We start from the raw sequence: 65,873 nt of genomic DNA on the forward strand, positions 1-65,873 counted from the left end.
GAGAAGAAGCAGGAGGAGGAGAAGGAGCAAGAGTGGAGAAGGCGCAGGAGAAGAAGAAGGAGCAGGAGGAAGAGTAGGAGCAGGAGGAGGAGAAGGAGCAGGAGATGGAGAAGGCGCAAGATGAGGAGAAGTAGCAGGAGGTGGAGAAGGAACAGGAGGAGGAGAAGGAGCAGGAGGTAGAGAAGGCGCAAGATGAGGAGAAGGAGCAGGAGGAGGAGAAGGAGGAGAAGAAGGAGCAGGAGGTGGTGAATGAGCAGGAGTGGAGAAAGAGCAGGAGGTGGAGAAGGAGCAGGAGGGCAGGAAGTAGCGGGAGGGCGAGAAGGAGCAGGAGGTGGACAAGGAGTAGGAGGTGGACATGGAGCAGGAAGTGGACAAGGACCAGGAGGTGGACAAGGAGCAGCAGGCGGAGAAGGAGAAGGAGGTGGAGAAGGAGCAGGAGGAGGAGAAAGAACAGGAGGAGGAGAAGCAGCAGGAGGTGGAGACGGCGCAAGATGAGGAGTAGGAGCAGCAGGTGGAGAAGGAACAGGAGGTGGAGAAGAAGCAATGGGTGTGGAAGGAGCAGGAGGCGGATAAAGACCAGGAGGGGGAGTAGGAGAACGAGTTGGAGAAGAAGCAGGAGGCGGAGCAGGAGCAGGAGGAGAAGAAGGAGCAGGAGGTGGAGAAGGATCAGGAGGTGGAGAAGGAGCAGGAGGATGAGAAGGAGCAGGAGGAGGAGAAGAAGCAGAAGGAGGAGAATGAGGTGGATGAAGAGAAGGAGGGGGAGAAAGAGCAGGAGGGTGACAAGGAGCAGCAGGGAGACAAGGAATCGGAGGTGGAGAAGGAGCAGGGGGAGGAGAAGGAGGCGAAGAAGGAGAAGAAGGAGCAGGAGGTGGAGAAGGAGCAGGAGGGCGAGAAGGAGCAGGAGGTCGAGAAGGAGCAGGAGGGCGACAAGCAGCAGGAAGGCGAATAGCAGCAGGAAGGCGAGAAGGAGCAGGAGTTGGAGCAGGAGGTGGTGAATGTAGAAGGAGCAGGAGGAGGGGGATGAGAAGGAGCAGGAGGTGGAGAAGGAGCACGAGGAGGGGAAGGAGGAGGATGAGGAGAAGGAGCAGGAGGAGGAGAAGGAGCAGGAGGTGGAGATGGAGCAGGAGTGGAGAAGGGGCAGGAGAAGATGAAGGAGCATGAGGAGGAATACGAGCAGGAGGAGGAGAAGGAGCAGGAGTTGGTGAATGCGCAAGATGGGGAGAAGGAGCGGGAGGTGGAGAAGGGGCATGTGGTGGAGATGGAGCAGGTGTGGAGAAGGAGCAGGAAAGAAGAAGGAGCAGGAGGAGGAGTAGGAGCAGGAGGAGGAGAAGGAGCATGAGGTGGAGAAGGCGCAAGATGAGGAGAAGGAGCTGGAGGTGGAGAAGGAGCAGGAGGTGGACAAGGAGCAGGATGGGGAGAAGGAGGTCGAGAAGGAGCAGGAGGCGGAGAAGGACCAGAAGGGGGAGTAGGAGAAGGAATTGGAGAAGAAGCAGGAGGCGGAGCAGGAGCAGGAGGAGAAGAAGGAGCAGGAGGAGGAGAAGGTGCACAAGGTGGAGAATGAGCAGGAGGTGGAGAAGTAGCAGGAGGAGGAGCAGGAGCAGGAGGAGGAGAAGGAACAGGAGGAGGACAAGGAGCGAGAGGAGGAGAAGGAGCAGGAGTGGAGAAGGAGCAGGAGAACAAGAAGGAGCAGGAGGAGGAGCAGGAGCAGTTCGAGGAGCAGGAGCAGGAGGTGGAGCAGGCGCAAGATGAGGAGAATGAGCAGGAGGTGGAGAAGGAGACGGAGGTGGAGAAGGAGCAGGAGAAGTAGAAGGAGCAGGAGGTGGAGAAGGAGCAGGAGGTGGAGAAGGAGCAGGAGGTGGAGAAGGAACAGGAGGTGGAGAATGAGCAGGCGTAGGAGTAGGATAAGGAGTTGGAGAAGAAGCAGGAGGAGGAGGTTGAGCAGGAGGAGAAGAAGGAGCAGGAGGAGCAGGTGTAGAAGGTGCAGTTGGTGGAGGTTGAGCAGGAGGTGGAGAAGGAGCAGGAGGAGGAGGATGAGAAGGAGCAGGAGGTGGAGTAGGAGCAGGAGGTGGAGAATGTGCAGGAGGAGGAGAAGGAGCAGGTGGAGGAGAAGGACCAGAAGGCGGAGTAGGAGAAGGAGTTGGAGAAGAAGCAGGAGGAGTAGGTTGAGCAGGAGGAGAAGAAGGAGCAGGACGAGCAGGTGTAGAAGGAGCAGTTAGTGGAGGTTGAGCTTGAGGTGTAGAAGGAGCAGGAGGAGGGGGATGAGAAGGAGCAGGAGGTGGAGAAGTAGCAGGAGGAGGGGAAGGAAGAGGATGAGGAGAAGGAGCAGGTGGAGGAGAAGGAGCAGGAGGTGGAGATGGAGCAGGAGTGGAGAAGGGGCAGGAGAAGATGAAGGAGCATGAGGAGGAATACGAGCAGGAGGAGGAGAAGGAGCAGGAGTTGGTGAATGCGCAAGATGAGGAGAAGGAGCAGGAGGTGGAGAAGGAGCAGGAGGAGGGGAATGAGGAGGATGAGGAGAAGGAGCAGGTGGAGGAGAAGGAGCAGGAGGTGGAAATGGAGCAGGAGTGGAGAAGGGGCAGGAGAAGAAGAAGGAGCATGAGGAGGAATACGAGCAGGAGGAGGAGAAGGAGCAGGAGTTGGTGAAGGCGCAAGATGAGGAGAAGGATCAGGAGGTGGAGAAGGTGCATGTGGTGGAGATGGAGCAGGAGTGGAGAAGGAGCAGGAAAGAAGAAGGAGCAGGAGGAGGAGTAGGAATAGGAGGAGGAGAAGGAGCATGAGATGGAGAAGGCGCAAGATGAGGAGATGGAGCAGGAGGTGGAGAAGGAGCAGGAGGTGGAAAAGGAGCAGGAGGAGGTGAAGGAGGTGGAGATGGAGCAGGAGGAGGAGAAGGAGCAGGATGAGGAGAAGGAACAGGAGGAGGAGAAGAAGCAATAGGTCGAGAAGGAGCAGGAGGCTGAGAAGCACCAGAAGGGGGAGTAGGAGAAGGAGTTGGAGAAGAAGCAGGAGGCGGAGCAGGAGCAGGAGCTGAAGAAGGAGCAGGAGGAGGAGAAGGTGCAGGAGGTGGAGAATGAGCAGGAGGTGGAGAAGTAGCAGGAGGAGGAGCAGGAGCAGGAGGAGGAGAAGGAACAGGAGGAGGACAAGGAGCAGGAGGAGGAGAAGGAGCAGGAGTGGAGAAGGTGCAGGAGAACAAGAAGGAGCAGGAGGAGGAGAAGGAGCAGTTCGAGGAGCAGGAGCAGGAGGTGGAGCAGGCGCAAGATGAGGAGAATGAGCAGGAGGTGGAGAAGGAGACGGAGATGGAGAAGGAGCAGGAGAAGTAGAAGGAGCAGGAGGTGGATAGGAGCAGGAGGTGGAGATGGAGCAGGAGGAGGACGATGAGAAGGAGCAGGAGGTGGAGAACGAGCAGGAGGTGGAGAGGTGCAGGAGGAGGAGAAGGAGCAGGCGGAGGAGAAGGACTAGAAGGGGGACTAGGAGAAGGAGTTGGTAAAGAAGCAGGAGGAGTAGGTTGAGCAGGAGCAGAAGAAGGAGCAGGACGAGCAGGTGTAGAAGGAGTAGTTGGTGGAGGTTGAGCTTGAGGTGTAGAAGGAGCAGGAGGAGGGGGATGAGAAGGAGCCGGAGGTGGAGAAGGAGCAGGAGGAGAAGGAGCAGGAGGAGGAGAAGGAGCAGGAGTTAGAGATGGAGCAGGAGTGGAGAAGGAGCAGGAGAAGAAGAAGGAGCAGGAGGAGGAGTAGGATCAGGAGGAGGAGAAGGAGCAGAAGGTGGAGAAGGCGGTGGGAGGAGGTAGCGATGGAGCAGTGGGAGGAGGTGGAGCAGATGGAGGAGGTGGAGCTGGTGGTGGAGAAGGAGCAAGAGGAGGAGGTGGAGCAGGAGGAGGATGTTGATCAGGAGGAGGAGAAGGAGCAGGAGGAGGAGGTGGAGCAGGAGGAGGATGTTGATCAGGAGGAGGGGAAGGAGCAGGAGGAGTTTGAGCAGGAGGTGGAGAAGAAGCAGGAGGTGGAGAAGCAGCAGGAGGTGGAGAAGGAGCAGTAGATCGGAAAAGAGCAGGAGGGGGAGGTTGAGCTAGAGGAGAAGTATCAGGTGGAAGTTGAACGGGAGGAGGAGAAGGAGCAAGAGGAGGTTGAGCACGAGGTGGAGAAGGAGGAGGAGTTGGAGAAGGAGCAGGAGGTGGAGATGGAGCAGGAGGTGCAGAAGGAGCAGAAGGTGGAGGATGAGCAGGAGGAGAAGAAGGAGCAGTTGGAGAAGAGGGAGCTGGAGTGGAGAAGGAGCAGCGGAAGAAGAAGGAGCAGTAGGAGGATTAGGAGATGGAGGAGGCGAAGGAGCAGGAGGTGGAGGTTGAGTAGGAGGAGGAAAAGGAGCAGGAGGAGGTTGAGCAGAGGTTGCAGAAGGAGCAGGGTTTGGTGAAATAGCAGAAGGAGGAGAAGGAGCAGGAGGAGGAGAAGGAACAGGAGGAGGAGAAGGAGCAGGAGTTCGAGAAGGAGCAGGAGGAGGATGTGGAGCAGTAGGCGGAGGTGGAGCAGGAGTTGGAGAAGGAGCTGGAGGTGGAGAATGAGCAGGAGGAGGAGGTGGAGCAGAAGGAGGATGTTGATCAGGAGGAGGAGATGGAGCAGGAGGAGGAGGTGGAACAGGAGGAGGATGTTGATCAGGAGGAGGAGAAGGAACAGGAGGAGGAGAAGGAGCAGGAGTTGGAGAAGGAGCAGGAGGAGGATCTGGAGCAGTATGCGGAGGTGTAGCAGGAGTTGGAGAAGGAGCTGGAGGTGGAGAATGAGCAGGAGGAGGAGGTGGATCAGGAGGAGGATGTTGATCAGGAGGAGGAGAAGGAGCAGGACGAGTTTGAGCGGGAGGAGGAGAACGAGCAGGAGGTGGAGAAGGAGCAGTAGATCGAAAAAGAGAAGAAGGGGGAGGTTTACGATGAGGTCGAAAAGGCCAGGTAGTGGAGGAGGAGAAGGAGCAATAGGGGGAGGAGGAGCAGGAGGGGGAGGTTGAACATGAGGAGGAGAAGGAGCAGGAGGAGGTTGAGCACGAGGTGGAGAAGGAGAAGGATTGGAGATGGAGCAGGAGGTGCAGATGCAGCAGGAGGTGCAGAATGAGCAGGAGGTGGAGGAGGAGCAGGAGGAGAAGAAGGGGCAGGAGGAGAAGAGGCAGCAGGAGTGGAGAAGGAGCAGCGGAAGAAGAAGGAGCAGGAGGAGGAGTCGGAGATGGAGGAGGCGAAGGAGCAGGAGGTGGAGAAAGTGCAAGTTTACGAGAAGGAGCAGAAGGTGGAGAAGGAGCAGGAGGAGGAGAAGGAGCAGGAGGTGCAGAAGGAGCAGGAGGGCGACAAGGAGCAGGAGGGCGACACGGAGCAGGATTTGGAGAAGGAGCAGGGAGAGGAGAAGGAGCAGGAGGTGGAGAAGGAGCAGAGGGCGGGACGGAGGATGAGGTGGACAAAGAGTAGAAGGTGGAGAAGAAGCAGGAGGTGGAGAAGGAGCAGGAGGTGGAGAAGGAGCAGGAAGTGGAGAAGGAGCAGGTTGTGGAGTAGGAGTAGGAGGAGGTTGAGCAGGAGATGGAGAAGGAGCAGGAGGGGGAGAAGTAGCAGGAGGTGGAGAAGGAGCAGGAGGTGGAGAAGGAGCCGGAGGTGGAGAAGGAGCCGGAGGTGGAGAAGGAGCTGGAGTTGGAGAAGGGGTAGGAGGAGCAGGTTGAGCAGGAGGAGGAGAAGCAGGAGGAGCAGGTTGAGCAGGCCAAGGGAAGGAGCAGGATCTGCACGTTATGCAGGAGTTGGAGAAGCAGCAGGAGAAGAAGAAGGATCAGGAGGAGGAGGAGAAGGAGCAGGAGGTGCAAAAGTAGCAGGGTGGGACAATGAGCAGGAGGTGGAGAAGGAGCAGGAGAAGAAGGAGTAGCAGGAGGTGGAGAAGGAGCAGGAGATGAAGGGGGTGGTTGAACAGGAGGTGGAAAAGGAGCTGGAGGTGCAGGAGGAGGAGAAGGAGCAGGAGGGGGAGAAGGAGCAGGAGGGGGACAAGGAGCAGAATGAGGAGAAGCAGCGTGAGGTGGCGAAGTAGCTGGAGGAGGAGAAGAAGCAGGAGGTGGAGAAAGAGCATTTGGAGGAGGTAGAGAAGGAGCAGTGGGAGGAGATGGAGCAGATGGAGGAGGTGGAGCTGGAGGTGGAGAAGGAGCAGGAGGAGGAGGTGGAGCAGGAGGAGGATTTTGATAAGGAGGTGGAGAAGGAGCCGGAGGTGGAGAAGGAGCCGGAGTTGGATAAAGAGACGGAGGTGGAGAATGGGCAGGAGGTGGAGAAGGGGCAGGAGGTGGAGAATGGGCAGGAGGGGGAGGAGGAGGAGACGGAGCAGAAATGGAGAAGGAGCAGGAGGAGAAGAAGGAGCTGGAGGAGGACAAGGAGCAGGAGGAGGAGGCGGAGCAGGAGCTGGAGAAGGAGCAGGCGGAGGAGGTGGAGGAGGAGGTGGAGAAGGAGCAGGAGGCGAAGAAGGAGCAGGAGGTGGAGAAGGAGCAGGATATGAAGGGGGAGGTTGAACAGGAGGTGGAAAAGGAGCAGGATGTGGAGGAGGAGGCGAAGGAGCAGGAGGGATAGAAGGAGCAGGAGGGGGCGATGGAGCAGGAAGGGGAAAAAGAAGCAGGAGGGGGAGAAGGAGCAGGAGGAGGAGAAGGAGCTGAAGAAGGAGAAGCAGCGTGAGGTGGCGAAGGAGCTGGAGGAGGAGCAGGAACAGGAGGTGGAGAAGGAGCAGTGGGAGGAGGTGGAGCAGATGGAGGAGGTGGAGCTGGAGGTGGAGAAGGCGCAGGAGGAGGAGGTGGAGCAGGTGGAGGATGTTGATCAGGAGGAGGAGAAGGAGCAGGAGGAGGAGGTGGAACAGGAGGATGATGTTGATCAGGAGGAGGAGAAGTAGCAGGAGGAGTTTGAGCGTGAGGAGGAGAAGGAGCAGGAGGTGGAGAAGGAGCAGGAGGGCGAGCAGGAGCAGGAGGTCGAGAAGGAGCAGGAGGGCGACAAGCAGCAGGAAGGCGAAAAGAAGCAGGAAGGCGAGAAGTAGGAGGAGGTGGAGCAGGAGGTGGTGAATGTAGAAGGAGCAGGAGGAGGGAGATGAGAAGGAGCAGGAGATGGAGAAGGAGCACGAGGAGGGGAAGGAGGAGGATGAGGAGTAGGAGCAGGTGGAGGAGAAGGAGCAGGAGGTGGAGATGGAGCAGGAGTGGAGAAGGGGCAGGAGAAGATGAAGGAGCATGAGGAGGAATACGAGCAGGAGGAGGAGAAGGAGCAGGAGTTGGTGAATGTGCAAGATGGGGAGAAGGAGCAGGAGGTGGAGAAGGGGCATGTGGTGGAGATGGAGCAGGTGTGGAGAAGGAGCAGGAAAGAAGAAGGAGCAGGAGGAGGAGTAGGAGCAGGAGGAGGAGAAGGAGCATGAGGTGGAGAAGGCGCAAGATGAGGAGAAGGAGTAGGATGTGGAGAGGAGCAGGAGGTGGACAAGGAGCAGGACGGGGAGAAGGAGGTCGAGAAGGAGCAGGAGGCGGAGAAGGACCGGAAGGGGGAGTAGGAGAAGGAATTGGAGCAGAAGCAGGAGGCGGAGCAGGAGCAGGAGGAGAAGAAGGAGCAGGAGGAGGAGAAGGTGCACAAGGTGGAGAATGAGCAGGAGGTGGAGAAGTAGCAGGAGGAGGAGCAGGCGCAGGAGGATGAGAAGGAACAGGAGGAGGACAAGGAGCGAGAGGAGGAGAAGGAGCAGGAGGAGGAGCAGGAGCAGTTCGAGGAGCAGGAGCACGAGGTGGAGCAGGCGCAAGATGAGGAGAATGAGCAGGAGGTGGAGAAGGAGACGGAGGTGGAGAAGGAGCAGGAGAAGTAGAAGGAGCAGGAGGTGGAGAAGAAGCAAGAGGAGGAGGTTGAGCAGGAGGAGAAGATTGAGCAGGAGGAGCAGGTGTAGAAGGTGCAGTTGGTGGAGGTTGAGCAGGAGGTGGAGAAGGAGCAGGAGGAGGAGGATGAGAAGGAGCAGGAGGTGGAGTAGGAGCAGGAGGTGGAGAAGGTGCAGGAGGAGGAGAAGGAGCAGGTGGAGCAGGAGGAGGAGGAGGTTGAGCAAGAGGAGGGAGTTGAGCAGGATGAGGGAGTTGAGAAGGAAAAGAAGGAGGATAAGGACCAGGAGGAGGAGAAGGAACAGGAGTTATAGAGAAGGAGTAGGAGATGTAGAAGCAGCAGGCGGTGGAGAAGGAGAAGGAGCAGGAGGTGGGTAATGAGCAGGAGGTGGAGAAGGAGCAGGAGGAGAAGAAAGAGCAGGAGGTGGAGAAGAAGCAGGAGGAGAAGAAGGAGCAGGAGGAGGAGAAGGAGCCGGAGGAGGAGAAGGACCAGGAGGAGGAGAAGGAACTGGAGTTGGAGAAGGAGCAGGAGTTGGAGGTGGAGAAGGAGCAGGAGGTGGAGAAGGAGCAGGAGGTGGAGAAGGAGCAGGAGGAGAAGAAGGAGCAGGAGGTGGAGAAGAAGCAGGAGGAGAAGAAGGAGCAGGAGGTGGAGACGGAGCGGGAAGTGGAGAAGGAGCAGGAGGTGGAGACGGAACAGGAGGTGGAGACGGTACAGGAGGTGGAGACGGAACAGGAGGTGGAGACGGAACAGGAGGTGGAGAAGGAGCAGGAGGTGGAGAAGGAACAAGATGTGGAGCAGGAGCAGCAGGTGGAGGAGGAGCAGGAGGTGGAGCAGGAGCAGGATGTGGAGCAGGAGCCGGAGGTGGAACGTGAGCCCGATTTTCAGCAGGAGATCGAGAAGGAGCAGGAGGTGGAGAAGCAGTAGGAGAAGGAGTTTGGAGGTGCAGAAGGAGCAGGAGGGCGACAAGGAGCAGGAGGGCGACACGGAGCAGGATTTGGAGAAGGAGCAGGGAGAGGAGAAGGAGCAGGAGGTGGAGAAGGAGCAGAGGGCGGGACGGAGGATGAGGTGGACAAAGAGCAGAAGGTGGAGAAGAAGCAGGAGGTGGAGAAGGAGCAGGAGGTGGAGAAGGAGCAGGAGGTGTAGAAGGAGCAGGTTGTGGAGTAGGAGTAGGAGGAGGTTGAGCAGGAGATGGAGAAGGAGCAGGAGGGGGAGAAGTAGCAGGAGGTGGAGAAGGAGCAGGAGGTGGAGAAGGAGCCGGAGGTGGAGAAGGAGCCGGAGGTGGAGAAGAAGCTGGAGTTGGAGAAGGGGTAGGAGGAGCAGGTTGAGCAGGAGGAGGAGAAGCAGGAGGAGCAGGTTGAGCAGGCCAAGGAAAGGAGCAGGATCTGCACGTGATGCACGAGTTGGAGAAGCAGCAGGAGAAGAAGAAGGATCAGGAGGAGGAGGAGAAGGAGCAGGAGAAGAAGGAGTAGCAGGAGGTGGAGAAGGAGCAGGAGATGAAGGGGGTGGTTGAACAGGAGGTGGAAAAGGAGCTGGAGGTGCAGGAGGAGGAGAAGGAGCAGGAGGGGGAGAAGGAGCAGGAGGGGGACAAGGAGCAGAATGAGGAGAAGCAGCGTGAGGTGGCGAAGGAGCTGGAGGAGGAGTAGAAGCAGGAGGTGGAGAAAGAGCATTTGGAGGAGGTGGAGAAGGAGCAGTGGGAGGAGTTGGAGCAGATGGAGGAGGTGGAGCTGGAGGTGGAGAAGGAGCAGGAGGAGGAGGAGGTGGAGCAGGAGGAGGATGTTGATCAGGAGGAGGAGAAGGAGCAGGAGGAGGAGGTGGAGCAGGAGGAGGATGTTGATCAGGATGAGGAGATGGAGCAGGAGGAGGATGTTGATCAGGAGGTGGAGAAGGAGCCGGAGGTGGAGAAGGAGCCGGATTTGGATAAAGAGACGGAGGTGGAGAATGGGCAGGAGGTGGAGAAGGGGCAGGAGGTGGAGAATGGGCACGAGGGGGAGGAGGATGAGACGGAGCAGAAATGGAGAAGGAGCAGGAGGAGAAGAAGGGGCAGGAGGAGAAGACGGAGCAGGAGCGGAAGACGGAGCTGGAGGAGGACAAGGAGCAGGAGGAGGAGGCGGATCAGGAGCTGGAGAAGGAGCAGGAGGAGGAGGTGGATCAGGAGGAGGATGTTGATCAGGAGGAGGAGAAGGAGCAGGAGGAGTTTGAGCGGGAGGAGGAGAAGGAGCAGGAGGTGGAGTAGGAGCAGGAGGTGGAGAATGTGCAGGAGGAGGAGAAGGAGCAGGTGGAGCAGGAGGAGGAGGAGGTTGAGCAGGAGGAGGGAGTTGAGCAGGATGAGGGAGTTGAGAAGGAAAAGAAGGAGGATAAGGACCAGGAGGAGAAGGAACAGGAGTTATAGAGAAGGAGTAGGAGATGTAGAAGCAGCAGGCGGTGGAGAAGGAGAAGGAGCAGGAGGTGGGTAATGAGCAGGAGGTGGAGAAGGAGCAGGAGGAGAAGAAAGAGCGGGAGGTGGAGAAGAAGCAGGAGGAGAAGAAGGAGCAGGAGGAGGAGAAGGAGCCGGAGGAGGAGAAGGACCAGAAGGAGGAGAAGGAACTGGAGTTGGAGAAGGAGCAGGAGTTGGAGATGGAGAAGGAGCAGGAGGTGGAGAAGGAGCAGGAGGTGGAGAAGGAGCAGGAGGAGAAGAAGGAGCAGGAGGTGGAGAAGAAGCAGGAGGAGAAGAAGGAGCAGGAGGTGGAGACGGAGCGGGAAGTGGAGAAGGAGCAGGAGGTGGAGACGGAACAGGAGGTGGAGACGGTACAGGAGGTGGAGACGGAACAGGAGGTGGAGACGGAACAGGAGGTGGAGAAGGAGCAGGAGGTGGAGAAGGAACAAGATGTGGAGCAGGAGCAGCAGGTGGAGGAGGAGCAGGAGGTGGAGCAGGAGCAGGATGTGGAGCAGGAGCCGGAGGTGGAACGTGAGCCCGATTTTCAGCAGGAGATGGAGAAGGAGCAGGAGGTGGAGAAGCAGTAGGAGAAGGAGTTTGGAGGTGCAGAAGGAGCAGGAGGGCGACAAGGAGCAGGAGGGCGACACGGAGCAGGATTTGGAGAAGGAGCAGGGAGAGGAGAAGGAGCAGGAGGTGGAGAAGGAGCAGAGGGCGGGACGGAGGATGAGGTGGACAAAGAGCAGAAGGTGGAGAAGAAGCAGGAGGTGGAGAAGGAGCAGGAGGTGGAGAAGGAGCAGGAGGTGTAGAAGGAGCAGGTTGTGGAGTAGGAGTAGGAGGAGGTTGAGCAGGAGATGGAGAAGGAGCAGGAGGGGGAGAAGTAGCAGGAGGTGGAGAAGGAGCAGGAGGTGGAGAAGGAGCCGGAGGTGGAGAAGGAGCCGGAGGTGGAGAAGAAGCTGGAGTTGGAGAAGGGGTAGGAGGAGCAGGTTGAGCAGGAGGAGGAGAAGCAGGAGGAGCAGGTTGAGCTGGCCAAGGAAAGGAGCAGGATCTGCACGTGATGCAGGAGTTGGAGAAGCAGCAGGAGAAGAAGAAGGATCAGGAGGAGGAGGAGAAGGAGCAGGAGAAGAAGGAGTAGCAGGAGGTGGAGAAGGAGCAGGAGATGAAGGGGGTGGTTGAACAGGAGGTGGAAAAGGAGCTGGAGGTGCAGGAGGAGGAGAAGGAGCAGGAGGGGGAGAAGGAGCAGGAGGGGGACAAGGAGCAGAATGAGGAGAAGCAGCGTGAGTTGGCGAAGGAGCTGGAGGAGGAGTAGAAGCAGGAGGTGGAGAAAGAGCATTTGGAGGAGGTGGAGAAGGAGCAGTGGGAGGAGTTGGAGCAGATGGAGGAGGTGGAGCTGGCGGTGGAGAAGGAGCAGGAGGAGGAGGAGGTGGAGCAGGAGGAGGATGTTGATCAGGAGGAGGAGAAGGAGCAGGAGGAGGAGGTGGAGCAGGAGGAGGATGTTGATCAGGATGAGGAGATGGAGCAGGAGGAGGATGTTGATCAGGAGGTGGAGAAGGAGCCGGAGGTGGAGAAGGAGCCGGATTTGGATAAAGAGACGGAGGTGGAGAATGGGCAGGAGGTGGAGAAGGGGCAGGAGGTGGAGAATGGGCACGAGGGGGAGGAGGATGAGACGGAGCAGAAATGGAGAAGGAGCAGGAGGAGAAGAAGGGGCAGGAGGAGAAGACGGAGCAGGAGCGGAAGACGGAGCTGGAGGAGGACAAGGAGCAGGAGGAGGAGGCGGATCAGGAGCTGGAGAAGGAGCAGGAGGAGGAGGTGGAGGAGGAGGTGGAGAAGGAGCAGGAGGAGAAGAAGGAGCAGGAAGTGGAGAAGGAGCAGGATATGAAAGGGGAGGTTGAACAGGAGGTGGAAAAGGAGCAGGAAGTGGAGGAGGAGGCGAAGGAGCAGGAGGGATAGAAGGAGCAGGAGGGGGCGATGGAGCAGGAAGTAGAAAAAGAAGCAGGAGGGGGAGAAGGAGCAGGAGGAGGAGAAGGAGCTGAAAAAGGAGAAACAGCGTGAGGTGGCGAAGGAGCTGGAGGAGGAGCAGGAACAGGAGGTGGAGAAGGAGCAGTGGGAGGAGGTGGAGCAGATGGAGGAGGTGGAGCTGGAGGTGGAGAAGGCGCAGGAGGAGGAGGTGGAGCAGGTGGAGGATGTTGATCAGGAGGAGGAGAAGTAGCAGGAGGAGTTTGAGCGGGAGGAGGAGAAGGAGCAAGAGGTGAAGAAGGAACAGGAGGGCGAGAAGGAGCAGGAGGTCGAGAAGGAGCAGGAGGGCGACAAGCAGCAGGAAGGCGATAAGGAGCAGGAGGTGGAGCAGGAGGTGGTGAATGTAGAAGGAGCAGGAGGAGGGGGATGAGAAGGAGCAGGAGGTGGAGAAGGAGCACGAGGAGGGGAAGGAGGAGGATGAGGAGAAGGAGCAGGTGCAGGAGAAGGAGGAGGAGGTGGAGATGGAGCTGGAGTGGAGAAGGGGCAAGAGAAGATGAAGGAGCATGAGGAGGAATACGAGCAGGAGGAGAAGGAGCAGGAGTTGGTGAATGTGCAAGATGGGGAGAAGCAGCAGGAGGTGGAGAAGGGGCATGTGGTGGAGATGGAGCAGGTGTGGAGAAGGAGCAGGAAAGAAGAAGGAGCAGGAGGAGGAGTAGGAGCAGGAGGTGGAGAAGGAGCAGAAGGTGGATGAGGAGCAGCAGGTGGAGAAGGAGAAGGAGGAGGCGAAGGAGAAGGAGTTTGAGCAGGAGGAGGAAGAGGTTGAGCAGGAGGAAGAGGTTGATGAGGCGGAGGGAGTTGAGACGGAGCACGAGGAGGAGAAGGGCCAGGAGGAGGAGAAGGAACACGAGGTGGTGAAGGAGCAGGAGGTGGAGAAGGAGCAGGAGGTGGAGAAGGAGCAGGATTTGCAGAAGAGGCAGGAGGTGGAGAAGGAGCAGGAGCAGGAATTGTGGATGGAGCAGGAGGTGGAGAAGGAGCAGGAGGAGAAGAAGGAGCAGGAGGTGGAGAAGGAGCAGAAAGTGGAGACGCAGCAGGAGGTGGAGAAGGAGCAGGAGCTTGAGAAGGAGCAGGTGGTGGAGACGCAACAGGAGGTGGAGACGGAACAGGAGGTGGAGAAGGAGCAGGAGGAGGAGAAGGAGCAGGAGGTGGAGAAGGAGCAGGAGGTGGAGAAGGATCAGCATTTGGAGAAGGAGCAGGAGGTGGAGCAGGTTTAGGTGGTAGAGATGGTGCAGTTGGTAGAGAAGGAGCAGGTGGTGGAGTCGGAGCAGTAGGTGGAGCAAGAGCAGGAGGAGGAGAAGGAGCAGGAGGAGTAGATTGAGCAGGATGTGGAAAAAGACCAGGAGGACGATAAGGAACTGGAGGTGGAGAAGGAGCAGGAGGTGGAGAAGGAGCAGGAGGTGGAGAAAGAGCAGGAGGTGGAGAATGAAAAGGAGGAGGGGAAGGAACAGGAGGTGGAGACGGAACAGGTGGGGGAGACGGAACAGGAGGTGGAGGAGGAGCAGGAGGTGGAGGAGGAAGAAGAGGTGGAGAAGGAGCAGGAGGTGGAGAAGGATATGGAGGTGGAGTACTAGCAGGAGGTGGAGAAGGAGCAGGAAGTGGAGAAGGAGCAGGACGTGGAGAAGGAGCATAGGAGGAGAAGGAGGAGAAGGAGCAGATGGAAGAAGAGGAGGTGCAGAAGGACCAGGAGGAGCAGGAGGAGGAGAAGGAGGAGAAGGAGCAGGTGGAATTGGAAAATGTGGATCAGGAGCAGGAGGTGGAGCAGGAGCCGGAGCTGGAGAAGGAGCAGTTGGTGGAGAAGGAGCAGGAGGTGAAGAAGGAGCAGGAGGTGGAGAAGGATCAGCAGGTGGAGAAGGAGCAGGAGGTGGAGAAGGATTAGGTGGTAGAGAAGGAGCAGTTGGTAGAGAAGGAGCAGGTGGTGGAGAAGGAGCAGCAGGTGGAGACGGAGCAGTAGGTGGAGCAAGTGCAGGAGGAGGAGAAGGAGCAGGAGGAGGAGATTGAGCAGGATGTGGAGAAGGACCAGGAGGAGGAGAAGGAACAGGAGGTGGAGAAGGAGCAGGAGGTGGAGAAGGAGCAGGAGGTGGAGAAGGAGCAGGAGCAGGAGGTGGGGAGGGAGCAGGAAGTGGAGAAGGAGCAGGAGGTGGAGATGGAGCATAGGAGGAGAAGGAGGAGAAGGAGCAGATGGAAGAGGAGGAGGTGCAGAAGGACCAGGAGGAGTAGAAGGAGCAGGAGGAGGAGAAGGAGGAGAAGGAGCAGGGAGAAGTGGAAAATGTGGATAAGGAGCAGGAGGTGGAGCATGAGCGGGAGGTGGAGCAGGAGCCGGATCTGGAGAAGGAGCAGGAGCTGGAGAAAGAGCAGGAGGTGGAATAGGAACAGGAGTTGTGGAAGGAACCGGAGGTGGAGAAGGAACAGGAGGTGGAGACGGAAGAGATGGTGGAGACGGAACAGGAGGTGGAGAAGTAGCAGGAGGTGGAGGAGTTGGAAGAGGTGGTGTAGGAGCAGGAGGTAGAGAAGGAGCAGGAGGAGGTGAAGGACGAGGAGGAGATGGAGCAGGAGGAAGAGAAGCAGCAGAAGGAGTAGAAGGAGCAGTAGTTGGAGAATGAGGAGGAGGAAGAGGAGGAGGTTGAGCAGGAGGTGGAGATGGAGCAGGAGGTGGAGAAGGAGCAGGAGTTGTAGAAGGAGCAGGAGGTGTCGACGGAGCAAGAAGTTTAGAAGGAGCAGAGGAGGAGAAGGTGGAGAAGGAGCAGGTGGAAGAGGAGGAGGTGGAGAAGCACAAGGAGGAGGAGAAGGAGCAGGAGGAGGATAAGGAGCAGGTGGATAAGGAGGAGTTGGAGAAGGAGCAGGAGGTGGAGAAGGAGCAGGAGGAGCAGAAGGTGGAGAAGCAGCAGGAGGTGGAGAAGGTGCAGGCGGAGGAGAAGGAACAGGAGGTGTACAAGGAACAGGGCGTGGAGAAGGAACAGGACGTGGAGAAAGAGCAGGAGGCGTAGAAGGAGCAGGAGGAGGAGACGGAGCAGGAGGAGGACAAGGAACAGTATGTGGAGAATGAGGAGTAGGAAGAGGAGGAGGTTGATCAGGAAGAGGAGTTTGAGCAGAAGGTGGAGATGCAACAAGAGGTGGAGATGGAGCAAGAGGTGGAGAAAAAGCAGGAGCTGGAGAAAGAGCAGGAGCTGGAGAAGGAGCAGGACGTGGAGAAGGAACAGGAGGTGGAGAAGAACAGGAAGTGGAGATGGAAGAGTTGGTGGAGACGGAACAGGAGGTGTAGAAGGAGCAATAGGTGGAGGAGGTAGAAGAGGTGGAGTAGGAGCAGGAGGTGGAGTAGGAGCAGGAGGATGAGAAGGAAGAGGAGGAGAAGGAGCAGGTGGAAGAGAAGGATCAGGAGGTGGAGAAGGAGGAGTAGGAAGAGGAGGAATGTGAGCAGGAGGTGGAGAAGGAGAAGGAGGTTTAGAAGGAGCAGGAGGTGGAGAAGGAGCAGGAGGTGGAGCAGGAGAAGGAGGTGGAGCAGGAGCAGGAGGTGGAGCAGGTGCAGGAGCAGGAGGAGGAGCTGGAGCACGAGGTGGAGCAGGAGCAGGAAGTGGAGAAGGAGCAGGAGGTGGAGAAGGAGGTGACGGAAGAGAAGGAGCAGGAGGTGGAGCTATAGCAGAAGGTGGAAAAGGAGCTGGAGGTGGGGTTTGAGTAGGTGGTGGAGAAGGAGCAGGAGGTGGAGAAGGAGCAGGAGGTGGAGAAGGAGCAGGAGGTGGAGAAGGCGCAGGAAGTGGAGCAGGAGCAGGAGGTGGAGCAGGTGCTGGAGGTGGAGCAGGAGCAAGAGGTGGAGAAGGAGCAGGAGGTGGAGAAGCAGCAGGAGGTGGAGAAAGATCAGCAGGTGGAGAAGGAGCAGGAGGTGGAGAAGGATTAGGTGGTAGAGAAGGAGCAGTTGGTAGACAAGGAGCAGGATGTGGCGAAGGACCAGGAGGAGGAGAAGGAACAGGAGGTGGACAAGGAGCAGGAGGTGGAGAAGGAGCAGGAGGTGGAGAAGGATCAAGAGCAGGAGGTGGGGAAAGAACAGGAGGTGGTGAAGGAGCAGGAGTTTGAGACGGAGCAGGAGGTGGAGAATGAAAAGGAGGCGGAGAAGGAACAGGAGGTGGAGAAGGAACAGGAGGTGGAGACGGAAGAGGTGGTGGAGACGGAACAGGAGGTGGAGGAGGAGCAGTAGGTGGAGGAGGAAGAAGAGGTGGAGAAGGAGCAGGAGGTGGAGAAGGATATGGAGGTGGAGTACTCGGCGGAGGTGGAGAAGGAGCAGGAAGTGGAGAAGTAGCAGGAGGTGGAGAAGGATCAGCAGGTGGAGAAGGAGTAGGATGTGGACGAGGAGCAGGAGGTGGAGAAAGAGCAGGAGGTGGAGAAGGAGCAGGAGGTGGAGAAGTAGCAGGATGTGGAGCAGGAGCAGGAGCAGGAGGTGGAGCAGGAGGTGGAGAAGGAGCAGGAGGTGGAGAAGGATCAGGAGGTGGAGAAGGAGCAGGAGGTGGAGAAGGAGCAGGATGTTGAGAAGGAAAAGGAATTGGAGATGAGCAGGAGGTGGAGAACGAGCAGGTGGTGGAGAAGGAGGTAGTAGATGGAGAAGGAGCAGGAGCAGGAGTAGGAGAAGGAACAGAAGGTGGAGAACGAGCAGGAGGTGGAGAAGGAGCAGGATGTGGAGCAAGACAGGAGGTAGAGAAGGAGCAGGAGGTGGAGGAGTAGCAGGAGGAGCAGGACGTTGAGGAGATGGAGTAGGAGGAAGACGAGAAGGAGCACGAGGTGTAGGAGGAGAAGGAGAATGTGCAGGAGGAGGAGAAGGAGCAGGAGGTGGAGAAGGAGCAGGAGGAGTTGAAGGAGCAGAAGGTGGAGAAGGAGCAGGAGGAGGAGAAGGAGCAGGAGGAGGAGAAGGAGCAGGAGGTGCAGAAGGAGCAGGAGGAGGAGAAGGACCAGGAGGAGGAGGATTAGCAGGAGAAGGAGCAGGTTGAGCAGGAGGAGGAAGATGTTGAGCAAGAGGAGGAGGTTGAACAGGCGGAGGGTGTTGAGCAGGAGGAGGGAGATGAGCAGGAGGAAGGAGTTGACAAGGAGCAGGAGGAGGAGAAGGAACAGGAGGTGGCGAATGAGCAGGAGGTGGAGAAGGAGCAGGAGGTCGAGAAGGTGCAGGAGGAGAAGAAGGAGCAGGAGGTGGAGAAGAAGAAGAAGGTGGAGACGGAACAGGAGGTGGAGACGGAGCAGGAGGACGAGAAGGAGCAGGAGGAGAAGGAGAAGTAGGTGGAGAAGGAGGAGGAGGATGAGTAGGAGGTTGAGCAGGAGGTGGAGAGGAACCGGAGGTGGAGAACGCGCAGGAGGTGGGGAAAGAGCAGGAGGTGGAGAAGGAGCAGGAGGTGGAGAAGGAGCAGGAGGTGTAGAAGGAGCAGGAGGAGGAGCAGGAGCAGGTGGTGGAGCAGGAGCTGGAGGAGGAGCAGGAGCAGGAGGTGGAGCATGAGCTCGAGGTGGAGAAGGATGAGGTGGTGGAGAAGGAGCAGGAGGTGGAGAAGGAGCATGAGGTGGAGAAGGAGCAGGAGGTGGAGAAGGAGCAGGAGCTGTAGAAGGAGCAGGAGGTGGAGACGGAACAGGACGTGGAGACGGAACAGGAGGAGGAGAAGGAGCAGGAGGTGGAGACGGAACAGGAGGTGGAGTCGGAGCAGGAGGAGGTGGACGAGGAGAAGAAGGAGCAGGAGGAGGAGGAGGAGACGGAGAAGGTGGAAGAGGAGGATAAGGAGCAGAGGTGGAGAAGGAGCAGGAGGAGTTGAAGGAGCAGAATGTGGAGGAGGAGCAGCAGGTGGAGAAGGAGCAGGATGAGGAGAAGGAGCAGGAGGTAAAGAAGGAGAAAGAGGTAGAGAAGGAGCAGGAGAAGGAGCAGGAGGTGGAGGAGGAGCAGGAGGAGCAGGAGGAGGAGCAGGTTGAGCAGGAGGAGGGAGTTGAGCAGGATGAGGGAGTTGAGAAGGAAAAGAAGGAGGATAAGGACCAGGAGGAGGAGAAGGAACAGGAGTTATAGAGAAGGAGTAGGAGATGTAGAAGCAGCAGGCGGTGGAGAAGGAGAAGGAGCAGGAGGTGGGTAATGAGCAGGAGGTGGAGAAGGAGCAGGAGGAGAAGAAAGAGCAGGAGGTGGAGAAGAAGCAGGAGGAGAAGAAGGAGCAGGAGGAGGAGAAGGAGCCGGAGGAGGAGAAGGACCAGGAGGAGGAGAAGGAACTGGAGTTGGAGAAGGAGCAGGAGTTGGAGATGGAGAAGGAGCAGGAGGTGGAGAAGGAGCAGGAGGTGGAGAAGGAGCAGGAGGAGAAGAAGGAGCAGGAGGTGGATAAGAAGCAGGAGGAGAAGAAGGAGCAGTAGGTGGAGACAGAGCGGGAAGTGGAGAAGGAGCAGGAGGTGGAGACGGAACAGGAGGTGGAGACGGTACAGGAGGTGGAGACGGAACAGGAGGTGGAGACGGAACAGGAGGTGGAGAAGGAGCAGGAGGTGGAGAAGGAACAAGATGTGGAGCAGGAGCAGCAGGTGGAGGTTGAGTAGGAGGAGGAAAAGGAGCAGGAGGAGGTTGAGCAGAGGTTGCAGAAGGAGCAGGGTTTGGTGAAATAGCAGAAGGAGGAGAAGGAGCAGGAGGAGGAGAAGGAACAGGAGGAGGAGAAGGAGCAGGAGTTCGAGAAGGAGCAGGAGGAGGATCTGGAGCAGTATGCGGAGGTGTAGCCGGAGTTGGAGAAGGAGCTGGAGGTGGAGAATGAGCAGGAGGAGGAGGTGGATCAGGAGGAGGATGTTGATCAGGAGGAGGAGAAGGAGCAGGAGGAGTTTGAGCGGGAGGAGGAGAAGGAGCAGGAGGTGGAGTAGGAGCAGGAGGTGGAGAAGGTGCAGGAGGAGGAGAAGGAGCAGGTGGAGCAGGAGGAGGAGGAGGTTGAGCAGGAGGAGGGAGTTGAGCAGGATGAGGGAGTTGAGAAGGAAAAGAAGGAGGATAAGGACCAGGAGGAGGAGAAGGAACAGGAGTTATAGAGAAGGAGTAGGAGATGTAGAAGCAGCAGGCGGTGGAGAAGGAGAAGGAGCAGGAGGTGGGTAATGAGCAGGAGGTGGAGAAGGAGCAGGAGGAGAAGAAAGAGCAGGAGGTGGAGAAGAAGCAGGAGGAGAAGAAGGAGCAGGAGGAGGAGAAGGAGCCGGAGGAGGAGAAGGACCAGGAGGAGGAGAAGGAACTGGAGTTGGAGAAGGAGCAGGAGTTGGAGATGGAGAAGGAGCAGGAGGTGGAGAAGGAGCAGGAGGTGGAGAAGGAGCAGGAGGAGAAGAAGGAGCAGGAGGTGGAGAAGAAGCAGGAGGAGAAGAAGGAGCAGGAGGTGGAGACGGAGCGGGAAGTGAAGAAGGAGCAGGAGGTGGAGACGGAACAGGAGGTGGAGACGGTACAGGAGGTGGAGACGGAACAGGAGGTGGAGACGGAACAGGAGGTGGAGAAGGAGCAGGTGGTGGAGAAGGAACAAGATGTGGAGCAGGAGCAGCAGGTGGAGGAGGAGCAGGAGGTGGAGCAGGAGCAGGATGTGGAGCAGGAGCCGGAGGTGGAACGTGAGCCCGATTTTGAGCAGGAGATGGAGAAGGAGCAGGAGGTGGAGAAGCAGTAGGAGAAGGAGTTTGGAGGTGCAGAAGGAGCAGGAGGGCGACAAGGAGCAGGAGGGCGACACGGAGCAGGATTTGGAGAAGGAGCAGGGAGAGGAGAAGGAGCAGGAGGTGGAGAAGGAGCAGAGGGCGGGACGGAGGATGAGGTGGACAAAGAGCAGAAGGTGGAGAAGAAGCAGGAGGTGGAGAAGGAGCAGGAGGTGGAGAAGGAGCAGGAGGTGTAGAAGGAGCAGGTTGTGGAGTTGGAGTAGGAGGAGGTTGAGCAGGAGATGGAGAAGGAGCAGGAGGGGGAGAAGTAGCAGGAGGTGGAGAAGGAGCAGGAGGTGGAGAAGGAGCCGGAGGTGGAGAAGGAGCCGGAGGTGGAGAAGAAGCTGGAGTTGGAGAAGGGGTAGGAGGAGCAGGTTGAGCAGGAGGAGGAGAAGCAGGAGGAGCAGGTTGAGCTGGCCAAGGAAAGGAGCAGGATCTGCACGTGATGCAGGAGTTGGAGAAGCAGCAGGAGAAGAAGAAGGATCAGGAGGAGGAGGAGAAGGAGCAGGAGAAGAAGGAGTAGCAGGAGGTGGAGAAGGAGCAGGAGATGAAGGGGGTGGTTGAACAGGAGGTGGAAAAGGAGCTGGAGGTGCAGGAGGAGGAGAAGGAGCAGGCGGGGGAGAAGGAGCAGGAGGGGGACAAGGAGCAGAATGAGGAGAAGCAGCGTGAGGTGGCGAAGGAGCTGGAGGAGGAGTAGAAGCAGGAGGTGGAGAAAGAGCATTTGGAGGAGGTGGAGAAGGAGCAGTGGGAGGAGTTGGAGCAGATGGAGGAGGTGGAGCTGGAGGTGGAGAAGGAGCAGGAGGAGGAGGAGGTGGAGCAGGAGGAGGATGTTGATCAGGAGGAGGAGAAGGAGCAGGAGGAGGAGGTGGAGCAGGAGGAGGATGTTGATCAGGATGAGGAGATGGAGCAGGAGGAGGATATTGATCAGGAGGTGGAGAAGGAGCAGGAGGAGGAGGTGGAGCAGGAGGAGGATGTTGATCAGGATGAGGAGATGGAGCAGGAGGAGGATGTTGATCAGGAGGTGGAGAAGGAGCCGGAGGTGGAGAAGGAGCCGGATTTGGATAAAGAGACGGAGGTGGAGAATGGGCAGGAGGTGGAGAAGGGGCAGGAGGTGGAGAATGGGCACGAGGGGGAGGAGGATGAGACGGAGCAGAAATGGAGAAGGAGCAGGAGGAGAAGAAGGGGCAGGAGGAGAAGACGGAGCAGGAGCGGAAGACGGAGCTGGAGGAGGACAAGGAGCAGGAGGAGGAGGCGGATCAGGAGCTGGAGAAGGAGCAGGAGGAGGAGGTGGAGGAGGAGGTGGAGAAGGAGCAGGAGGAGAAGAAGGAGCAGGAGGTGGAGAAGGAGCAGGATATGAAGGGGGAGGTTGAACAGGAGGTGGAATAGGAGCAGGATGTGGAGGAGGAGGCGAAGGAGCAGGAGGGATAGAAGGAGCAGGAGGGGGCGATGGAGCAGGAAGTAGAAAAAGAAACAGGAGGGGGAGAAGGAGCAGGAGGAGGAGAAGGAGCTGAAAAAGGAGAAGCAGCGTGAGGTGGCGAAGGAGCTGGAGGAGGAGCAGGAACAGGAGGTGGAGAAGGAGCAGTGGGAGGAGGTGGAGCAGATGGAGGAGGTGGAGCTGGAGGTGGAGAAGGCGCAGGAGGAGGAGGTGGAGCAGGTGGAGGATGTTGATCAGGAGGAGGAGAAGTAGCAGGAGGAGTTTGAGCGGGAGGAGGAGAAGGAGCAAGAGGTGAAGAAGGAACAGGAGGGCGAGAAGGAGCAGGAGGTCGAGAAGGAGCAGGAGGGCGACAAGCAGCAGGAAGGCGATAAGGAGCAGGAGGTGGAGCAGGAGGTGGTGAATGTAGAAGGAGCAGGAGGAGGGGGATGAGAAGGAGCAGGAGGTGGAGAAGGAGCACGAGGAGGGGAAGGAGGAGGATGAGGAGAAGGAGCAGGTGCAGGAGAAGGAGGAGGAGGTGGAGATGGAGCTGGAGTGGAGAAGGGGCAAGAGAAGATGAAGGAGCATGAGGAGGAATACGAGCAGGAGGAGAAGGAGCAGGAGTTGGTGAATGTGCAAGATGGGGAGAAGCAGCAGGAGGTGGAGAAGGGGCATGTGGTGGAGATGGAGCAGAAGGTGGATGAGGAGCAGCAGGTGGAGAAGGAGAAGGAGGAGGCGAAGGAGAAGGAGTTTGAGCAGGAGGAGGAAGAGGTTGAGCAGGAGGAAGAGGTTGATGAGGCGGAGGGAGTTGAGACGGAGCACGAGGAGGAGAAGGGCCAGGAGGAGGAGAAGGAACACGAGGTGGTGAAGGAGCAGGAGGTGGAGAAGGAGCAGGAGGTGGAGAAGGAGCAGGATTTGCAGAAGAGGCAGGAGGTGGAGAAGGAGCAGGAGCAGGAATTGTGGATGGAGCAGGAGGTGGAGAAGGAGCAGGAGGAGAAGAAGGAGCAGGAGGTGGAGAAGGAGCAGAAAGTGGAGACGCAGCAGGAGGTGGAGAAGGAGCAGGAGCTTGAGAAGGAGCAGGTGGTGGAGACGCAACAGGAGGTGGAGACGGAACAGGAGGTGGAGAAGGAGCAGGAGGAGGAGAAGGAGCAGGAGGTGGAGAAGGAGCAGGAGGTGGAGAAGGATCAGCATTTGGAGAAGGAGCAGGAGGTGGAGCAGGTTTAGGTGGTAGAGATGGTGCAGTTGGTAGAGAAGGAGCAGGTGGTGGAGTCGGAGCAGTAGGTGGAGCAAGAGCAGGAGGAGGAGAAGGAGCAGGAGGAGTAGATTGAGCAGGATGTGGAAAAAGACCAGGAGGACGATAAGGAACTGGAGGTGGAGAAGGAGCAGGAGGTGGAGAAGGAGCAGGAGGTGGAGAAAGAGCAGGAGGTGGAGAATGAAAAGGAGGAGGGGAAGGAACAGGAGGTGGAGACGGAACAGGTGGGGGAGACGGAACAGGAGGTGGAGGAGGAGCAGGAGGTGGAGGAGGAAGACGAGGTGGAGAAGGAGCAGGAGGTGGAGAAGGATATGGAGGTGGAGTACTAGCAGGAGGTGGAGAAGGAGCAGGAAGTGGAGAAGGAGCAGGACGTGGAGAAGGAGCATAGGAGGAGAAGGAGGAGAAGGAGCAGATGGAAGAAGAGGAGGTGCAGAAGGACCAGGAGGAGCAGGAGGAGGAGAAGGAGGAGAAGGAGCAGGTGGAATTGGAAAATGTGGATCAGGAGCAGGAGGTGGAGCAGGAGCCGGAGCTGGAGAAGGAGCAGTTGGTGGAGAAGGAGCAGGAGGTGAAGAAGGAGCAGGAGGTGGAGAAGGATCAGCAGGTGGAGAAGGAGCAGGAGGTGGAGAAGGATTAGGTGGTAGAGAAGGAGCAGTTGGTAGAGAAGGAGCAGGTGGTGGAGAAGGAGCAGCAGGTGGAGACGGAGCAGTAGGTGGAGCAAGTGCAGGAGGAGGAGAAGGAGCAGGAGGAGGAGATTGAGCAGGATGTGGAGAAGGACCAGGAGGAGGAGAAGGAACAGGAGGTGGAGAAGGAGCAGGAGGTGGAGAAGGAGCAGGAGGTGGAGAAGGAGCAGGAGCAGGAGGTGAGGAGGGAGCAGGAAGTGGAGAAGGAGCAGGAGGTGGAGATGGAGCATAGGAGGAGAAGGAGGAGAAGGAGCAGATGGAAGAGGAGGAGGTGCAGAAGGACCAGGAGGAGTAGAAGGAGCAGGAGGAGGAGAAGGAGGAGAAGGAGCAGGGAGAAGTGGAAAATGTGGATAAGGAGCAGGAGGTGGAGCATGAGCGGGAGGTGGAGCAGGAGCCGGATCTGGAGAAGGAGCAGGAGCTGGAGAAAGAGCAGGAGGTGGAATAGGAACAGGAGTTGTGGAAGGAACCGGAGGTGGAGAAGGAACAGGAGGTGGAGACGGAAGAGATGGTGGAGACGGAACAGGAGGTGGAGAAGTAGCAGGAGGTGGAGGAGTTGGAAGAGGTGGTGTAGGAGCAGGAGGTAGAGAAGGAGCAGGAGGAGGTGAAGGACGAGGAGGAGATGGAGCAGGAGGAAGAGAAGCAGCAGAAGGAGTAGAAGGAGCAGTAGTTGGAGAATGAGGAGGAGGAAGAGGAGGAGGTTGAGCAGGAGGTGGAGATGGAGCAGGAGGTGGAGAAGGAGCAGGAGTTGTAGAAGGAGCAGGAGGTGTCGACGGAGCAAGAAGTTTAGAAGGAGCAGAGGAGGAGAAGGTGGAGAAGGAGCAGGTGGAAGAGGAGGAGGTGGAGAAGCACAAGGAGGAGGAGAAGGAGCAGGAGGAGGATAAGGAGCAGGTGGATAAGGAGGAGTTGGAGAAGGAGCAGGAGGTGGAGAAGGAGCAGGAGGAGCAGAAGGTGGAGAAGCAGCAGGAGGTGGAGAAGGTGCAGGCGGAGGAGAAGGAACAGGAGGTGTACAAGGAACAGGGCGTGGAGAAGGAACAGGACGTGGAGAAAGAGCAGGAGGCGTAGAAGGAGCAGGAGGAGGAGACGGAGCAGGAGGAGGACAAGGAACAGTATGTGGAGAATGAGGAGTAGGAAGAGGAGGAGGTTGATCAGGAAGAGGAGTTTGAGCAGAAGGTGGAGATGCAACAAGAGGTGGAGATGGAGCAAGAGGTGGAGAAAAAGCAGGAGCTGGAGAAAGAGCAGGAGCTGGAGAAGGAGCAGGACGTGGAGAAGGAACAGGAGGTGGAGAAGAACAGGAGGTGGAGATGGAAGAGTTGGTGGAGACGGAACAGGAGGTGTAGAAGGAGCAATAGGTGGAGGAGGTAGAAGAGGTGGAGTAGGAGCAGGAGGTGGAGTAGGAGCAGGAGGATGAGAAGGAAGAGGAGGAGAAGGAGCAGGTGGAAGAGAAGGATCAGGAGGTGGAGAAGGAGGAGTAGGAAGAGGAGGAATGTGAGCAGGAGGTGGAGAAGGAGAAGGAGGTTTAGAAGGAGCAGGAGGTGGAGAAGGAGCAGGAGGTGGAGCAGGAGAAGGAGGTGGAGCAGGAGCAGGAGGTGGAGCAGGTGCAGGAGCAGGAGGAGGAGCTGGAGCACGAGGTGGAGCAGGAGCAGGAAGTGGAGAAGGAGCAGGAGGTGGAGAAGGAGGTGACGGAAGAGAAGGAGCAGGAGGTGGAGCTATAGCAGAAGGTGGAAAAGGAGCTGGAGGTGGGGTTTGAGTAGGTGGTGGAGAAGGAGCAGGAGGTGGAGAAGGAGCAGGAGGTGGAGAAGGAGCAGGAGGTGGAGAAGGCGCAGGAAGTGGAGCAGGAGCAGGAGGTGGAGCAGGTGCCGGAGGTGGAGCAGGAGCAAGAGGTGGAGAAGGAGCAGGAGGTGGAGAAGCAGCAGGAGGTGGAGAAAGATCAGCAGGTGGAGAAGGAGCAGGAGGTGGAGAAGGATTAGGTGGTAGAGAACGAGCAGTTGGTAGACAAGGAGCAGGATGTGGCGAAGGACCAGGAGGAGGAGAAGGAACAGGAGGTGGACAAGGAGCAGGAGGTGGAGAAGGAGCAGGAGGTGGAGAAGGATCAAGAGCAGGAGGTGGGGAAAGAACAGGAGGTGGTGAAGGAGCAGGAGTTTGAGACGGAGCAGGAGGTGGAGAATGAAAAGGAGGCGGAGAAGGAACAGGAGGTGGAGAAGGAACAGGAGGTGAAGACGGAAGAGGTGGTGGAGACGGAACAGGAGGTGGAGGAGGAGCAGTAGGTGGAGGAGGAAGAAGAGGTGGAGAAGGAGCAGGAGGTGGAGAAGGATATGGAGGTGGAGGACTCGGCGGAGGTGGAGAAGGAGCAGGAAGTGGAGAAGTAGCAGGAGGTGGAGAAGGATCAGCAGGTGGAGAAGGAGTAGGATGTGGACGAGGAGCAGGAGGTGGAGAAAGAGCAGGAGGTGGAGAAGGAGCAGGAGGTGGAGAAGGAGCAGGAGGAGAAGAAAGTGCAGGAGGTGGAGAAGAAGCAGGAGGAGAAGAAGGAGCAGGAGGAGGAGAAGGAGACGGGGGAGGAGAAGGACCAGGAGGAGGAGAAGGAACTGGAGTTGGAGAAGGAGCAGGAGTTGGAGATGGAGAAGGAGCAGGAGGTGGAGAAGGAGCAGGAGGTGGAGAAGGAGCAGGAGGAGAAGAAGGAGCAGGAGGTGGAGAAGAAGCAGGAGGAGAAGAAGGAGCAGGAGCTGGAGACGGAGCGGGAAGTGGAGAAGGAGCAGGAGGTGGAGACGGAACAGGAGGTGGAGACGGTACAGGAGGTGGAGACGGAACAGGAGGTGGAGACGGAACAGGAGGTGGAGAAGGAGCAGGAGGTGGAGAAGGAACAAGATGTGGAGCAGGAGCAGCAGGTGGAGCAGGAGCAGGAGGTGGAGCAGGAGCAGGATGTGGAGCAGGAGCCGGAGGTGGAACGTGAGCCCGATTTTGAGCAGGAGATGGAGAAGGAGCAGGAGGTGGAGAAGCAGTAGGAGAAGGAGTTTGGGCAGGAGGAGGAGGGGTTTGCTCAGGAGGAGGGGATTGCGCAGGAGGAGGGGGTTGCGCAGGAGTGGGGGATTGCGCAGGAGGAGGGGTTTGCGCAGGAGAAGGGGGTTGAGCTGGAGGTGGAGAAGGCGCAGGAGGTGGACAAGGGGCAGCAGGTGGTCAAGGGGCAGGAGGTGGAGATGGAGGAGGAGGAGGAGGAAGAGGTTGCTCAGTTAGAGGAGTTTGAGCAAGGGGTGGAGAAGGAGCAGGAGGAGGTTGAGCAGGAGGAGGAGAAGGAGCAGCAGGAGTAGAAGGAGCAGGATGTAGAGGAGGAGCAGGAGCGCGAGAAGCAGCAGGATGTGGAGAAGAAGCAGAAGGAGGGGAAGGGGCAGGAGACGAAGCAGGATGTGGAGAAGGAGCAGGAGGTGGTGAAGGAGCAGGAGGAGGAGACGGAGCAGGTGGAGGACAAGGAACAGTATGTGGAGAAGGAGGAGTAGGAAGAGGAGGAGGTTGATCAGGAAGAGGAGTTTGAGCAGGAGATGGAGAAGGAACAAGAGGTGGAGAAGGAGCAGGAGGTGGGGAAGGAGCAGGAGGTGGTGAAGGAGCAGGAGGTGGAGAAAGAGCAGGAGGTGGAGAATGAAAAGGAGGCGGATAAGGAACAGGAGGTGGAGAAGGAGCATGAGGTGGAGACGGAAGAGGTCGTGGAGACGGAAGAGGAGGTGGAGGAGGAGCAGTTGGTGGAGGAGGAAGAAGAGGTGGAGAAGGAGCAGGAGCTGGAGAAGGATAAGGAGGTGGAGCACTCGCCGGAGGTGGAGAAGGAGCAGGAAGTGGAGAAGGAGCAGGAGGTGGAGAAGGATCAGGAGGTGGAGAAGGAGAAGGAGGTGGACAATGAGCAGGAGGTGGAGAAAGAGCAGGAAGTGGAGAAGGAGCAGGAGGTGCAGAAGGAGAAGGAGGTGGAGAAGGAATAGGAGCCGCAGCTGGAGCAGGATCAGGATGTGGAGCAGGAGCAGGAGGTGGAGCAGAAGCAGGAGGTGGAGAAGTAGCAGGAGGTGGAGAAGGAGCAGGATGTTGAGAAGGAAAAGGAAGTGGAGATGAGCAGGAGGTGGAGAAGGAGCAGGAGGTGGAGAAGGAGCAGGAGGTGGAGCAGGAGCAGGTGGTGGAGCAGGAGCAGGAGATGGAGCAGGAGAAGGATGTGGAGCGTGAGCAGGAGGGGGAGAAGGAGCAGGAGGTGGAGAAGGAGCAGGAGGTGGAGGAGGAGCAGGAGGATTAGAAGTAGCAGGAGGTGGAGGAGGAGGAGAAGCAGCAGGAGTAGGGGAAGGAGCAGGAGGAGGAGAAGGAGCAGGAGAAGGAGGAGGTTGAGCAGGAGGAGGAAAAGGTTGAGCAGGAGGAGGAGGTTGACAAGGCGGAGGGTGTTGAGCGGGATGAGAAAGTTGAGCAGGAGGAGGGAGTTGAGAAGGAGCAGGAGGTGGAGAAGGAGCAGGAGGTGGAGAAGGAGCAGGAGGTGGAGAAGGAGCAGGAGGTGGAGCAGGAGCAGGTGGTGGAGCAGGAGCAGGAGATGGAGCATGAGAAGGAGGTGGAGCATGAGCATGAGGTAGAGAAGGAGGAGTGGAAGGAGCAGAAGGTGGAGAAAAGCAGCAGGTGGAGAAGGAGCAGGAGGAGGAGAAGGAGCAGGAGGTAAAGAAGGAGAAAGAGGTGGAGAAGGAGCAGGAGGTGGAGGAGGAGCAGGAGGAGCAGGAGGTTGAGCAGGAGGAGTGAGTTGAGCAGGATGAGGGAGTTGAGAAGGGAAAGGAGGAGGATAAGGACCAGGAGGAGGAGAAGGAACAGGAGTTATAGAGAAGGAATCGGAGGTGTAGAAGGAGCAAGCGGTGGAGAAGGACAAGGAGCAGGAGGTGGGTAAGGAGCAGGAGGTGGAGAAGGAACAGGAGGAGAAGAAGGAGCAGGAGGAGGAGAAGGACCAGGAGGAGGAGAAGGAACTGGAGGTGGAGAAGGAGCAGGAGGTGGAGAAGGAGCAGGACGTGGAGAAGGAGACGGAGCAGGAGGTGGGTAGGTAGCAGGAGGTGGAGAAGGAGCAGGAGGAGAAGAAGGAGCAGGAGGTGGAGAAGGAGCAGGATGTGGAGCAAGACAGGAGGTAGAGAAGGAGCAGGAGGTGGAGGAGTAGCAGGAGGAGCAGGACGTTGAGGAGATGGAGTAGGAGGAAGACGAGAAGGAGCACGAGGTGTAGGAGGAGAAGGAGAATGTGCAGGAGGAGGAGAAGGAGCAGGAGGTGGAGAAGGAGCAGGAGGAGTTGAAGGAGCAGAAGGTGGAGAAGGAGCAGGAGGAGAAGGAGCAGGAGGAGGAGAAGGAGCAGGAGGGGCAGAAGGAGCAGGAGGAGGAGAAGGACCAGGAGGAGGAGGATTAGCAGGAGAAGGAGCAGGTTGAGCAGGAGGAGGAAGATGTTGAGCAAGAGGAGGAGGTTGAACAGGCGGAGGGTGTTGAGCAGGAGGAGGGAGATGAGCAGGAGGAAGGAGTTGACAAGGAGCAGGAGGAGGAGAAGGAACAGGAGGTGGCGAATGAGCAGGAGGTGGAGAAGGAGCAGGAGGTCGAGAAGGTGCAGGAGGAGAAGAAGGAGCAGGAGGTGGAGAAGAAGAAGAAGGTGGAGACGGAACAGGAGGTGGAGACGGAGCAGGAGGACGAGAAGGAGCAGGAGGAGAAGGAGAAGTAGGTGGAGAAGGAGGAGGAGGATGAGTAGGAGGTTGAGCAGGAGGTGGAGAGGAACCGGAGGTGGAGAACGCGCAGGAGGTGGGGAAAGAGCAGGAGGTGGAGAAGGAGCAGGAGGTGGAGAAGGAGCAGGAGGTGTAGAAGGAGCAGGAGGAGGAGCAGGAGCAGGTGGCGGAGCAGGAGCTGGAGGAGGAGCAGGAGCAGGAGGTGGAGCATGAGCTCGAGGTGGAGAAGGATGAGGTGGTGGAGAAGGAGCAGGAGGTGGAGAAGGAGCATGAGGTGGAGAAGGAGCAGGAGGTGGAGAAGGAGCAGGAGCTGTAGAAGGAGCAGGAGGTGGAGACGGAACAGGACGTGGAGACAGAACAGGAGGAGGAGAAGGAGCAGGGTGTGGAGACGGAACAGGAGGTGGAGTCGGAGCAGGAGGAGGTGGACGAGGAGAAGAAGGAGCAGGAGGAGGAGGAGAAGGAGCAGGAGGTGGAGGAGGAGACGGAGAAGGTGGAAGAGGAGGATAAGGAGCAGAGGTGGAGAAGGAGCAGGAGGAGTTGAAGGAGCAGAATGTGGAGGAGGAGCAGCAGGTGGAGAAGGAACAGGATGAGGAGAAGGAGCAGGAGGTAAAGAAGGAGAAAGAGGTAGAGAAGGAGCAGGAGAAGGAGCAGGAGGTGGAGGAGGAGCAGGAGGAGCAGGAGGAGGAGGAGGTTGAGCAGGAGGAGGGAGTTGAGCAGGATGAGGGAGTTGAGAAGGAAAAGAAGGAGGATAAGGACCAGGAGGAGGAGAAGGAACAGGAGTTATAGAGAAGGATTAGGAGATGTAGAAGCAGCAGGCGGTGGAGAAGGAGAAGGAGCAGGAGGTGGGTAATGAGCAGGAGGTGGAGAAGGAGCAGGAGGAGAAGAAAGAGCAGGAGGTGGAGAAGAAGCAGGAGGAGAAGAAGGAGCAGGAGGAGGAGAAGGAGCCGGAGGAGGAGAAGGACCAGGAGGAGGAGAAGGAACTGGAGTTGGAGAAGGAGCAGGAGTTGGAGATGGAGAAGGAGCAGGAGGTGGAGAAGGAGCAGGAGGTGGAGAAGGAGCAGGAGGAGAAGAAGGAGCAGGAGGTGGAGAAGAAGCAGGAGGAGAAGAAGGAGCAGGAGGTGGAGACGGAGCGGGAAGTGGAGAAGGAGCAGGAGGTGGAGACGGAACAGGAGGTGGAGACGGTACAGGAGGTGGAGACGGAACAGGAGGTGGAGACGGAACAGGAGGTGGAGAAGGAGCAGGAGGTGGAGAAGGAACAAGATGTGGAGCAGGAGCAGCAGGTGGAGCAGGAGCAGGAGGTGGAGCAGGAGCAGGATGTGGAGCAGGAGCCGGAGGTGGAGCGTGAGCCCGATTTTGAGCAGGAGATGGAGAAGGAGCAGGAGGTGGAGAAGCAGTAGGAGAAGGAGTTTGGGCAGGAGGAGGAGGGGGTTGCTCAGGAGGAGGGGATTGCGCAGGAGGAGGGGGTTGCGCAGGAGTGGGTGGTTGCGCAGGAGGAGGGCTTTGCGCAGGAGAAGGGGGTTGAGCTGGAGGTGGAGAAGGCGCAGGAGGTGGACAAGGGGCAGTAGGTGGTCAAGGGGCAGGAGGTGGAGATGGAGGAGGAGGAGGAGGAAGAGGTTGCTCAGTTAGAGGAGTTTGAGCAAGGGGTGGAGAAGGAGCAGGAGGAGGTTGAGCAGGAGGAGGAGAAGGAGCAGCAGGAGTAGAAGGAGCAGGATGTACAGGAGGAGCAGGAGCGCGAGAAGCAGCAGGATGTGGAGAAGAAGCAGAAGGAGGGGAAGGGGCAGGAGACGGAGCAGGATGTGGAGAAGGAGCAGGAGGTGGTGAAGGAGCAGGAGGAGGAGACGGAGCAGGAGGAGGACAAGGAACAGTATGTGGAGAAGGAGGAGTAGGAAGAGGAGGAGGTTGATCAGGAAGAGGAGTTTGAGCAGGAGATGGAGAAGGAACAAGAGGTGGAGAAGGAGCAGGAGGTGGGGAAGGAGCAGGAGGTGGTGAAGGAGCAGGAGGTGGAGAAAGAGCAGGAGGTGGAGAATGAAAAGGAGGCGGAAAAGGAACAGGAGATGGAGAAGGAGCAGGAGGTGGAGACGGAAGAGGTCGTGGAGACGGAACAGGAGGTGGAGGAGGAGCAGTTGGTGGAGGAGGAAGAAGAGGTGGAGAAGGAGCAGGAGGTGGAGAAGGATAAGGAGGTGGAGCACTCGCCGGAGGTGGAGAAGGAGCAGGAAGTGGAGAAGGAGCAGGAGGTGGAGAAGGATCAGGAGGTGGAGAAGGAGAAGGAGGTGGACAATGAGCAGGAGGTGGAGAAAGAGCAGGAGGTGGAGAAGGAGCAGGAGGTGCAGAAGGAGAAGGAGGTGGAGAAGGAATAGGAGCCGCAGGTGGAGCAGGATCAGGATGTGGAGCAGGAGCAGGAGGTGGAGCAGAAGCAGGAGTTGGAGAAGGAGCAGGAGGTGGAGAAGGAGCAGGAGTTGGAGAAGGATCAGGAGGTGGAGAAGTCGCAGGAGGTGGAGAAGGAGCAGGATGTTGAGAAGGAAAAGGAAGTGGAGATGAGCAGGAGGTGGAGAAGGAGCAGGAGGTGGAGAAGGAGCAGGAGGTGGAGCAGGCGCAGGTGGTGGAGCAGGAGCAGGAGATGGAGCAGGAGAAGGAGGTGGAGCGTGACCAGGAGGGGGAGAAGGAGCAGGAGGTGGAGAAGGAGCAGGAGGTGGAGGAGGAGCAGGAGGATTAGAAGTAGCAGGAGGTGGAGGAGGAGGAGAAGCAGCAGGAGTAGGGGAAGGAGCAGGAGGAGGAGAAGGAGCAGGAGAAGGAGGAGGTTGAGCAGGAGGAGGAAAAGGTTGAGCAGGAGGAGGAGGTTGACAAGGCGGAGGGTGTTGAGCGGGATGAGAAAGTTGAGCAGGAGGAGGGAGTTGAGAAGGAGCAGGAGGTGGAGAAGGAGCAGGAGGTGGAGGAGGAGCAGGAGGAGCAGGAGGAGGAGGAGGTTGAGCAGGAGGAGGGAGTTGAGCAGGATGAGGGAGTTGAGAAGGAAAAGAAGGAGGATAAGGACCAGGAGGAGGAGAAGGAACAGGAGTTATAGAGAAGGATTAGGAGATGTAGAAGCAGCAGGCGGTGGAGAAGGAGAAGGAGCAGGAGGTGGGTAATGAGCAGGAGGTGGAGAAGGAGCAGGAGGAGAAGAAAGAGCAGGAGGTGGAGAAGAAGCAGGAGGAGAAGAAGGAGCAGGAGGAGGAGAAGGAGCCGGAGGAGGAGAAGGACCAGGAGGAGGAGAAGGAACTGGAGTTGGAGAAGGAGCAGGAGTTGGAGATGGAGAAGGAGCAGGAGGTGGAGAAGGAGCAGGAGGTGGAGAAGGAGCAGGAGGAGAAGAAGGAGCAGGAGGTGGAGAAGAAGCAGGAGGAGAAGAAGGAGCAGGAGGTGGAGACGGAGCGGGAAGTGGAGAAGGAGCAGGAGGTGGAGACGGAACAGGAGGTGGAGACGGTACAGGAGGTGGAGACGGAACAGGAGGTGGAGACGGAACAGGAGGTGGAGAAGGAGCAGGAGGTGGAGAAGGAACAAGATGTGGAGCAGGAGCAGCAGGTGGAGCAGGAGCAGGAGGTGGAGCAGGAGCAGGATGTGGAGCAGGAGCCGGAGGTGGAGCGTGAGCCCGATTTTGAGCAGGAGATGGAGAAGGAGCAGGAGGTGGAGAAGCAGTAGGAGAAGGAGTTTGGGCAGGAGGAGGAGGGGGTTGCTCAGGAGGAGGGGATTGCGCAGGAGGAGGGGGTTGCGCAGGAGTGGGTGGTTGCGCAGGAGGAGGGCTTTGCGCAGGAGAAGGGGGTTGAGCTGGAGGTGGAGAAGGCGCAGGAGGTGGACAAGGGGCAGTAGGTGGTCAAGGGGCAGGAGGTGGAGATGGAGGAGGAGGAGGAGGAAGAGGTTGCTCAGTTAGAGGAGTTTGAGCAAGGGGTGGAGAAGGAGCAGGAGGAGGTTGAGCAGGAGGAGGAGAAGGAGCAGCAGGAGTAGAAGGAGCAGGATGTACAGGAGGAGCAGGAGCGCGAGAAGCAGCAGGATGTGGAGAAGAAGCAGAAGGAGGGGAAGGGGCAGGAGACGGAGCAGGATGTGGAGAAGGAGCAGGAGGTGGTGAAGGAGCAGGAGGAGGAGACGGAGCAGGAGGAGGACAAGGAACAGTATGTGGAGAAGGAGGAGTAGGAAGAGGAGGAGGTTGATCAGGAAGAGGAGTTTGAGCAGGAGATGGAGAAGGAACAAGAGGTGGAGAAGGAGCAGGAGGTGGGGAAGGAGCAGGAGGTGGTGAAGGAGCAGGAGGTGGAGAAAGAGCAGGAGGTGGAGAATGAAAAGGAGGCGGAAAAGGAACAGGAGATGGAGAAGGAGCAGGAGGTGGAGACGGAAGAGGTCGTGGAGACGGAACAGGAGGTGGAGGAGGAGCAGTTGGTGGAGGAGGAAGAAGAGGTGGAGAAGGAGCAGGAGGTGGAGAAGGATAAGGAGGTGGAGCACTCGCCGGAGGTGGAGAAGGAGCAGGAAGTGGAGAAGGAGCAGGAGGTGGAGAAGGATCAGGAGGTGGAGAAGGAGAAGGAGGTGGACAATGAGCAGGAGGTGGAGAAAGAGCAGGAGGTGGAGAAGGAGCAGGAGGTGCAGAAGGAGAAGGAGGTGGAGAAGGAATAGGAGCCGCAGGTGGAGCAGGATCAGGATGTGGAGCAGGAGCAGGAGGTGGAGCAGAAGCAGGAGTTGGAGAAGGAGCAGGAGGTGGAGAAGGAGCAGGAGTTGGAGAAGGATCAGGAGGTGGAGAAGTCGCAGGAGGTGGAGAAGGAGCAGGATGTTGAGAAGGAAAAGGAAGTGGAGATGAGCAGGAGGTGGAGAAGGAGCAGGAGGTGGAGAAGGAGCAGGAGGTGGAGCAGGCGCAGGTGGTGGAGCAGGAGCAGGAGATGGAGCAGGAGAAGGAGGTGGAGCGTGACCAGGAGGGGGAGAAGGAGCAGGAGGTGGAGAAGGAGCAGGAGGTGGAGGAGGAGCAGGAGGATTAGAAGTAGCAGGAGGTGGAGGAGGAGGAGAAGCAGCAGGAGTAGGGGAAGGAGCAGGAGGAGGAGAAGGAGCAGGAGAAGGAGGAGGTTGAGCAGGAGGAGGAAAAGGTTGAGCAGGAGGAGGAGGTTGACAAGGCGGAGGGTGTTGAGCGGGATGAGAAAGTTGAGCAGGAGGAGGGAGTTGAGAAGGAGCAGGAGGTGGAGAAGGAGCAGGAGGTGGAGGAGGAGCAGGAGGAGCAGGAGGAGGAGGAGGTTGAGCAGGAGGAGGGAGTTGAGCAGGATGAGGGAGTTGAGAAGGAAAAGAAGGAGGATAAGGACCAGGAGGAGGAGAAGGAACAGGAGTTATAGAGAAGGATTAGGAGATGTAGAAGCAGCAGGCGGTGGAGAAGGAGAAGGAGCAGGAGGTGGGTAATGAGCAGGAGGTGGAGAAGGAGCAGGAGGAGAAGAAAGAGCAGGAGGTGGAGAAGAAGCAGGAGGAGAAGAAGGAGCAGGAGGAGGAGAAGGAGCCGGAGGAGGAGAAGGACCAGGAGGAGGAGAAGGAACTGGAGTTGGAGAAGGAGCAGGAGTTGGAGATGGAGAAGGAGCAGGAGGTGGAGAAGGAGCAGGAGGTGGAGAAGGAGCAGGAGGAGAAGAAGGAGCAGGAGGTGGAGAAGAAGCAGGAGGAGAAGAAGGAGCAGGAGGTGGAGACGGAGCGGGAAGTGGAGAAGGAGCAGGAGGTGGAGACGGAACAGGAGGTGGAGACGGTACAGGAGGTGGAGACGGAACAGGAGGTGGAGACGGAACAGGAGGTGGAGAAGGAGCAGGAGGTGGAGAAGGAACAAGATGTGGAGCAGGAGCAGCAGGTGGAGCAGGAGCAGGAGGTGGAGCAGGAGCAGGATGTGGAGCAGGAGCCGGAGGTGGAGCGTGAGCCCGATTTTGAGCAGGAGATGGAGAAGGAGCAGGAGGTGGAGAAGCAGTAGGAGAAGGAGTTTGGGCAGGAGGAGGAGGGGGTTGCTCAGGAGGAGGGGATTGCGCAGGAGGAGGGGGTTGCGCAGGAGTGGGTGGTTGCGCAGGAGGAGGGCTTTGCGCAGGAGAAGGGGGTTGAGCTGGAGGTGGAGAAGGCGCAGGAGGTGGACAAGGGGCAGTAGGTGGTCAAGGGGCAGGAGGTGGAGATGGAGGAGGAGGAGGAGGAAGAGGTTGCTCAGTTAGAGGAGTTTGAGCAAGGGGTGGAGAAGGAGCAGGAGGAGGTTGAGCAGGAGGAGGAGAAGGAGCAGCAGGAGTAGAAGGAGCAGGATGTACAGGAGGAGCAGGAGCGCGAGAAGCAGCAGGATGTGGAGAAGAAGCAGAAGGAGGGGAAGGGGCAGGAGACGGAGCAGGATGTGGAGAAGGAGCAGGAGGTGGTGAAGGAGCAGGAGGAGGAGACGGAGCAGGAGGAGGACAAGGAACAGTATGTGGAGAAGGAGGAGTAGGAAGAGGAGGAGGTTGATCAGGAAGAGGAGTTTGAGCAGGAGATGGAGAAGGAACAAGAGGTGGAGAAGGAGCAGGAGGTGGGGAAGGAGCAGGAGGTGGTGAAGGAGCAGGAGGTGGAGAAAGAGCAGGAGGTGGAGAATGAAAAGGAGGCGGAAAAGGAACAGGAGATGGAGAAGGAGCAGGAGGTGGAGACGGAAGAGGTCGTGGAGACGGAACAGGAGGTGGAGGAGGAGCAGTTGGTGGAGGAGGAAGAAGAGGTGGAGAAGGAGCAGGAGGTGGAGAAGGATAAGGAGGTGGAGCACTCGCCGGAGGTGGAGAAGGAGCAGGAAGTGGAGAAGGAGCAGGAGGTGGAGAAGGATCAGGAGGTGGAGAAGGAGAAGGAGGTGGACAATGAGCAGGAGGTGGAGAAAGAGCAGGAGGTGGAGAAGGAGCAGGAGGTGCAGAAGGAGAAGGAGGTGGAGAAGGAATAGGAGCCGCAGGTGGAGCAGGATCAGGATGTGGAGCAGGAGCAGGAGGTGGAGCAGAAGCAGGAGTTGGAGAAGGAGCAGGAGGTGGAGAAGGAGCAGGAGTTGGAGAAGGATCAGGAGGTGGAGAAGTCGCAGGAGGTGGAGAAGGAGCAGGATGTTGAGAAGGAAAAGGAAGTGGAGATGAGCAGGAGGTGGAGAAGGAGCAGGAGGTGGAGAAGGAGCAGGAGGTGGAGCAGGCGCAGGTGGTGGAGCAGGAGCAGGAGATGGAGCAGGAGAAGGAGGTGGAGCGTGAGCAGGAGGGGGAGAAGGAGCAGGAGGTGGAGAAGGAGCAGGAGGTGGAGGAGGAGCAGGAGGATTAGAAGTAGCAGGAGGTGGAGGAGGAGGAGAAGCAGCAGGAGTAGGGGAAGGAGCAGGAGGAGGAGAAGGAGCAGGAGAAGGAGGAGGTTGAGCAGGAGGAGGAAAAGGTTGAGCAGGAGGAGGAGGTTGACAAGGCGGAGGGTGTTGAGCGGGATGAGAAAGTTGAGCAGGAGGAGGGAGTTGAGAAGGAGCAGGAGGTGGAGAAGGAGCAGGAGGTGGAGAAGGAGCAGGAGGTGGAGAAGGAGCAGGAGGTGGAGCAGGAGCAGGTGGTGGAGCAGGAGCAGGAGATGGAGCATGAGAAGGAGGTGGAGCATGAGCATGAGGTAGAGAAGGAGGAGTGGAAGGAGCAGAAGGTGGAGAAAAGCAGCAGGTGGAGAAGGAGCAGGAGGAGGAGAAGGAGCAGGAGGTAAAGAAGGAGAAAGAGGTGGAGAAGGAGCAGGAGGTGGAGCAGGAGGAGGGAGTTGAGCAGGATGAGGGAGTTGAGAAGGGAAAGGAGGAGGATAAGGACCAGGAGGAGGAGAAGGAACAGGAGTTATAGAGAAGGAGTCGGAGGTGTAGAAGGAGCAAGCGGTGGAGAAGGACAAGGAGCAGGAGGTGGGTAAGGAGCAGGAGTTGGAGAAGGAACAGGAGGAGAAGAAGTAGCAGGAGGAGGAGAAGGACCAGGAGGAGGAGAAGGAACTGGAGGTGGAGAAGGAGCAGGAGGTGGAGAAGGAGCAGGACGTGGAGAAGGAGAAGGAGCAGGAGGTGGGTAAGGAGCAGGAGGTGGAGAAGGAGCAGGAGGAGAAGAAGGAGCAGGAGGTGGAGACGGAGCGGGAAGTGGAGACGGAGCAGGAGGTGGAGACGGAGCAGGAGGTGGAGAAGGAGCAGGAGGTGGAGACGGAACATGAGGTGGAGACGCAACATGAGGTGGAGACGGAACAGGAGGTGGAGAAGGAGCAGGAGGTGGAGAAGGAACAGGAAGTGGAGCAGGAGCAGCAGGTGGAGCACGAGCAGAAGGTGGAGCAGGAGCAGGATGTGGAGAAGGAGCAGGAGGTGGAGATGCAGCAGGAGAAGGAGTTTGGGCAGGAGGAGGAGGGGTTGCTCAGGAGGAGGAGGGGCTCGCGCATGAGGAGGGGGTTGCGCAGGAGTGGGTGGTTGCGCAGGAGGAGGGGGATGCGCAGGAGGAGGGGGTTGAGCAGGAGGTGGAGAAGGTGCAGGAGGTGGACAAGGTGCAGGAGGTGGTCAAGGTGCAGGAGGTGGACAAGGGGCAGTAGGTGGACAAGGGGCAGGAGGTGGAGATGGAACAGAATGTGGAGAAGGAGCAGGAGGTGTAGAAGGAGCAGGAGGAGGAGAAGGAGCAGGAGGAGGACAAGAAGCAGTATGTGGAGAAGGAGGAGGAGGAGGAGGAAGAGGTTGCTCAGTTTGAAGAGTTCGAGCAAGGGGTGGAGAAGGAGCAGGAGGAGGTTGAGCAGGAGGACGAGAAGGAGCAGCAGGAGTAGAAGGAGCAGGAGGTCGAGGAGGAGCAGGAAGTCGAGAAGCAGCAGGATGTGGAGAAGAAGCAGAAGGCGGGGAAGGAGCAGGAGGAGGAGATGGAGCAGGTGGGTGAGAAGGAGCAGGAGGTGGACAAGGAGCTGGCACTGGAGATGGAGCAGGATGAAGAGAAGGAGAAGGACGAAGAGGAGGAGCAGGAGGTGGAGAAGGAGCAGGAGGTGGAGGTTGAGCAGGAGGGGGAGAATGAGCAGGAGGTGGAGGAGGAGCAGGAGGTTGAATAGGAGCAGGAGCAGGAGAAGGAGCAGGAGGAGGTGAAGGAGCAAGAGGCGGTGAAGAAGCAGGAGGAGGATAAGGAGCAGGAGGAGAAGAAGGAACAGGAGGTGGAGAAGGAGCAGGATTTGGAGAAGAAGCAAGGGGTGGAGAAGGAGCAGGAGGTGGAGGTTGAGCAGGAGGGGGAGAATGAGCAGGAGGTGGAGAAGGAGCAGGAGGTGGAGATGGTTGACCAGGAGGAGGAAGAGATTGAGCAGGAGGAGGAGGTTGATCAGGCGGAGGGAGGTGAGCACGAGGAGGGAGTTGAGCAGGAGGAGGGAGTTGAGAATGAGCAGGAGGAGGAGAAGGACCAGGAGGAGGAGAAGGAACAGGAGGTGGAGAAGGAGCAGGATTTGGAGAAGAAGCAAGGTTTGGAGAAGGAGGAGGAGGTGGAGGTTGAGCAGGAGGGGGAGGATGAGCAGGAGGTGGAGGAGGAGCAGGAGGTTGAGTAGGAGCAGGAGCAGGAGGAGGTGGTGAAGAAGCAGGAGGAGGAGAATGAGCAGGAGGAGGGGAAGGAACAGGAGGAGGAGGTGGAGAAGGAGCAGGAGTTGGAAAAGGAGCAGGTTGTGGAGAATGAGCAGGAGGAGGTTGAGGAGCAGCAGGATGAGGAGAAGGAGAAGCAGTAGTAGAAGAATCAGGAGTTGGAGGAGGAGCAGGAGGAGGAGAAGCAGATGGAGCAGGAGGAGGAGAAGGAGCAGGAGGAGAAGAAGGAGCAGGAGGTGGAGAAGAAGCAGGAGGAGAAGAAGGAGCTGGAGTTGGAGAAGGAGCAGGAAGTGGAGACGAAGCAGGAGGTGGAGAAGGAGCAGTAGCTGGAGAATGAGCAGGTGGTGGAGACGAACAGGAGGTGGAGACGTAACAGGAGGTGGAGAAGGAGCAGGAGGTGGAGACGGAACAGGAGGTGGAGAGGAACAGGAGGTGGAGATCGAGTAGGAGGTGAAGAAAGAGCAGGAGGTGTAGAAGGAGAAGGAGGTGGAGAAGGAGCAGTAGCTGTAGAAGGAGCAGGAGGAAGAGCAGTGGCAGGTGACGGAGAAGGAGCAGCAGCTGGAGAATGAGCAGGTGGTGGAGACGGAACAGGAGGTGGAGACGGAAGAGAGGTGGAGAAGGAGCAGGAGGTGGAGATGGTTGACCAGGAGGAGGAAGAGGTTGAGCAGGAGGAGGAGGTTGATCAGGCGGTGGGAGGTGAGCACGAGGAGGGAGTTGAGCAGGAGGAGGGAGTTGAGAAGGAGCAGGAGGAGGAGAAGGACCAGGAGGAGGAGATGGAGTAAGCGGAGGAGAAGGAGCAGGAGGAAGAGAAGGAGCAGGAGGAGGAGGAGGTTGACCAGGAGGAGGAAGAGGTTGAGCAGGAGGAGGAGGTTGATCAGGCGGAGGGAGGTGAGCACGAGGAGGGAGTTGAGCAGGAGGAGGGTGTTGAGAAGGAGCAGGAGGAGGAGAAGTACCAGGAGGAGGAGAAGGAACAGGAGGTGGAGGAGGAACAGGAGGTGGAGAAGGAGCAGGATTTGGAGAAGAAGCAAGAGGTGGAGAAGGAGCAGGAGCAGGAGTTGTGGATGGAGCAGGAGGTGGAGAAGGAGCAGGAGGAGAAGAAGGTGCAGGAGGTGGAGAAGAAGCAGGAGGAGAAGAAGTAGAAGGACGTGGAGAAGGAGCAGGAAGTGGAGACGCACCAGGAGGTGGAGATGGAACAGGAGCTTGAGAATGAGCAGGTGGTGGAGACGGAACAGTATTTGGAGACGGAACAGGAGGTGGAGAAGGCCAAGAAGCAGCAGGATTTGGAGAAGAAGCGAAGGAGCAGGAGAAGGAGCAGGATGCGGCGAAGGAGCAGCAGGAGGAGAAGGAGCAGGTGGGTGAGGTGGAGCAGGAGGAGGAGAAGGAGCAGGCGGTGGAGAAGGAGCAGGGCGATGAGAAGGAGAAGGACGAGGAGAAGCAGCAGGTGGAGGAGAAGGAGCAGGTGGTGAAGAAGGAGCAGGAGGAGCAGGGGGAGCAGGAGGAGGGGAAGCTGCAAGAGGGGGAGGAGGTGCAGGAGGAGCAGGAGGGGGAGATGGAGCAGGAGAGGGAGGAGGACAAGGAGGAAGAGAAGAAGCAGGAGGTGCAGAAGGAGCAGGAGGAGGTTCAGCAGGAGGTGGAGAAGGAGCAGGAGGAGCAGGGGGAGGTTGAGCAGGAGGTGGAGAAAGAGGAGGAGAACGTGAAGGAGCAGCTGGAGGAGAAGGAGCAGCAGGAAGAGATGTCGCTGCAGGAGGAGAAGGAGCAGCAGGAGGAGAAGGAGCAGGAGGAGGAGAAAGAGCAGGAGGAGGAGAAGCAGCAGGAGGAGGAGAAGGAGCAGGAGGTGGTGAAAAAGCACGAGGAGGAGGTTGGGCAGGAGGCGGAGAAGGAGCAGGAGGAGGTGAAGGGGCAGCAGGAGGAGAACGAGCAGCAGGAGGAGCAGGAGCAGGAGGAGGAGAAGGAGCAGTAGGTGGAGAAGGAGGAGGAGGAAGAGTATGAGTTTGAGGAGGAGGTGGAGAGAAACAGGAGGTGGAGAACGAGTAGGAGGTGGAGAACGAGCAGGGGTTGGAGAAGGAGCAGGAGGTGGAGAAGGAGCAGGTGTTGGAGACGGAACAGGAGGTGGAGAAGGATGAGGAGGTGGAGCATGAGCAGGAGGTTGAGAAGGAGCACGAGGTGGAGAAGGAGCAGCAGGTGGAGAAGGAGCAGGAGGTGGAGAAGGAGAAGGAGGATTAGAAGAAGCAGGAGGAGGAGAATCAGCAGTTGGAGGAGAAGGAGCAGGAGGTTGAGAAGGAGCAGGAGGTGGAGGAGGAGCAGGAGGAGGAGGACGAGGAGAAGAAGGAGCTGGAGGTGGAGGAGGAGAAGGAGAAGGTGGAGGAGGAGAAGGAGCAGGAGGTGGAGAAGGAGCAGGAGGAGTTGAAGGAGCAGAAGGTGGATAAGGAACAGCAGGTGGAGAAGGAGCAACAGGAGGCGAAGGAGCAGGAGGAGGAGGTGGTTGAGCAGGAGGAGTAGGTTGATGAGGCGGAGAGAGGTGAGCACGACGATGGAGTTGAGCAGAAGGAGGGAGTTGAGACGGAGCACCAGGAGGAGTAGGGCCAGGAGGAGGAGAAGGAAAACGAGGTGGAGAAGGAGCAGGAGGTGGAGAAGGAGCAGGAGCAGGAGTTGTGGATGGAGCAGGAGGTGGAGAAGGAGCAGGTGGAGAAGAAGGAGCAGGAGGTGGAGAAGGAGCAGTAAGTGGAGACGCAGCAGCAGGTGGAGAAGGAGCAGGAGCTGGAGCAGGAGCAGGTGGTGGAGACGGAACAGGAGGAGCAGACGGAACAGGAGGTGGAGAAGTAGCAGGGGGTGGTGACGGAGCAGGAGGAGGAGAAGCAGCAGGAGGAGGAGAAGGAACAGTAGGTGGAGAAGGAGGAGGAGGAAGAGTAGGAGTTTGAGCAGGAGAGGAGAGGAACAGCAGGTGGAGAACGAGCAGGAGGTGGAGAAGGAGCAGGAGGTGGAGAAGGAGCAGTAAGTGGAGACGCAGCAGAAGGTGGAGAAGGAGCAGGAGCTGGAGCAGGAGCAGGTGGTGGAAACGGAACAGGAGGTGCAGACGGAACAGGAGGTGGAGAAGTAGCAGGGGGTGGTGACGGAGCAGAAGGAGGAGAAGCAGCAGGAGGAGGAGAAGGAACAGTAAGTGGAGAAGGAGGAGGAGGAAGAGTAGGAGTTTGAGCAGGAGAGGAGAGGAACAGGAGGTGGAGAACGAGCAGGAGGTGGAGAAGGAGCAGGAGGTGGAGACGGAGCAGGAGGTGGAGAAGGAGCAGGAGGAGGAGCAGGAGCAGGAGGTGGTGCATGAGCAGGAGGTGGAGAACGAGCAGGAGGCGGAGAAAGAGCAGGAGGTGGAGAAGGAGCATGAGGTGGAAACGGAGCAGTAGGTGGAGAAGGAGCAGGAGGAGGAGCAGGAGCAGGAGGTGGTGCATGAGCAGGAGGTGGAGAACGAGAAGGAGGTGGAGAAAGAGCAGGAGGAGGAGAAGGAGCGGGAGGAAGAGGAGGAGGAGGAGAAGGAACAGCAGGTGGAGATGGAGCAGAAGCTGGAGAAGGAGCAGATGCTGGAGAAGGAGCAGGAGGTGGAGAAGGAGAAGGAGGAGGAGAAGGAGCAGGAGGAGGAGAAGGATCAGGAGGAGCAGAAGGAGCATAGGAGGAGAAGGAGGAGAAGGAGCAGGTGGAAGTGGAAAATGTGGATCAGGAGCAGGAGGTGGAGCAGGAGCGGGAGGTGCGGCAGGAGCATGAGTTGGAGCAGGAGCCGGAGCTGGAGAAGGAGCAGGAGCTGGAGAAGGAGCAGGAGTTGGAGAAGGAGCAGGAGGTGGTGGAGGTGGAAGAGGTGGATTTGGAGCAGGAGTTGGTGTAGGAGCAGGAGGTGGAGAAGGAACAGAAGGTGGAGAAGGAACAGGAGGTGGAGACGGAAGAGGTGGTTGAGACGGATGCTAAGGAGCTTTTTCCCTTCGTTGAGGGTTCTATAACAAGGGGACATAGATTCAAGGTAAAAGGCGGGAGGTTTAGAGGGGATTTGAGAAAGAACTTTTTCACCCAGAGGGTGGTTGGAGTCTGGAACTCACTGTCTGAAAGGGTTGTGGAGGCAGGAACCCTCACAACATTCAAGAAGCATTTGGATGAGCACTTGAAATGCCATAGCATACAAGGCTACGGACCAAATGCTGGAATATGGGATTAGAGTAGACAGGGCTGATGGCCGGCGCGGACACGATGGGCCGAAGGGCCTCTATCCGTGCTGTATAACTCTATGACTCTATGGAACAGGAGGTGGAGAAGTAGCAGGAGGTGGAGGAGGTTGAGGAGGCGGAGTCGGAGCAGGAGGTGGAGAAGGAGCAGGAGGACGTGAAGGACGAGGAGGAGATGGAGCAGGAGGAAGAGAAGCCGCAGGAGGAGCAGAAGGAGCAGTAGTTGGAGAATGAGGAGGAGGAAGAGGAGGAGGTTGAGCAGGAGGTGGAGATGGAGCAGAAGGTGGAGATGGAGCAGGAGGTGGTGAAGGAGCAGGAGTTGTAGAAGGAGCAGGAGGTGTCGACGGAGCAGGAAGTGTAGAAGGAGCAGAGGAGGAGAAGGTGGAGAAGGAGCAGGTGGAAGAGGAGTAGGTGGAGAAGGACCAGTAGGAGGAGAAGGAGCAGGAGCAGAAGGTGGGGAAGGAGCAGGCGGAGGAGACGGAGCAGGAGAAGGAAAAGGAACAGTATGTGGAGAAGGAGGAGTAGGAAGAGTAGGAGGTTGATCAGGAAGAGGAGTTTGAGCAGGAGGTGAAGATGGAGCAAGAGGTGGAGAAGGAGCAAGAGGTGGCGAAGGAGCAGGAGGTGGAGACGAACCGGAGGTGGAGACGGATGAGTTGGTGTAGACGGAACAGGAGGTGTAGAAGGAGCAAGAGGTGGAAGAGGTGGAGTAGGAGCAGGAGGTGGAGTAGGAGCAGGAGGATGAGAAGGAAGAGGAGGAGAAGGAGCAGGTGGAAGAGAAGGAGCAGGAGGAGGAGAAGGAGCAGTAGGTGGAGAAGGAGGAGTAGGAAGAGGAGGAGGGTGAGGAGGAGGTGGAGAAGGGGAAGGAGATTTAGAAGGAGCAAGAGGTGGAGTAGGAGCAGGAGGTGGAGCAGGAGGATGAGGTGGAGCAGGAACAGGAGGTGGAGCAGGTGCAGGAGGTGGAGCAGGAGCAGGAGGAGGAGCTGGAGCATGAGGTGGAGCAGGAGCCGGAGTTGGAGCTGGAGCCGGAGGTGGAGCAGGAGCAGGAGGTGGAGAAGGAGCAGGAGGTGGAGAAGGAGGTGACAGAAGAGAAGGAGCAGGAGGTGGAGCTATCGCAGAAGGTGGAAAAGGAGCAGGAGGTGGAGAAGGAGCAGGAGGTGGAGAAGGAGCAGGATGTGGAGAAGGAGCAGGAGGTGGAGAAGGAGCAGGAGGTGGAGAACGCGCAGGAAGTGGAGCAGGAGCAGGAGCTGGAGCAGGAGCAGGAGGTGGAGCAGGTGCCGGAGGTGGAGCAGGAGCAAGAGGTGGAGATGGAGCAAGAGGTGGCGAAGGAGCAGGAGGTGGAGACGAACCGGAGGTGGAGACGGATGAGTTGGTGTAGACGGAACAGGAGGTGTAGAAGGAGCAAGAGGTGGAAGAGGTGGAGTAGGAGCAGGAGGTGGAGTAGGAGCAGGAGGATGAGAAGGAAGAGGAGGAGAAGGAGCAGGTGGAAGAGAAGGAGCAGGAGGAGGAGAAGGAGCAGTAGGTGGAGAAGGAGGAGTAGGAAGAGGAGGAGGGTGAGGAGGAGGTGGAGAAGGGGAAGGAGATTTAGAAGGAGCAAGAGGTGGAGTAGGAGCAGGAGGTGGAGCAGGAGGATGAGGTGGAGCAGGAACAGGAGGTGGAGCAGGTGCAGGAGGTGGAGCAGGAGCAGGAGGAGGAGCTGGAGCATGAGGTGGAGCAGGAGCCGGAGTTGGAGCTGGAGCCGGAGGTGGAGCAGGAGCAGGAGGTGGAGAAGGAGCAGGAGGTGGAGAAGGAGGTGACAGAAGAGAAGGAGCAGGAGGTGGAGCTATCGCAGAAGGTGGAGAAGGAGCAGGAGGTGGAGAAGGAGCAGGATGTGGAGAAGGAGCAGGAGGTGGAGAAGGAGCAGGAGGTGGAGAACGCGCAGGAAGTGGAGCAGGAGCAGGAGCTGGAGCAGGAGCAGGAGGTGGAGCAGGTGCCGGAGGTGGAGCAGGAGCAAGAGGTGGAGATGGAGCAGGAGGTGGAGAAGGAGCAGGACTTAGAGAAAGAGCAGGAGGTGGAGAATGGGCAGGAGGTGGAGAAGGGGCAGGAGGTGGAGAATGGGCACGAGGGGGAGGAGGATGAGACGGAGCAGAAATGGAGAAGGAGCAGGAGGAGAAGAAGGGGCAGGAGGAGAAGACGGAGCAGGAGGAGAAGACGGAGCTGGAGGAGGATGTTGATCAGGAGGTGGAGAAGGAGCCGGAGGTGGAGAAGGAGCCGGATTTGGATAAAGAGACGGAGGTGGAGAATGGGCAGGAGGTGGAGAAGGGGCAGGAGGTGGAGAATGGGCACGAGGGTGAGGAGGATGAGACGGAGCAGAAATGGAGAAGGGGCAGGAGGAGAAGACGGAGCAGGAGAAGAAGACGGAGCTGGAGGAGGACAAGGAGCAGGAGGAGGAGGCGGATCAGGAGCTGGAGAAGGAGCAGGAGGAGGAGGTGGAGGAGGAGGTGGAGAAGGAGCAGGAGGAGAAGAAGGAGCAGGAGGTGGAGAAGGAGCAGGATATGAAGGGGGAGGTTGAACAGGAGGTGGAAAAGAAGCAGGATGTGGAGGAGGAGGCGAAGGAGCAGGAGGGATAGAAGGAGCAGGAGGGGGCGATGGAGCAGGAAGGGGAACAAGAAGCAGGAGGGGGAGAAGGAGCAGGAGGAGGAGAAGGAGCTGAAAAAGGAGAAACAGCGTGAGGTGGCGAAGGAGCTGGAGGAGGAGCAGGAACAGGAGGTGGAGAAGGAGCAGTGGGAGGAGGTGGAGCAGATGGAGGAGGTGGAGCTGGAGGTGGAGAAGGCGCAGGAGGAGGAGGTGGAGCAGGTGGAGGATGTTGATCAGGAGGAGGAGAAGTAGCAGGAGGAGTTTGAGCGGGAGGAGGAGAAGGAGCAAGAGGTGGAGAAGGACCAGGAGGGCGAGAAGGAGCAGGAGGTCGAGAAGGAGCAGGAGGGCGACAAGCAGCAGGAAGGCGAAAAGCAGCAGGAAGGCGAGAAGGAGCAGGAGGTGGAGCAGGAGGTGGTGAATGTAGAAGGAGCAGGAGGAGGGGGATGAGAAGGAGCAGGAGGTGGAGAAGGAGCACGAGGAGGGGAAGGAGGAGGATGAGGAGAAGGAGCAGGTGGAGGAGAAGGAGGAGGAGGTGGAGATGGAGCAGGAGTGGAGAAGGGGCAGGAGAAGATGAAGGAGCATGAGGAGGAATACGAGCAGGAGGAGAAGGAGCAGGAGTTGGTGAATGTGCAAGATGAGGTGAAGGAGCAGGAGGTGGAGAAGGGGCATGTGGTGGAGATGGAGCTGGTGTGGAGAAGGAGCAGGAAAGAAGAAGGAGCAGGAGGAGGAGTAGGAGCAGGAGGTGGAGAAGGAGCAGAAGGTGGATGAGGAGCAGCAGGTGGAGAAGGAGAAGGAGGAGGCGAAGCAGAAGGAGTTTGAGCAGGAGGAGGAAGAGGTTGAGCAGGAGGAAGAGGTTGATGAGGCGGAGGGAGTTGAGACGGAGCACGAGGAGGAGAAGGGCCAGGAGGAGGAGAAGGAACACGAGGTGGTGAAGTAGCAGGAGGTGGAGAAGGAGCAGGAGGTGGAGAAGGAGCAGGATTTGCAAAAGAGGCAGGAGGTGGAGAAGGAGCAGGATCAGGAATTGTGGATGGAGCAGGAGGTGGAGAAGGAGCAGGAGGAGAAGAAGGAGCAGGAGGTGGAGAAGGAGCAGAAAGTGGAGACGCAGCAGGAGGTGGAGAAGGAGCAGTTGCATGAGAAGGAGCAGGTGGTGGAGACGCAACAGGAGGTGGAGACGGAACAGGAGGTGGAGAAGGAGCAGGAGGAGGAGAAGGAGCTGGAGGTGGAGAAGGAGCAGGAGGTGGAGAAGGATCAGCATTTGGAGAAGGAACAGGAGGTGGAGCAGGTTTAGGTGGTAGAGATGGTGCAGTTGGTAGAGAAGGAGCAGGTGGTGGAGTCGGAGCAGTAGGTGGAGCAAGAGCAGGAGGAGGAGAAGGAGCAGGAGGAGTAGATTGAGCAGGATGTGGAAAAAGACCAGGAGGACGATAAGGAACTGGAGGTGGAGAAGGAGCAGGAGGTGGAGAAGGAGCAGGAGGTGGAGAAAGAGCAGGAGGTGGAGAATGAAAAGGAGGCGGGGAAGGAACAGGAGGTGGAGACGGAACAGGTGGGGGAGACGGAACAGGAGGTGGAGGAGGAGCAGGAGGTGGAGGAGGAAGAAGAGGTGGAGAAGGAGCAGGAGGTGGAGAAGGATATGGAGGTGGAGTACTAGCAGGAGGTGGAGAAGGAGCAGGAAGTGGAGAAGGAGCAGGACGTGGAGAAGGAGCATCGGAGGAGAAGGAGGAGAAGGAGCAGATGGAAGAAGAGGAGGTGCAGAAGGACCAGGAGGAGCAGGAGGAGGAGAAGGAGGAGAAGGAGCAGGTGGAATTGGAAAATGTGGATCAGGAGCAGGAGGTGGAGCAGGAGCCGGAGCTGGAGAAAGAGCAGTTGGTGGAGAAGGAGCAGGAGGTGAAGAAGGAGCAGGAGGTGGAGAAGGATCAGCAGGTGGAGAAGGAGCAGGAGGTGGAGAAGGATTAGGTGGTAGAGAAGGAGCAGTTGGTAGAGAAGGAGCAGGTGGTGGAGAAGGAGCAGCAGGTGGAGACGGAGCAGTAGGTGGAGCAAGTGCAGGAGGAGGAGAAGGAGCAGGTGGAGGAGATTGAGCAGGATGTGGAGAAGGACCAGGAGCAGGAGAAGGAACAGGAGGTGGAGAAGGAGCAGTAGGTGGAGAAGGAGCAGGAGGTGGAGAAGGAGCAGGAGCAGGAGGTGGGGAGGGAGCAGGAAGTGGAGAAGGAGAAGGAGGTGGAGATGGAGCATAGGAGGAGAAGGAGGAGAAGGAGCAGTTGGAAGAGGAGGAGGTGCAGAAGGATCAGGAGGAGTAGAAGGAGCAGGAGGAGGAGAAGGAGGAGAAGGAGCAGGGAGAAGTGGAAAATGTGGATAAGGAGCAGGAGGTGGAGCATGAGCGGGAGTTGGAGCAGGAGCCGGATCTGGAGAAGGAGCAGGAGCTGGAGAAAGAGCAGGAGGTGGAATAGGAACAGGATGTGTGGAAGGAACCGGAGGTGGAGAAGGAACAGGAGGTGGAGACGGAAGAGATGGTGGAGACGGAACAGGAGGTGGAGAAGTAGCAGGAGGTGGAGGAGTTGGAAGAGGTGGTGTAGGAGCAGGAGGTGGAGAAGGAGCAGGAGGAGGTGAAGGACGAGGAGGAGATGGAGCAGGAGGAAGAGAAGCAGCAGGAGGAGTAGAAGGAGCAGTAGTTGGAGAATGAGGAGGAGGAAGAGGAGGAGGTTGAGCAGGAGGTGGAGATGGAGCAGGAGGTGGAGAAGGAGCAGGAGTTGTAGAAGGAGCAGGAGGTGTCGACGGAGCAAGAAGTGTAGAAGGAGCAGAGGAGGAGAAGGTGGAGAAGGAGCAGGTGGAAGAGGAGGAGGTGGAGAAGTACAAGGAGGAGGAGAAGGAGCAGGAGGAGGATAAGGAGCAGGTGGATAAGGAGGAGTTGGAGAAGGAGCAGGAGGTGGAGAAGGAGCAGGAGGAGCAGAAGGTGGAGAAGCAGCAGGAGGTGGAGAAGGTGCAGGCGGAGGAGAAGGAACAGGAGGTGTACAAGGAACAGGGCGTGGAGAAGGAACAGGACGTGGAGAAAGAGCAGGAGGCGTAGAAGGAGCAGGAGGAGGAGACGGAGCAGGAGGAGGACAAGGAACAGTATGTGGAGAATGAGGAGTAGGAAGAGGAGGAGGTTGATCAGGAAGAGGAGTTTGAGCAGAAGGTGGAGATGCAACAAGAGGTGGAGATGGAGCAAGAGGTGGACAAAAAGCAGGAGCTGGAGAAAGAGCAGGAGCTGGAGAAGGAGCAGGACGTGGAGAAGGAACAGGAGGTGGAGAAGAACAGGAGGTGGAGATGGAAGAGTTGGTGGAGACGGAACAGGAGGTGTAGAAGGAGCAATAGGTGGAGGAGGTGGAAGAGGTGGAGTAGGAGCAGGAGGTGGAGCAGGAGCAGGAGGATGAGAAGGAAGAGGAGGAGAAGGAGCAGGTGGAAGAGAAGGATCAGGAGGTGGAGAAGGAGGAGTAGGAAGAGGAGGAATGTGAGCAGGAGGTGGAGAAGGAGAAGGAGGTTTAGAAGGAGCAGGAGGTGGAGAAGGAGCAGGAGGAGCAGATGGCGCAGGAGGTGGAGAAGCAGCAGGAGGTGGAGAAGGTGCAGGCGAAGGAGAAGGAACAGGAGGTGTACAAGGAACAGGGCGTGGAGAAGGAACAGGACGTGGAGAAAGAGCAGGAGGCGTAGAAGGAGCAGGAGGAGGAGACGGAGCAGGAGGAGGACAAGGAACAGTATGTGGAGAATGAGGAGTAGGAAGAGGAGGAGGTTGATCAGGAAGAGGAGTTTGAGCAGAAGGTGGAGATGCAACAAGAGGTGGAGATGGAGCAAGAGGTGGAGAAAAAGCAGGAGCTGGAGAAAGAGCAGGAGCTGGAGAAGGAGCAGGACGTGGAGAAGGAACAGGAGGTGGAGAAGAACAGGAGGTGGAGATGGAAGAGTTGGTGGAGACGGAACAGGAGGTGTAGAAGGAGCAATAGGTGGAGGAGGTGGAAGAGGTGGAGTGGGAGCAGGAGGTGGAGTAGGAGCAGGAGGATGAGAAGGAAGTCGAGGAGAAGGAGCAGGTGGAAGAGAAGGATCAGGAGGTGGAGAAGGAGGAGTAGGAAGAGGAGGAATGTGAGCAGGAGGTGGAGAAGGAGAAGGAGGTTTAGAAGGAGCAGGAGGTGGAGAAGGAGCAGGAGGTGGAGCAGGAGAAGGAGGTGGAGCCGGTAGCAGGAGCAGGAGGAGGAGCTGGAGCACGAGGTGGAGCAGGAGCAGGAGGTGGAGAAGGAGCAGGAGGTGGAGAAGGAGGTGACGGAAGAGAAGGAGGTGGAGGTGGAGCTATAGCAGAAGGTGGAAAAGGAGCTGGAGGTGGGGTTTGAGTAGGTGGTGGAGAAGGAGCAGGAGGTGGAGAAGGAGCAGGAGGTGGAGAAGGAGCAGGAGGTGGAGAAGGCGCAGGAAGTGGAGCAGGAGCAGGAGGTGGAGCAGGTGCCGGAGGTGGAGCAGGAGCAAGAGGTGGAGAAGGAGCAGGAGGTGGAGAAGGAGCAGGAGGTGGAGAAGGATTAGGTGGTAGAGAAGGAGCAGTTGGTAGACAAGGAGCAGGATGTGGCGAAGGACCAGGAGGAGGAGAAGGAACAGGAGGTGGACAATGAGCAGGAGGTGGAGAAGGAGCAGTAGGTGGAGAAGGATCAGGAGCAGGAGGTGGGGAAAGAACAGGAGGTGGTGAAGGAGCAGGAGTTTGAGACGGAGCAGGAGGTGGAGAATGAAAAGGAGGCGGAGAAGGAACAGGAGGTGGAGAAGGAACAGGAGGTGGAGACGGAAGAGGTGGTAGAGACGGAACAGGAGGTGGAGGAGGAGCAGTAGGTGGAGGAGGAAGAAGAGGTGGAGAAGGAGCAGGAGGTGGAGAAGGATGTGGAGGTGGAGTACTCGGCGGAGGTGGAGAAGGAGCAGGAAGTGGAGAAGGAGCAGGAGGTGGAGAAGGATCAGCAGGTGGAGAAGGAGTAGGATGTGGACGAGGAGCAGGAGGTGGAGAAAGAGCAGGAGGTGGAGAAGGAGCAGGAGGTGGAGAAGTAGCAGGATGTGGAGCAGGAGCAGGAGCAGGAGGTGGAGCAGGAGGTGGAGAAGGAGCAGGAGGTGGAGAAGGATCAGGAGGTGGAGAAGGAGCAGGAGGTGGAGAAGGAGCAGGATGTTGAGAAGGAAAAGGAATTGGAGATGAGCAGGAGGTGGAGAAGGAGTAGGTGGTGGAGAAGGAGGTAGTAGATGGAGAAGGAGCAGGAGCAGGAGTAGGAGAAGGAACAGAAGGTGGAGAACGAGCAGGAGGTGGAGAAGGAGCAGGATGTGGAGCAAGACAGGAGGTAGAGAAGGAGCAGGAGGTGGAGGAGTAGCAGGAGGAGCAGGACGTTGAGGAGATGGAGTAGGAGGAAGACGAGAAGGAGCACGAGGTGTAGGAGGAGAAGGAGAATGTGCAGGAGGAGGAGAAGGAGCAGGAGGTGGAGAAGGAGCAGGAGGAGTTGAAGGAGCAGAAGGTGGAGAAGGAGCAGGAGGAGGAGAAGGAGCAGGAGGAGGAGAAGGAGCAGGAGGTGCAGAAGGAGCAGGAGGAGGAGAAGGACCAGGAGAAGGAGGATTAGCAGGAGAAGGAGCAGGTTGAGCAGGAGGAGGAAGATGTTGAGCAAGAGGAGGAGGTTGAACAGGCGGAGGGTGTTGAGCAGGAGTAGGGAGATGAGCAGGAGGAAGGAGTTGACAAGGAGCAGGAGGAGGAGAAGGAACAGGAGGTGGCGAATGAGCAGGAGGTGGAGAAGGAGCAGGAGGTCGAGAAGGTGCAGGAGGAGAAGAAGGAGCAGGAGGTGGAGAAGAAGAAGAAGGTGGAGACGGAACAGGAGGTGGAGACGGAGCAGGAGGACGAGAAGGAGCAGGAGGAGAAGGAGAAGTAGGTGGAGAAGGAGGAGGAGGATGAGTAGGAGGTTGAGCAGGAGGTGGAGAGGAACCGGAGGTGGAGAACGCGCGGGAGGTGGGGAAAGAGCAGGAGGTGGAGAAGGAGCAGGAGGTGGAGAAGGAGCAGGAGGTGTAGAAGGAGCAGGAGGAGGAGCAGGAGCAGGTGGCGGAGCAGGAGCTGGAGGAGGAGCAGGAGCAGGAGGTGGAGCATGAGCTCGAGGTGGAGAAGGATGAGGTGGTGGAGAAGGAGCAGGAGGTGGAGAAGGAGCAGGAGGTGGAGAAGGAGCAGGAGGTGGAGAAGGAGCAGGAGCTGTAGAAGGAGCAGGAGGTGGAGACGGAACAGGACGTGGAGACGGAACAGGAGGAGGAGAAGCAGCAGGAGGTGGAGACGGAACAAGAGGTGGAGTCGGAGCAGGAGGAGGTGGACGAGGAGAAGAAGGAGCAGGAGGAGGAGGAGAAGGAGCAGGAGGTGGAGGAGGAGACGGAGAAGGTGGAAGAGGAGGATAAGGAGCAGAGGTGGAGAAGGAGCAGGAGGAGTTGAAGGAGCAGAATGTGGAGGAGGAGCAGCAGGTGGAGAAGGAGCAGGATGAGGAGAAGGAGCAGGAGGTAAAGAAGGAGAAAGAGGTAGAGAAGGAGCAGGAGAAGGAGCAGGAGGTGGAGGAGGAGCAGGAGGAGCAGGAGGAGGAGGAGGTTGAGCAGGAGGAGGGAGTTGAGCAGGATGAGGGAGTTGAGAAGGGAAAGGAGGAGGATAAGGACCAGGAGGAGGAGAAGTAACAGGAGTTATAGAGAAGGAGTAGGAGATGTAGAAGCAGCAGGCGGTGGAGAAGGAGAAGGAGCAGGAGGTGGGTAATGAGCAGGAGGTGGAGAAGGAGCAGGAGGAGAAGAAAGAGCAGGAGGTGGAGAAGAAGCAGGAGGAGTAGAAGGAGCAGGAGGAGGAGAAGGAGCCGGAGGAGGAGAAGGACCAGGAGGAGGAGAAGGAACTGGAGTTGGAGAAGGAGCAGGAGTTGGAGATGGAGAAGGAGCAGGAGGTGGAGAAGGAGCAGGAGGTGGAGAAGGAGCAGGAGGAGAAGAAGGAGCAGGAGGTGGAGAAGAAGCAGGAGGAGAAGAAGGAGCAGGAGGTGGAGACGGAGCGGGAAGTGGAGACGGAACAGGAGGTGGAGACGGAACAGGAGGTGGAGAAGGAGCATCAGGTTGACCAGGAGCAGGAGGTGGAGCAGGAGCAGGATGTGGAGCAGGAGCCGGAGGTGGAGCGTGAGCCCGATTTTGAGCAGGAGATGGAGAAGGAGCAGGAGGTGGAGAAGCAGTAGGAGAAGGAGTTTGGGCAGGAGGAGGAGGGGGTTGCTCAGGAGGAGGGGATTGCGCAGGAGTAGGGGGTTGCGCAGGAGTGGGGGGTTGCGCAGGAGGAGGGGTTTGCGCAGGAGAAGGGGGTTGAGCTGGAGGTGGAGAAGGCGCAGGAGGTGGACAAGGGGCAGTAGGTGGTCAAGGGTCAGGAGGTGGAGATGGAGGAGGAGGAGGAGGAAGAGTTTGCTCAGTTAGAGGAGTTTGAGCAAGGGGTGGAGAAGGAGCAGGAGGAGGTTGAGCAGGAGGAGGAGAAGGAGCAGCAGGAGTAGAAGGAGCAGGATGTAGAGGAGGAGCAGGAGCGCGAGAAGCAGCAGGATGTGGAGAAGAAGCAGAAGGAGGGGAAGGGGCAGGAGACGAAGCAGGATGTGGAGAAGGAGCAGGAGGTGGTGAAGGAGCAGGAGGAGGAGACGGAGCAGGAGGAGGACAAGGAACAGTATGTGGAGAAGGAGGAGTAGGAAGAGGAGGAGGTTGATCAGGAAGAGGAGTTTGAGCAGGAGATGGAGAAGGAACAAGAGGTGGAGAAGGAGCAGGAGGTGGGGAAGGAGCAGGAGGTGTTGAAGGAGCAGGAGGTGGAGAAAGAGCAGGAGGTGGAGAATGAAAAGGAGGCGGATAAGGAACAGGAGGTGGAGAAGGAGCAGGAGGTGGAGACGGAACATGAGGTGGAGACGGAACATGAGGTGGAGACGGAACAGGAGGTGGAGAAGGATAAGGAGGTGGAGCACTCGCCGGAGGTGGAGAAGGAGCAGGAAGTGGAGAAGGAGCAGGAGGTGGAGAAGGATCAGGAGGTGGAGAAGGAGAAGGAGGTGGACAATGAGCAGGAGGTGGAGAAAGAGCAGGAGGTGGAGAAGGAGCAGGAGATGCAGAAGGAGATGGAGGTGGAGAAGGAATAGGAGCCGCAGGTGGAGCAGGATCAGGATGTGGAGCAGGAGCAGGAGGTGGAGCAGAAGCAGGAGTTGGAGAAGGAGCAGGAGGTGGAGAAGGAGCAGGAGTTGGAGAAGGATCAGGAGGTGGAGAAGTAGCAGGAGGTGGAGAAGGAGCAGGATGTTGAGAAGGAAAAGGAAGTGGAGATGAGCAGGAGGTGGAGAAGGAGCAGGAGGTGGAGAAGGAGCAGGAGGTGGAGCAGGAGCAGGTGGTGGAGCAGGAGCAGGAGATGGAGCAGGAGAAGGAGGTGGAGCGTGAGCAGGAGGGGGAGAAGGAGCAGGAGGTGGAGAAGGAGCAGGAGGTGGAGGAGGAGCAGGAGGATTAGAAGTAGCAGGAGGTGGAGGAGGAGGAGAAGCAGCAGGAGTAGGGGAAGGAGCAGGAGGAGGAGAAGGAGCAGGAGAAGGAGGAGGTTGAGCAGGAGGAGGAAAAGGTTGAGCAGGAGGAGGAGGTTGACAAGGCGGAGGGTGTTGAGCGGGATGAGAAAGTTGAGCAGGAGGAGGGAGTTGAGAAGGAGCAGGAGGTGGAGAAGGAGCAGGAGGTGGAGAAGGAGCAGGAGGTGGAGAAGGAGCAGGAGGTGGAGCAGGAGCAGGTGGTGGAGCAGGAGCAGGAGATGGAGCATGAGAAGGAGGTGGAGCATGAGCATGAGGTAGAGAAGGAGGAGTGGAAGGAGCAGAAGGTGGAGAAAAGCAGCAGGTGGAGAAGAAGCAGGAGGAGGAGAAGGAGCAGGAGGTAAAGAAGGAGAAAGAGGTGGAGAAGGAGCAGGAGGTGGAGGAGGAGCAGGAGGAGCAGGAGGTTGAGCAGGAGGAGGGAGTTGAGCAGGATGAGGGAGTTGAGAAGGGAAAGGAGGAGGATAAGGACCAGGAGGAGGAGAAGGAACAGGAGTTATAGAGAAGGTGTCGGAGGTGTAGAAGGAGCAAGCGGTGGAGAAGGAGAAGGAGCAGGAGGTGGGTAAGGAGCAGGAGGTGGAGAAGGAACAGGAGGAGAAGAAGGAGCAGGAGGAGGAGAAGGACCAGGAGGAGGAGAAGGAACTGGAGGTGGAGAAGGAGCAGGAGGTGGAGAAGGAGCAGGACGTGGAGAAGGAGAAGGAGCAGAAGAAGGAGCAGGAGGTGGAGACGGAGCGGGAAGTGGAGACGGAGCAGGAGGTGGAGACGGAACATGAGGTGGAGACGGAACAGGAGGTGGAGAAGGAGCAGGAGGTGGAGAAGGAACAGGAAGTGGAGCAGGAGCAGCAGGTGGAGCACGAGCAGGAGGTGGAGCAGGAGCAGGATGTGGAGAAGGAGCAGGAGGTGGAGATGCAGCAGGAGAAGGAGTTTGGGCAGGAGGAGGAGGGGTTGCTCAGGAGGAGGAGGGGCTCGCGCAAGAGGAGGGGTTTGCGCAGGAGTGGGGGGTTGCGCAGGAGGAGGGGGTTGCGCAGGAGGAGGAGGTTGAGCAGGAGGTGGAGAAGGTGCAGGAGGTGGACAAGGTGCAGGAGGTGGTCAAGGTGCAGGAGGTGGACAAGGGGCAGTAGGTGGACAAGGGGCAGGAGGTGGAGATGGAACAGAATGTGGAGAAGGAGCAGGAGGTGTAGAAGGAGCAGGAGGAGGAGAAGGAGCAGGAGGAGGACAAGAAGCAGTATGTGGAGAAGGAGGAGGAGGAGGAGGAAGAGGTTGCTCAGTTTGAAGAGTTCGAGCAAGGGGTGGAGAAGGAGCAGGAGGAGGTTGAGCAGGAGGACGAGAAGGAGCAGCAGGAGTAGAAGGAGCAGGAGGTCGAGGAGGAGCAGGAAGGCGAGAAGCAGCAGGATGTGGAGAAGAAGCAGAAGGCGGGGAAGGAGCAGGAGGAGGAGATGGAGCAGGTGGGTGAGAAGGAGCAGGAGGTGGACAAGGAGCTGGCACTGGAGATGGAGCAGGATGAAGAGAAGGAGAAGGACGAAGAGGAGGAGCAGGAGGTGGAGAAGGAGCAGGAGGTGGAGGTTGAGCAGGAGGGGGAGAATGAGCAGGAGGTGGAGGAGGAGCAGGAGGTTGAATAGGAGCAGGAGCAGGAGAAGGAGCAGGAGGAGGTGAATGAGCAAGAGGTGGTGAAGAAGCAGGAGGAGGATAAGGAGCAGGAGGAGGATAAGGAGCAGGAGGAGGAGGTGGAGAAGGAGCAGGAGTTGGAAAAGGAGCAGGTTGTGGAGAATGAGCAGGAGGAGGTTGAGGAGCAGCAGCAGGAGCAGAAGGAGCAGCAGTAGTAGAAGAATCAGGAGTTGGAGGAGGAGCAGGAGGAGGAGAAGCAGATGGAGCAGGAGGAGGAGAAGGAGCAGAAGGAGAAGAAGGAGCAGGAGGTGGAGGAGGTTGACCAGGAGGAGGAAGAGGTTGAGCAGGAGGAGGAGGTTGATCAGGCGGAGGGAGGTGAGCACGAGGAGGGAGTTGAGCAGGAGGAGGGAGTTGAGAATGAGCAGGAGGAGGAGAAGGACCAGGAGGAGGAGAAGGAACAGGAGGTGGAGAAGGAGCAGGATTTGGAGAAGAAGCAAGGGGTGGAGAAGGAGCAGGAGGTGGAGGTTGAGCAGGAGGGGGAGAATGAGCAGGAGGTGGAGAAGGAGCAGGAGGTGGAGATGGTTGACCAGGAGGAGGAAGAGGTTGAGCAGGAGGAGGAGGTTGATCAGGCGGAGGGAGGTGAGCACGAGGAGGGAGTTGAGCAGGAGGAGGGAGTTGAGAATGAGCAGGAGGAGGAGAAGGACCAGGAGGAGGAGAAGGAACAGGAGGTGGAGAAGGAGCAGGATTTGGAGAAGAAGCATGGGGTGGAGAAGGAGCAGGAGGTGGAGGTTGAGCAGGAGGGGGAGAATGAGCAGGAGGTGGAGGAGGAGCAGGAGGTTGAGTAGGAGCAGGAGCAGGAGCAGGAGCAGGAGGAGGTGGTGAAGAAGCAGGAGGAGGAGAATGAGCAGGAGGAGGGGAAGGAACAGGAGGAGGAGGTGGAGAAGGAGCAGGAGTTGGAAAAGGAGCAGGTTGTGGAGAATGAGCAGGAGGAGGTTGAGGAGCAGCAGGATGAGGAGAAGGAGAAGCAGTAGTAGAAGAATCAGGAGTTGGAGGAGGAGCAGGAGGAGGAGAAGCAGATGGAGCAGGAGGAGGAGAAGGAGCAGGAGGAGAAGAAGGAGCAGGAGGTGGAGAAGAAGCAGGAGGAGAAGAAGGAGCTGGAGTTGGAGAAGGAGCAGGAAGTGGAGACGAAGCAGGAGGTGGAGAAGGAGCAGTAGCTGGAGAATGAGCAGGTGGTGGAGACGAACAGGAGGTGGAGACGTAACAGGAGGTGGAGAAGGAGCAGGAGGTGGAGACGGAACAGGAGGTGGAGAGGAACAGGAGGTGGAGATCGAGTAGGAGGTGAAGAAAGAGCAGGAGGTGTAGAAGGAGAAGGAGGTGGAGAAGGAGCAGTAGCTGTAGATGGAGCAGGAGGAAGAGCAGTGGCAGGTGACGGAGAAGGAGCAGCAGCTGGAGAATGAGCAGGTGGTGGAGACGGAACAGGAGGTGGAGACGGAACAGGAGGTGGAGAAGGAGCAGGAGGTGGAGACGGAAGAGAGGTGGAGAAGGAGCAGGAGGTGGAGATGGTTGACCAGGAGGAGGAAGAGGTTGAGCAGGAGGAGGAGGTTGATCAGGCGGAGGGAGGTGAGCACGAGGAGGGAGTTGAGCAGGAGGAGGGAGTTGAGAAGGAGCAGGAGGAGGAGAAGGACCAGGAGGAGGAGATGGAGTAAGCGGAGGAGAAGGAGCAGGAGGAAGAGAAGGAGCAGGAGGAGGAGGAGGTTGACCAGGAGGAGGAAGAGGTTGAGCAGGAGGACGAGGTTGATCAGGCGGAGGGAGGTGAGCACGAGGAGGGAGTTGAGCAGGAGGAGGGTGTTGAGAAGGAACAGGAGGAGGAGAAGTACCAGGAGGAGGAGAAGGAACAGGAGGTGGAGAAGGAACAGGAGGTGGAGAAGGAGCAGGATTTGGAGAAGAAGCAAGAGGTGGAGAAGGAGCAGGAGCAGGAGTTGTGGATGGAGCAGGAGGTGGAGAAGGAGCAGGAGGAGAAGAAGGAGCAGGAGGTGGAGAAGAAGCAGGAGGAGAAGAAGTAGCAGGACGTGGAGAAGGAGCAGGAAGTGGAGACGCACCAGGAGGTGGAGATGGAACAGGAGCTTGAGAATGATCAGGTGGTGGAGACGGAACAGTATTTGGAGACGGAACAGGAGGTGGAGAAGGGCAAGAAGCAGCAGGATTTGGAGAAGAAGCGAAGGAGCAGGATGCGGCGAAGGAGAAGCAGGAGGAGAAGGAGCAGGTGGGTGAGGTGGAGCAGGAGGAGGAGAAGGAGCAGGCGGTGGAGAAGGAGCAGGGCGATGAGAAGGAGAAGGACGAGGAGAAGCAGCAGGTGGAGGAGAAGGAGCAGGTGGTGAAGAAGGAGCAGGAGGAGCAGAGGGAGCAGGAGGAGGGGAAGCAGCAGGAGGTGGAGAAAGAGCAGGGCGTGTAGACGGAGCAGGAGGGGGAGACGGAGCAGGAGGGGGAGGAGGTGCAGGAGGGGGAGGAGGAGCAGGAGGGGGAGATGGAGCAGGAGAGGGAGGAGGACAAGGAGGAAGAGAAGAAGCAGGAGGTGCAGAAGGAGCAGGAGGAGGTTCAGCAGGAGGTGGAGAAGGAGCAGGAGGAGCAGGGGGAGGTTGAGCAGGAGGTGGAGAAGGAGGAGGAGAACGTGAAGGAGCAGCTGGAGGAGAAGGAGCAGCAGGAAGAGATGTCGCTGCAGGAGAAGAAGGAGCAGCAGGAGGAGAAGGAGCAGGAGGAGGAGAAAGAGCAGGAGGAGGAGAAGCAGCAGGAGGAGCAGAAGGAGCAGGAGGTGGTGAAAAAGTAGGAGGAGGAGGTTGGACAGGAGGCGGAGAAGGAGCAGGAGGAGGTGAAGGGGCAGCGGGAGGAGAACGAGCAGCAGGAGGAGCAGGAGCAGGAGGAGGAGAAGGAGCAGTAGGTGGAGAACGAGGAGGAGGAAGAGTATGAGTTTGAGCAGGAGGTGGAGAGAAAAAGGAGGTGGAGAACGAGTAGGAGGTGGAGAACGAGCTGGAGGTGGAGAAGGAGCAGGAGGTGGAGAAGGAGCAGGTGTTGGAGACGGAACAGGAGGTGGAGAAGGATGAGGAGGTGGAGAAGGCGCAGCAGGTGGAGATGGAGCAGGAGGTGGAGCAGGAGAAGGCGGTGGAGCATGAGCAGGAGGTTGAGAAGGAGCACGAGGAGGAGAAGGAGCAGCAGGTGGAGAAGGAGCAGGAGGTGGAGAAGGAGAAGGAGGATTAGAAGAAGCAGGAGGAGGAGAATCAGCAGTTGGAGGAGAAGGAGCAGGAGGTTGAGAAGGAGCAGGAGGTGGAGGAGGAGCAGGAGGAGGAGGACGAGGAGAAGAAGGAGCTGGAGGTGGAGGAGGAGAAGGAGAAGGTGGAGGAGGAGGAGAAGGAGCAGGAGGTGGAGAAGGAGCAGGAGGAGTTGAAGGAGCAGAAGGTGGATAAGGAACAGCAGGTGGAGAAGGAGCAACAGGAGGCGAAGGAGCAGGAGGAGGAGGTGGTTGAGCAGGAGGAGTAGGTTGATGAGGCGGAGGGAGGTGAGCACGACGATGGAGTTGAGCAGAAGGAGGGAGTTGAGACGGAGCACCAGGAGGAGTAGGGCCAGGAGGAGGAGAAGGAAAACGAGGTGGAGAAGGAGCAGGAGGTGGAGAAGGAGCAGGAGCAGGAGTTGTGGATGGAGCAGGAGGTGGAGAAGGAGCAGGTGGAGAAGAAGGAGCAGGAGATGGAGAAGGAGCAGTAAGTGGAGACGCAGCAGCAGGTGGAGAAGGAGCAGGAGCTGGAGCAGGAGCAGGTGGTGGAGACGGAACAGGAGGAGCAGACGGAACAGGAGGTGGAGAAGTAGCAGGGGGTGGTGACGGAGCAGGAGGAGGAGAAGCAGCAGGAGGAGGAGAAGGAACAGTAGGTGGAGAAGGAGGAGGAGGAAGAGTAGGAGTTTGAGCAGGAGAGGAGATGAACAGGAGGTGGAGAACGAGCAGGAGGTGGAGAAGGAGCAGGAAGTGGAGAAGGAGTAGGAAGTGGAGAAGGAGCAGGAGGTGGAGAAGGAGCAGGATTTGGAGAAGAGGCAGGAGGTGGAGAAGGAGCAGGAGCAGGAGTTGTGGATGGAGCAGGAGGTGGAGAAGGAGCAGGAGCTGGAGCAGGAGCAGGTGGTGGAAACGGAACAGGAGGTGCAGACGGAACAGGAGGTGGAGAAGTAGCAGGGGGTGGTGACGGAGCAGGAGGAGGAGAAGCAGCAGGAGGAGGAGAAGGAACAGTAAGTGGAGGAGGAGGAGGAAGAGTAGGAGTTTGAGCAGGAGAGGAGAGGAACAGGAGGTGGAGAACGAGCAGGAGGTGGAGAAGGAGCAGGAGGTGGAGACGGAGCAGGAGGAGGAGCAGGAGCAGGAGGTGGTGCATGAGCAGGAGATGGAGAAGGAGCATGAGGTGGAAACGGAGTAGTAGGTGGAGAAGGAGCAGGAGGAGGAGCAGGAGCAGGAGATGGTGCATGAGCAGGAGGTGGAGAACGAGAAGGAGGTGGAGAAAGAGCAGGAGGAGGAGAAGGAGCGGGAGGAAGAGGAGGAGGAGGAGAAGGAACAGTAGGTGGAGATGGAGCAGAAGCTGGAGAAGGAGCAGATGCTGGAGAAGGAGCAGGAGGTGGAGAAGGAGAATGAGGAGGAGAAGGAGCAGGAGGAGGAGAAGGATCAGGAGGAGGAGAAGGAGCATAGGAGGAGAAGGAGCAGGAGGCGGAGAAAGAGCAGGAGGTGGAGAAGGAGCATGAGGTGGAAACGGAGTAGTAGGTGGAGAAGGAGCAGGAGGAGAAGAAGGAGCTGGAGTTGGAGAAGGAGCAGGAAGTGGAGACGAAGCAGGAGGTGGAGAAGGAGCAGTAGCTGGAGAATGAGCAGGTGGTGGAGACGAACAGGAGGTGGAGACGTAACAGGAGGTGGAGAAGGAGCAGGAGGTGGAGACGGAACAGGAGGTGGAGAGGAACAGGAGGTGGAGATCGAGTAGGAGGTGAAGAAAGAGCAGGAGGTGTAGAAGGAGAAGGAGGTGGAGAAGGAGCAGTAGCTGTAGATGGAGCAGGAGGAAGAGCAGTGGCAGGTGACGGAGAAGGAGCAGCAGCTGGAGAATGAGCAGGTGGTGGAGACGGAACAGGAGGTGGAGACGGAACAGGAGGTGGAGAAGGAGCAGGAGGTGGAGACGGAAGAGAGGTGGAGAAGGAGCAGGAGGTGGAGATGGTTGACCAGGAGGAGGAAGAGGTTGAGCAGGAGGAGGAGGTTGATCAGGCGGAGGGAGGTGAGCACGAGGAGGGAGTTGAGCAGGAGGAGGGAGTTGAGAAGGAGCAGGAGGAGGAGAAGGACCAGGAGGAGGAGATGGAGTAAGCGGAGGAGAAGGAGCAGGAGGAAGAGAAGGAGCAGGAGGAGGAGGAGGTTGACCAGGAGGAGGAAGAGGTTGAGCAGGAGGACGAGGTTGATCAGGCGGAGGGAGGTGAGCACGAGGAGGGAGTTGAGCAGGAGGAGGGTGTTGAGAAGGAACAGGAGGAGGAGAAGTACCAGGAGGAGGAGAAGGAACAGGAGGTGGAGAAGGAACAGGAGGTGGAGAAGGAGCAGGATTTGGAGAAGAAGCAAGAGGTGGAGAAGGAGCAGGAGCAGGAGTTGTGGATGGAGCAGGAGGTGGAGAAGGAGCAGGAGGAGAAGAAGGAGCAGGAGGTGGAGAAGAAGCAGGAGGAGAAGAAGTAGCAGGACGTGGAGAAGGAGCAGGAAGTGGAGACGCACCAGGAGGTGGAGATGGAACAGGAGCTTGAGAATGATCAGGTGGTGGAGACGGAACAGTATTTGGAGACGGAACAGGAGGTGGAGAAGGGCAAGAAGCAGCAGGATTTGGAGAAGAAGCGAAGGAGCAGGATGCGGCGAAGGAGAAGCAGGAGGAGAAGGAGCAGGTGGGTGAGGTGGAGCAGGAGGAGGAGAAGGAGCAGGCGGTGGAGAAGGAGCAGGGCGATGAGAAGGAGAAGGACGAGGAGAAGCAGCAGGTGGAGGAGAAGGAGCAGGTGGTGAAGAAGGAGCAGGAGGAGCAGGGGGAGCAGGAGGAGGGGAAGCAGCAGGAGGTGGAGAAAGAGCAGGGCGTGTAGACGGAGCAGGAGGGGGAGACGGAGCAGGAGGGGGAGGAGGTGCAGGAGGGGGAGGAGGAGCAGGAGGGGGAGATGGAGCAGGAGAGGGAGGAGGACAAGGAGGAAGAGAAGAAGCAGGAGGTGCAGAAGGAGCAGGAGGAGGTTCAGCAGGAGGTGGAGAAGGAGCAGGAGGAGCAGGGGGAGGTTGAGCAGGAGGTGGAGAAGGAGGAGGAGAACGTGAAGGAGCAGCTGGAGGAGAAGGAGCAGCAGGAAGAGATGTCGCTGCAGGAGAAGAAGGAGCAGCAGGAGGAGAAGGAGCAGGAGGAGGAGAAGCAGCAGGAGGAGCAGAAGGAGCAGGAGGTGGTGAAAAAGTAGGAGGAGGAGGTTGGACAGGAGGCGGAGAAGGAGCAGGAGGAGGTGAAGGGGCAGCGGGAGGAGAACGAGCAGCAGGAGGAGCAGGAGCAGGAGGAGGAGAAGGAGCAGTAGGTGGAGAACGAGGAGGAGGAAGAGTATGAGTTTGAGCAGGAGGTGGAGAGAAAAAGGAGGTGGAGAACGAGTAGGAGGTGGAGAACGAGCAGGAGGTGGAGAAGGAGCAGGAGGTGGAGAAGGAGCAGGGGGTGGTGACGGAGCAGGAGGAGGAGAAGCAGCAGGAGGAGGAGAAGGAACAGTAGGTGGAGAAGGAGGAGGAGGAAGAGTAGGAGTTTGAGCAGGAGAGGAGATGAACAGGAGGTGGAGAACGAGCAGGAGGTGGAGAAGGAGCAGGAAGTGGAGAAGGAGTAGGAAGTGGAGAAGGAGCAGGAGGTGGAGAAGGAGCAGGATTTGGAGAAGAGGCACGAGGTGGAGAAGGAGCAGGAGCAGGAGTTGTGGATGGAGCAGGAGGTGGAGAAGGAGCAGGAGCTGGAGCAGGAGCAGGTGGTGGAAACGGAACAGGAGGTGCAGACGGAACAGGAGGTGGAGAAGTAGCAGGGGGTGGTGACGGAGCAGGAGGAGGAGAAGGAACAGTAGGTGGAGAAGGAGGAGGAGGAAGAGTAGGAGTTTGAGCAGGAGAGGAGATGAACAGGAGGTGGAGAACGAGCAGGAGGTGGAGAAGGAGCAGGAAGTGGAGAAGGAGTAGGAAGTGGAGAAGGAGCAGGAGGTGGAGAAGGAGCAGGATTTGGAGAAGAGGCAGGAGGTGGAGAAGGAGCAGGAGCAGGAGTTGTGGATGGAGCAGGAGGTGGAGAAGGAGCAGGAGCTGGAGCAGGAGCAGGTGGTGGAAACGGAACAGGAGGTGCAGACGGAACAGGAGGTGGAGAAGTAGCAGGGGGTGGTGACGGAGCAGGAGGAGGAGAAGCAGCAGGAGGAGGAGAAGGAACAGTAAGTGGAGGAGGAGGAGGAAGAGTAGGAGTTTGAGCAGGAGAGGAGAGGAACAGGAGGTGGAGAACGAGCAGGAGGTGGAGAAGGAGCAGGAGGTGGAGACGGAGCAGGAGGTGGAGAAGGAGCAGGAGGAGGAGCAGGAGCAGGAGGTGGTGCATGAGCAGGAGATGGAGAAGGAGCATGAGGTGGAAACGGAGTAGTAGGTGGAGAAGGAGCAGGAGGAGGAGCAGGAGCAGGAGATGGTGCATGAGCAGGAGGTGGAGAACGAGAAGGAGGTGGAGAAAGAGCAGGAGGAGGAGAAGGAGCGGGAGGAAGAGGAGCAGGAGGAGAAGGAACAGCAGGTGGAGATGGAGCAGAAGCTGGAGAAGGAGCAGATGCTGGAGAAGGAGCAGGAGGTGGAGAAGGAGAATGAGGAGGAGAAGGAGCAGGAGGAGGAGAAGGATCAGGAGGAGGAGAAGGAGCATAGGAGGAGAAGGAGCAGGAGGCGGAGAAAGAGCAGGAGGTGGAGAAGGAGCATGAGGTGGAAACGGAGTAGTAGGTGGAGAAGGAGCAGGAGGAGGAGCAGGAGCAGGAGATGGTGCATGAGCAGGAGGTGGAGAACGAGAAGGAGGTGGAGAAAGAGCAGGAGGAGGAGAAGGAGCGGGAGGAAGAGGAGGAGGAGGAGAAGGAACAGCAGGTGGAGATGGAGCAGAAGCTGGAGAAGGAGCAGATGCTGGAGAAGGAGCAGGAGGTGGAGAAGGAGAATGAGGAGGAGAAGGAGCAGGAGGAGGAGAAGGATCAGGAGGAGGAGAAGGAGCATAGGAGGAGAAGGAGGAGAAGGAGCAGGTGGAAGTGGAAAATGTGGATCAGGAGCAGGAGGTGGATCAGGAGCGGGAGGTGCGGCAGGATCATGAGTTGGAGCAGGAGCCGGAGCTGGAGAAGGAGCAGGAGCTGGAGAAGGAGCAGGAGTTGGAGAAGGAGCAGGAGGTGGTGGAGGTGGAAGAGGTGGATTTGGAGCAGGAGTTGGAGTAGGAGCAGGAGGTGGAGAAGCAACAGGAGGTGGAGAAGGAACAGGAGGTGGAGACGGAAGAGGTGGTTGAGACGGATACTAAGGAGCATTTTCCCTTCGTTGAGGGTTCTATAACAAAGGTACATAGATTCAAGGTAAAAGGCGGGAGGTTTAGAGGGGATTTGAGAAAGAACTTTTTCACCCAGAGGGTGGTTGGAGTCTGGAACTCACTGTCTGAAAGGGTTGTGGAGGCAGGAACCCTCACAACATTCAAGAAGCATTTGGATGAGCACTTGAAATGCCATAGCATACCAGGCTACGGACCAAATGCTGGAATATGGGATTAGAGTAGACAGGGCTGATGGCCGGCGCGGACACGATGGGCCGAAGGGCCTCTATCCGTGCTGTATAACTCTATGACTCTATGGAACAGGAGGTGGAGAAGTAGCAGGAGGTGGAGGAGGTGGAGGAGGCGGAGTCGGAGCAGGAGGTGGAGAAGGAGCAGGAGGACGTGAAGGACGAGGAGGAGATGGAGCAGGAGGAAGAGAAGCCGCAGGAGGAGCAGAAGGAGCAGTAGTTGGAGAATGAGGAGGAGGAAGAGGAGGAGGTTGAGCAGGAGGTGGAGATGGAGCAGGAGGTGGAGAAGGAGCAGGAGTTGTAGAAGGAGCAGGAGGTGTCGACGGAGCAGGAAGTGTAGAAGGAGCAGAGGAGGAGAAGGTGGAGAAGGAGCAGGTGGAAGAGGAGTAGGTGGAGAAGGACCAGTAGGAGGAGAAGGAGCAGGAGCAGAAGGTGGGGAAGGAGCAGGAGGAGGAGACGGAGAAGGAGAAGGAAAAGGAACAGTATGTGGAGAAGGAGGAGTAGGAAGAGGAGGAGGTTGATCAGGAAGAGGAGTTTGAGCAGGAGGTGAAGATGGAGCAAGAGGTGGAGAAGGAGCAAGAGGTGGCGAAGGAGCAGGAGGTGGAGACGAACCGGAGGTGGAGACGGATGAGTTGGTGTAGACGGAACAGGAGGTGTAGAAGGAGCAAGAGGTGGAGGAGGTGGAAGAGGTGGAGTAGGAGCAGGAGGTGGAGTAGGAGCAGGAGGATGAGAAGGAAGAGGAGGAGAAGGAGCAGGTGGAAGAGAAGGAGCAGGAGGAGGAGAAGGAACAGTAGGTGGAGAAGGAGGAGTAGGAAGAGGAGGAGGGTGAGCAGGAGGTGGAGAAGGGGAAGGAGATTTAGAAGGAGCAAGAGGTGGAGTAGGAGCAGGAGGTGGAGCAGGAGGATGAGGTGGAGCAGGCACAGGAGGTGGAGCAGGTGCAGGAGGTGGAGCAGGAGCAGGAGGAGGAGCTGGAGCATGAGGTGGAGCAGGAGCCGGAGTTGGAGCTGGAGCCGGAGGTGGAGCAGGAGCAGGAGGTGGAGAAGGAGCAGGAGGTGGAGAAGGAGGTGACAGAAGAGAAGGAGCAGGAGGTGGAGCTATCGCAGAAGGTGGAAAAGGAGCAGGAGGTGGAGAAGGAGCAGGAGGTGGAGAAGGAGCAGGATGTGGAGAAGGAGCAGGAGGTGGAGAAGGAGCAGGAGGTGGAGAAGGCGCAGGAAGTGGAGCAGGAGCAGGAGCTGGAGCAGGAGCAGGAGGTGGAGCAGGTGCCGGAGGTGGAGCAGGAGCAAGAGGTGGAGAAGGAGCAGGAGGTGGAGAAGGAGCAGGACTTGGAGAAAGAGCAGGAGGTGGAGAAGGATCAGCAGGTGGAGAAGGAGCAGGAGGTGGAGAAGGATTAGGTGGTAGAGATGGAGCATTTGGTAGAGAAGGAGCAGGTGGTGGAGAAGGAGCAGGAGGTGGAGACGGAGCAGTAGGTGGAGCAAGAGCAGGAGGAGGAGATTGAGCAGGATGTGGAGAAGGACCAGGAGGTGGAGACGGAAGAGGTGGTGTAGACGGAACAGGAGGTGGAGGAGGAGCAGGAGGTGGAGGAGGAAGAAGAGGTGTAGAAGGAGCAGGAGGTGGAGAAGGATAACGAGGAGGAGTACTGGCAAGAGGTGGAGAAGGAGCAGGAAGTGGAGAAGGAGCAGGAGGTGGAGATGGAGAATAGGAGGA

The 65,873-nt window shown here is 58.2% G+C and overlaps 1 protein-coding gene across 1 annotated transcript; it reads right to left on the reverse strand.

Annotated features, from left to right (window-relative positions):
* Window positions 1-3,449: 3,449 nt before the first annotated feature.
* On the reverse strand, window positions 3,450-40,934 carry syn3 (synapsin III; the record flags this gene model as incomplete). Its single annotated transcript, XM_067976946.1, has 4 exons — window positions 3,450-3,461; window positions 38,059-38,109; window positions 38,608-38,667; window positions 40,881-40,934. Coding segments are annotated over 4 exons (177 nt in total), but the record flags the coding sequence as incomplete, so codon positions are not given.
* Between the last annotated feature and the right edge of the window lie 24,939 nt (window positions 40,935-65,873).

The sequence above is a fragment of the Heptranchias perlo genome, unplaced genomic scaffold (genome assembly GCF_035084215.1).
Source record: "Heptranchias perlo isolate sHepPer1 unplaced genomic scaffold, sHepPer1.hap1 HAP1_SCAFFOLD_115, whole genome shotgun sequence".
Classification (NCBI taxonomy): Eukaryota; Metazoa; Chordata; class Chondrichthyes; order Hexanchiformes; family Hexanchidae; genus Heptranchias; species Heptranchias perlo.